At 41.7% G+C, this 60214-nt stretch overlaps 2 protein-coding genes across 2 annotated transcripts in view; one reads left to right on the top strand and one right to left on the bottom strand.

Annotated features, from left to right (window-relative positions):
* Positions 1–25755: 25755 nt before the first annotated feature.
* Positions 25756–43817, top strand: LOC311268735 (MBT domain-containing protein 1-like). The gene is made up of 18 exons (XM_084372533.1): positions 25756–25845; positions 27020–27278; positions 28349–28482; positions 30457–30568; positions 30734–30813; positions 31125–31242; positions 31552–31686; positions 32406–32494; positions 33466–33564; positions 33662–33797; positions 34484–34539; positions 35620–35724; positions 35830–35977; positions 36781–36863; positions 36953–37190; positions 37369–37437; positions 38026–38211; positions 38373–43817. The coding sequence occupies exons 1-18, from the start codon at positions 25825–25827 to the stop codon at positions 38480–38482; spliced, it is 2178 nt and encodes a 725-aa protein (XP_084228659.1). The 5' UTR covers positions 25756–25824; the 3' UTR covers positions 38483–43817.
* A 16222-nt stretch (positions 43818–60039) lies between these two features.
* LOC311268749 (nucleoside diphosphate kinase B-like) overlaps positions 60040–60214 on the bottom strand; it is a 4724-nt gene continuing 4549 nt past the window's right edge. Inside the window, exon 5 of the mRNA XM_084372556.1 lies at positions 60040–60214. This exon is cut by the window's right edge and continues 99 nt beyond it. Within this exon, the coding sequence (XP_084228682.1) occupies positions 60196–60214 (19 nt within the window). The 3' untranslated portion in view covers positions 60040–60195.

A 60214-nucleotide genomic window follows, 5' to 3' on the forward strand; every position in this document is an offset into this window, starting at 1 on the left:
TAACTGAACTGATCTCTGGAATATTTATTGTAAGAAAATGAACAAGGAAGGAACGCAGAGAGAGACGAGGCCACAGCGCCGCCGGACGACGTCAGTACGTCTCACATGTCAAACACAGCGAGGACGTCAGCACCGTCGCGCCCTCCAGGTCTCAGCTCACACGACTGGTCGCTCGGTTATTTTGTTGAGTTTAAGCTAAAGTTAGCGATTCCTGCTAATGTTTTGTCTTTATAATAATAAGACAGTAGGATGAACTCAGTGTTGGTAACATTACTTTGAAAAGTAACTGATTACGTTACAAGATTACTGCCACTAAAAAGTAACATCACTGCGTTATCCACTGAGAAAAGTAACTTGTTAGAGTACTTTAGTTACCAGAAGTAATGACAGTAAAACCTCTTTATACATGAACCTTTGAATGTGTTGACTCTGCCGCCATCTTTGTTCTGCAGACAGAGACACAGTCTCTTAAAGTATATGATGTTTAAACATGGAAACAAACCTGCATCTCGCCGCGATGTTGTTCTCGGCCTTTTTCGACCAGAAATTCAAAATAATGTGAATATTTCCAGAGTTAACGCTGTCCTCTCTGACATCTCGCTACATTGAATTAGCTCGCTACGTACTGAGTACTGTAATGGATTACTTTGTAACAACTGACCCCAACACTGCTCAGCAGCCGGACTGAAGACAAGCTGATCACTCCAGGATCAGATCGTCTGGATCATCAGGTTACATATAAAATAAAATAAATCAGTTAGTGCAGCTTCTGAAATGTTTCTGAGGTTAAACGAGGCGAGTTGTGGAGTTCTGATGAAACCTGATCAGTGATGCAGCGCCGCTGTTCTGATCCGTGTGGTTTCTCAGGTTTACACTCAGCTGACTCATTAAGCCCGTTAATGCTCTTCTGAAGAACTGAGCCGTTTCACTTTGTAACAGATTTCCATCTAATCCGTTCATTGTTCGGACTGAAGAGGTTCTGAGGACGTTCATCAGCGGGTCATGAACTCTGGACCTGATGGCCTCAGCTGCTGATGTGACTGAAACATCGTAAAGACGAATATGTTGATCTGATTTATTTGTAAGATGAATCTGTTTTTTAAAAGCGCTGCTTTTATTTTGAAATGCTACTTTAGTTTTTCAGACTGTCACTGCTCCATCAGAGAAATAACGTCTGAAACACAAGTTAGTTACTTAATTATTGTGTCTTTCTAATGAATCTGTTATCAGTAAGATTAAATATGTTCAATTTCCACAATTTGAAGTTAGAGGCAACATTTTTGATGAGACGTTGGGAAAAATAAGTGAATATCAGAATAATTTGTGCATTTAAAGGAAGTTTGATTTATTTATGGAGCCGTTTCACTTTTGTATCGACAGCACGACAGTTACTGTCACATACAGTGAAGAACATCATGTACATCACACACACACACACACACACACAGACACACAGACACACACACACACACACACACACACACACACACACAGACACACAGACACACACACACACACACACACACACACACACACACCTGGGGAAACCTGTCCGGCTGAGTGAACCTGCTGCAGCTCGCCTCCACCTGAATCCTCCGCCTGCGGCTCCAACCTTACATAACTGATGTAACCTGAGAGGGCGGAGCTTACGCAGGCTGCTGTCGCCTGCAGGTACGCTCAGGTGTGTCTCTGACACAAAGGCTGGTTGAAGGAGTGCAGAGTTAAAGTTATGGGCTGAAAACTGTTCAGTTGTGTTTTAGTTTGACGTTTTATTAAGAGATTTGACTCCAGAGTATGAAACGTGACAGAGCTGCAGGATGACAGCTGCAACACGCTCACATGCACCTGAACCGGCAGAAGCGTCTTCACACATCGACCCTCACACAGATCTGCTGAAGCACAAGATGACGTCGACAGTGGAGTGAAGATATCGACATAAACATAAAAACATACATGTTGTGCACTTCTTTCCATGAAGACACATCAGTGTTGTCTGGCAGTGACGGCCTCTGTGTCTCTGACATCACAGATTTACAAATGGAATAGAGAAACACTTCCTGACCATCAGGTCAGTTCGTTAAAGAGGCTTTATGAAACAGAGGAGACGGAGGACGCCGTCTGATGGAGGCTGCAGGTCCGTGTTCGTGTTTCTGGGTCGTATCAGCGTCTCACAGTTGTTTTTTCCGACGCTCTCTTTGTGTCAGTCGACCTGTCGCTCTCCTCTGCTCACACTGAAGCGACAGCTGTGGAACCAGAAGAGGAGTGACGGCTCACATCAGCACGTGTAACTCTAAAACGTCTCTGCAGACTGTTCACAGTGACGCTGTTATAAAGTGTCCTGACCCACAATGCATCACCAGCATCAGTGAACAGAGGACGCTGCCTGACGTCTCCTCACCGATGTGATGAGGTTACGTTCTGCTTCCACACAGTGAAGACAGTGAAGGACACAAAGACGTCAAGTCTTCTGCTCTGAATCTGGTCGCATGACCTTCAGTAAAGACTCTGCAAGAGACAGACAGGAGGACAGACAGGCAGGAGGACAGACAGGAGGACAGACAGACAGGAGGACAGGCAGGAGGACAGACAGGAGGACAGACAGACAGGAGGACAGGCAGGAGGACAGACAGACAGGAGGAGGACAGGCAGGAGGACAGACAGGAGGACAGACAGGCAGGAGGAGGACAGGCAGGAGGACAGACAGGAGGACAGACAGGCAGGAGGAGGACAGACAGGAGGACAGACAGGCAGGAGGACAGACAGACAGGAGGACAGGCAGGAGGACAGACAGACAGGAGGACAGGCAGGAGGACAGACAGACAGGAGGACAGACAGACAGTGAATGTAACAAAGCGACTGTCTGAAGATTCAGAGAGTTCTGGTCATTTTATCTGTGTCTTCATGGAGACGTCCTGCGTCCACCGAGCTGCAGGCGTCAGGAGACTGTGTCTTCATGTACGTCTGTGTAAGCTCGGTAATGTTCGATCGCTGCTAACGTTACGTTAGATTAGTGCCCAGCTTTTCACACCAAAGCCAACTTTTTCCACCTGCAGCAGTTTAAACAGTCTGATCCATGCAGGTATACACACAGAGACACAGAGACACAGAGACACACAGAGACACACAGGGAGACACAGAGACACAGAGACACACAGAGACACAGAGACACAGAGACATACAGAGACACACAGGGAGACACAGAGACACAGAGACACACAGAGACACACAGAGACACACAGAGAGACACAGAGACACACAGGGAGACACAGAGACACACAGAGACACACAGAGACACACAGACACACGGAGACACAGAGACACACAGAGACACACAGAGACAGGGGACAGGTGTGACGGCCTGAAACTCAGGTCAGATCAGATGAGGGACGCTGACGTCTCTCCTTCGTACCTGAAGTTTAAAAGTTTGATTAGTTTATGTTGAAGTTCCTCAGAACAAATTAACTCATGAAGCACAAACTGCAAGCACTTCCTCTTCCTCCCCCTCCTCCTCCCCCTCCTCCCCCTCCTCTTCCTCCCCCTCCCCCTCCTCCTCCTCCTCAGGCTGTGACCTGAATACCTGGGAGTTTTCAGTAAACCTCCTCCGTCTCTTCTCTGCAGCTCATAAATCATCCTGGTTCCTCTTCAGCGTCGCTTCGCACGGAAACCCAGACGATACATGTTGAATCAGTCCTGAAACACTCGACGTGTGGTTCAGCTCTGCAGCTATGTTTTTGAAGTTGGCATATTTCCACCAAATTCCATTCATTCTTTAGTGAATTTCAGTGAAATCTGTCAACACGTTTTTTTACATTGTTAGAAAGACAAACGTGATTCAGTGAAACAGACGAAGGTGCGACATCAGGTCACTGCTGTGAGACTTTAGTGCATGTTTGATGATTAGCTTGATTTTTGCACCAGCAGGCGCCGGTGTTGAAGTTCCCGTCTGGGTCTGCAGACTTCCAGTAAACGACATCCTGATACTCAACGTTCAGTGACACGACACACAAAGCAGCTGAGGAAACTATAAAGTTAAAATCCTGGACTGCAGTTCGTCTCCCTGCAGCTCCGACTGTCGACACCATCAGATAAACTGAGTTTTGTTCCGACCTGCCTGTTTAAGGCCTGCTGCACATTTTTACCATAAAAGGAAATGTCAAGGTGATTCTTACCTGCAGCTGCTTTTCTGTGTCCTCAGGTAACAAGGTAACAACGCAGCACAGTCTGAATCACTGCAGTCATGATGGTCTCTGAAATGGATCTCTGACGTTTTGGGACAATTAAACACCTGAAAATGTCTGAAGGGAACGTTTGTGTGTTCGCTGCTGAATCTGAGCTCTTCAGATGATATATTTTATATCATGTTTATGTATTTCACTAAACTGTTTCTCAGTGATGTCGTGTCAGATTGACTCAGTGTTCGTCAGCACGCTACGTTTCTTTATGTGTGATTTGCTCATGCTTTGGTTCAGGCCACGAAAACACAGACAGTCCTCACGTCCTCCAGAAGTTCAAGTACTTGTGTAAAAACAGACTCTGGTGAAAGTAGAAGTACTGATTCAGCTTCTTTCCTCCAGTAAAAGTAATCGAGTACAGGCTCTGACATGTACTCAGAGTATCAGAGTAAAAAGTCTCCCTCTGAAGGACGTTTGTGGTCAAAGCGAACTGAAGCTCACGTCATATTAATATAATTCAGACTATTAAAGGGGAACTACCGTCTTTTACAACCTGGACCTTATTTCTAGCATAAAATACGATGATTTACTCACCCAGATAACTTTGGTGTCATTTGAAGTCGTTCGGACGAAATTAGATCCAGTGTAGCGCCGATATATCCATATAATGCGAGTGACGGGGCAGCGACACACAGCCTCTATATAACACATTATCGTGCTGTTCCCCTCTGAGTCCGGGCTCGTCTGTTGTCAACATCCGGGGTCTGTAGGTTGACCTACTACCTCTGACCTGGAGGATGTCGTCTCTGAGCTGCACGCGCACCCACGACAGCCGGCTTGTTTACCTGTAGCTGCTGCTGCTAGTTTCACCCCGGGTGTTGATAACGGACGAGCCCGGACTCAGAGGGGAACAGCACGATAATGTGTTATATAGAGGCTGTGTGTCGCTGCCCCGTCACTCGCATTATATGGATGTGAAACATGTGATGTGACTCTTTATACAACCTGCACAAATCGCAGTGAACATGTATTTGTTGTACTTCTGCTGACGGGCAGTTGTCGATGTTCAGTCACTGACTCTCTGTTGTTTGTCACCTGAACAAGACTTATATTCCTAACGACTTCTTCTCTGTAATCCATGTTCGTACAACAAATAAAACTTTAATCACAGACTGACAGCACATCAGCTTCTATTCACCGGCTGCCAGGTTTCTGCCGCCTGCAGCGGATCGATCTGTTAACAGACGAGTTAATGAAGCTCACACTCATCGCACACTGACATCCATTTCACATCCGTGTGCTCTGTGCTCACCTGTCATTCATTTTAACCACTTCGTCTGTAAAATGCACATCAGTTTCCCAGAGTGACGTCTTCAAGCATCTTCTTTTGTTTTTTTCTCTTTATTTGCTTTAAGGAAGCAACAAAATCTCATTTAAGAAGCTGAAAACAATTGTTTGACATTTGTGGTTGAAAAATGACGAAACGAATATCCGATTATCAAAACATCACATTTCTGTTCGATTTAAGCTGCGTCTGTCAGCAGTTTAACTGTGGCTATGAGATCTGCCAAAAGTCGGTCAGAACACTGATAATAATAATATTAATAATTACAGCTGCTGTTATTATTTAAAGTGAGCGTGCTGTCACACGTCTCCTCTGACGGATCCGGACCCGTCACATCAAACAAACATCAGCTTTAATGTTGTTTCTGATCGACGTCCAGCAGCGACAGTGACGGGCGTGTCGTCGGCATGGCAACGGCCGTTTTAGATGGTGGACTGATCACCTGTGAGAAAAACCATGGGTGTGTGTGTGTGTGTGTGTGTGTGTGTGTGTGTGTGTGTGTTGTTTTTGTTCTTCATACTTCACATATTGTAGATTCTGTTGTAACAGGCCTCTGAGAGAAACCACACAGTCAGGTTCATACATGCATCAACACACACACACACACACACACACACACACACACACACAGTGAAATACTTGTATTGTTTGTAATATTGTGTAATAAAGTGTACTTTTATCATTATAATGATTTTATTTGAATATAACATGTCGGATGAACTTTATTCACAAACTGTATGTTTGTCTGCTCTGTTGTGTGTATTTGCTCTTCTGGTCGTCTTCGGTTCTGAAGTTTTGACATCTGAATTTGGGCCGACCCTCCTGGGCCACCGTACATTCCTCGACTTTCTCTGCTTTGTTTTAGAAATCGGTGTCTTTCCACCAAACTCCATTACATTTTTGTTCGATTTTAGCTCCGTCTGTCAACAAGTTTGTAACTTTTAACTTCGACTCTGCTGCGTCTGAGTGTCTTCCTGCTCCGGGCGCATGACACACATTTCTTCTTATTGGATTTTGGTGCAACTCATATTTTAATATTAACACTTTTAATGAAAAACAGCTTCCAGGTCATTTGACTCTATAAGAAAAGGTGATTGTACATGTAATCTATTCAACCAGTACAGGGAGATGAATCAGCATTGACTTTGAGTCGATGGGTCACATGACCCGGAGGCTATTGAAAAAACTGCTGACTGTACATTGAACTTAATGTAATAAAAAGTCAGGACCCTGAAAAACAAATAAAAACAGAATGCAATCATTTGAAAATCCTTTTTGACTTTAATTGTATTGAATTCAGAACAAAGAAGTAATTTCTTATTTAAATTGATAAACTCTGTTATATTTTGTGAATACTCTGGATGCGTTGTGTGTCGCACAGCAGCGCGTTGACCTCGTCAGAGTTTCACCTCATTAATTGTTGAAGTTTTCAAAGTGAAGTCCTTCCTCCTTCCTGTCGATCTTCAGCGTCTCATCTCTCCGTCGTCGTCTGAACTCCAGTGGGAGGAGCTGTGACCTGCAGGCCGGTCGCTGTGGTACCGAATGTGTACGTTATGTGGCTTCACATGCAGCCGTTCAGTCTGAGAGCAGGAGGCTGAAGTGCCGAGATAACGTTGAGCTGCTGTGATCAAGAAGGGAAGAAGCTCGAGCCGACAGATCACCAGCGCTCACCTGCTTCTCAGGGCTGATGAGACAATTCCAGTTCAAAAACATTTATATCATATTCCAGGGATGTAGGGGTACGCCAAACATTGCTGCTAACTGCTGCTAACACACAGCTAGCTGCTGTTAGCTAGTTAGCTCAGTCGACCATGCAGCTAGCAGGCGTATTAGCTGACTCTGCCTGGACTGGGAGCTCGGACCACAGGGGGAGTGTTGGTGCTGTTCATTACTGGACTAGAGACTAGCTGGTTAGCATGCTCACGTCAATAGACAGATATGTGTTGTTACATATTGCACCTTTAACTGAACATGAAGACTTTCAAGATCTTTCACTGGTGGCTGAGTAAAAACAATATAACACGATATAAACTGAGATACTGAGACAAAGCAGGGTTCTGACCCGACACAGGGTCCATACGTGTTAACAGAACATTAGACCTGGGAGCACGGATCCGCTCTGCAGACGGGCCAGTTTCAGTTTATGATTTCTTCTATAATCACCTCTGCTCAGCTGCCAAACTCCCATCAATCAAAGCGAACAGTTCATTCACAGCTACAAATAAATGTTCTGAACTACGTGTGCGTCGCCTCAGGTTCTGACTTTACGAGCTCCTCCGAGCGGAGAGACTCACTGCTGCTGAGCAATCACAGCCCGTCTGCAGCTGGAGGTTCAGCAGATGATAGATAACTTTTACTAGACGTCACTTCAGAATGTAAAAACCAGACTGAGAGTCTCCAGTCAGGCTGACAGCTCTGTGATGCTAGCTTTGTTGAGCGTGTTAGCATGATTACATTAGTTAATCATCTGATGTGAACGCCGTTTGATTTGCAAACAAGTTTATATTTGCAGAATGTTTGTATGTATGTATTTGTGTGAGTTGTTGGAGTGCAGAAACATCCAGAGACACACCTGGATTCTGCTGAAGGGTTAGTCTCCTGTGACCTTTGACCTCTGCATATCTGAAGAAGGAGAGGCTGCTACAGACGAGGGTTGTAAATCATTGATCAGTGATTGGTGGATCCACTAACAGACAGGTGAGGGAGGGGGGAGTCTACAGGTCTGTGACAGTGATAACTGCTCTGAGCTCTGAGGGACAGAGGTGATGATATTCAGTTTTCACTTACATCTGCGGTCATTTTGAGGAGGACAGGAAGTTCAGGTGCACACACAACCCTCCCAGACTACAAACAGTTTCCCATCTGAGGCTTCACCAACAGGTCCAGGATCGCTGCCCATGAGTCAGATCTATGTGTATAAGGGACCTGGACCTGAAGACACCCCCGACCATCTCTGTTGTTCCTACAAAATTGTACTCGAGTAAATGTACTTAGTTACAATCCATCACTGGAAATACACACAGTTGTGTGATGCATGTATCAGATTATCTTCATTCATGAAGGAGCATTAGATTATGAGAATGATTTTTCCACCAAACTCCATTCAGTTTTTACCTGATTTTAGCCTGTATGAACATATTTATGTTGCAGTGACTGAATGAAATTGAAGGCAGCAGTGCTGAGTGTGTAACAACATAGTGTATTAACTGTGCAGCAGACTTGGAGCAGGGTCGGGGTTTGGACCTGAGCACAGGAGGAGGGTTGATATGTGTGAACAGCATATTAAACCCTGGCAGAGAGAGACACGCTGGTGGATCTGTGTGGTCCCGGCAGGTTTCAACGAGTCCACCATTACCCCCGACTCCTCTGCCTGAACGACTACGCCCAGCAGCACTCACCTCCTCCATCATGAAGCGCTTCACCTCCTCCCTCGCTGACTCTCTGGACCCACCACAGGTTGCATACAGACCACACAGATGTAGAGACGACACCTTCACCTCCGCACTGCCCTCTCCCACCTAAACCAAAGATACACACATGTGACGCTGCACCAACATGTTTCATTTCCTGTAAATCCTTCACAACAAAAGTCCCCCGATACCTGGTTATTTAAATGATTTACTATGAAGCAGCAGAATTTCAAAATGGGATCAATGAAGTATTTCTGGTTCTAACTGTGATTCCTGAAACAGCTGACAGTGACGTGATGAAACGGGCGAATGAAGCAGACGACTGAGAGTTTCAACAGGAGCTGAGAGCTGAACCACAGAAACTCTTCTCTGATCAGATGAGCGAGTCTCTCAGCTTGTTTGAGGGGAGACGTTACCAAGGCTCGCTTTGGCCCCGGTCCAGAGAAGCTCCCTGTTGTGGCTCGGCACGTCACCAGGATGAAGCTGAGCTCAGAGCTCAAGCTGAGGTCCAACAGGATCCTCAAAGACTCCCATCAGCCCGGACACAAACTGTTGTGCCTCCTGGTGGTACCACAGCATCTGGTCCAGAAGCACCAGGCTCAGAGACACTGAGCACGTTCACATGCACTCTGATAAACTGATCGTTACCTGATTCATGGAGTTACCAGATGATTCAAGTGTTCATGTAAACAACATGATGTGATGAACTTCATCAGAGAACAGCTGTTATCAGATTATAAGAAATCTAATAAACACATCTCGTATGTCTTCACCTGTGTGTGGTCTCTGCAGGTAGATGTGACACTCTGCTGCCCCCAGAGGACAGAGAGCGACTGACACCACAGGACCCAACTGTGATCTGGTGACTGCTGCCCCCTACAGACCGTCTGGAGAAGATACACATCACACATCATTTATTCAATCAACAAGAAGTATGTATATTTCTACTCTCGTACGTTTTACTCCACTTTGTGTATTGATTACTTCATGATTGATTATTTAATCAATTCTGATTTATTGTTAAATTAAATTGTTGTTCTGACACAAACTCTTCTGCTTCATGAGCTGCTCGAAGTTTATTTTAATGCTAATAAGTTTATACTCTGTCTTCATGATGAATATCCACATTTTTGAGGTACTTCTACTTCATGTTTACTCCACTACATCTTTACTCCACTACATCTTTACTCAACTACATCTTTACTCCACTACATCTTTATTCCACTACATCTTTACTCCACTACATCTTTATTCCACTACATCTTTACTCAACTACATCTTTACTCCACTACATCTTTACTCAACTACATCTTTACTCCACTACATCTCAGAGGGAATTACTGGGTCGATCTAACAGCTTTAGTGAGGATACTTTTATTTTTACATACAAAACATATGAAAAGTTTACAAAATCAGATTATTTTTTACAGCAACATTTAAGTTCTGCTTACAAATTAATAATCAATAATAATGATCCACTAACATAACAGTATAACACTGAAAGTAGCCACTCTGTGTTATGAGTACTTTTACTTTTAATACTACATTTTGTTTATAATACTTCTGTATTTTCATTGAGGTAAAACTTATTTGATTTGTAATAGAGTACTTTCATATTCTGATATTTCTACTTTTACTGATGTGAATACTTCCTCCATCAGTGCAGACAGGTGAGGACAGGATGACATCATCACACCTGGAGCGAGCTGATTGGTTAAACTGTAATCAGGTCTGACTCCTGCTGGCTGAAAACACTTCATTTCTTCTCTCAGCCTCAGAACGGCTCTAGTTTGATTTTCTTTGTCCAGATTAAGTCAGGAAGTCAATTCAAAATCAGTTATTACCTGAAATTATCCAGATGTTTTTTCACATGAGAGGAAGTCAATATGATTCAGGAGGAAATCACATGTTTTAAAACATAAATAATGGAAAAATCCCTATTAGAGTTTAAGATGTGAATTGATAAAAACAGCTTAAAGTCGTCATGTTCTGCTTTTTGTGTTTTTGTCTTTCCTGTATTGTGTCATGAAACATTGTTGTTCATGTCTCCCACAGAAAACACGACCACTTATATGTGTCACTGTGTAACAGACGCTATGTTTACATAACATAATATATATATTTTTATCTATTTATTATAAAATATTATACGCCTGTACTGCAGCCATGGTTACCAGCTGCAGCAGCGTTATTTTGGATCACACTACCTTGCTCGGTATGACCACGCTCCTACTCTGCCTCCGATTGGCTACAGTCTGCCCGTTAAGTAAGCGTTCAAGACACAGTGTGTAGAGGGATGCTGCAACGATGCAGCACAGGAGAAAACAAAATAAATAAATAAAAGTATGAACCTGACAATAAGCACAATGTGACCTCTTTAAGTGAGGGATTGAAAACATGGAAAATAATAGTAATAATAATAAATATAAAAATCTGTAGAAAGTCACGTGACACGTGTTTTTTTGTTTGTGCTGTTCAGGTTCTTGCTTCTTTGTCTCCTGTTATTGATTGCAGACAGAAGTGGACTTTAAAATATTGTGACCATAACTTCATCCTTGAAATCAGCTCCTCTACAGCTGAACAGTCAAAGCTCCTGCTGAGACTTTACAATCATCGTGATTCTGCTGCCACCTGCTGCTCAAATACAAAAACAGCTTCATGTTTGTGTCAGTTTATACAACAAACACATTTTCAGCTTCTTCATTTTCTGTTGAAATGTGCAGTTCAGAAATATGTGTTTTAAGAAAGGTTGAGTTGTTTTCGAACTATCTGCTTTCAATTAAGTTGAAAGACTGAAACATTTTCCTTCTGCCCTTCACACAAAGTTTATTAGCTCAAATACTGCAGGAGTTAACAGGACACAGGTCATTTATCACCATCACATTTATTTTCAGATTAAAATGTACAAATTAGATCATTTTTATTAAAGACAACATGATGAGACATGACATGACCAGATTTATTAAATGAGAATGAGAACTCACATTTATAATAAAGAGAAAGAAACGTTTAACCTACAGAGTGAAGGACAAACTCTGAGGAGGCTGATTATAACATGAACACTGAGATACAGAAACGCTTATAAACCAGTGAGACTCTGAGGAAACACCACAGAAGATATGTTGAGTGACAGAAGATGAAGCTGAGCTTCTGATTATTAAAAACAAGTTGCTTCAAAATCATTAAATCATTTTTTAACTGATTCTTTCAATTTAAAACAAACAGAAAACATTCAAGATTCAAGATTCAACATTCAATTCATTTTTTTTGAAAATTTAAAAAAACTGAATAAAACACACAAGTACAGTAATTAATATATTTGTATTGGCCAGTGGTGGGAAGTAACTGAGTACATTTACTCAAGTACGTTCAAAGTACCTCTACCTTACTTGTGTATTTCCATTTTATGCTACTTTATACTTCTGCTCTACTTTACAGAGAGAAATATCAATCACACAGACTTTTCTGTATCAAGTACTTTTAGTTTTGATACTTTCAGTCATTTTTTGCTCATGTATCCAATAATTTTACTTGTAATGGAGTATCTCTGCATTGTTGTATTGGTACTTTTACTTAAGTAAATGATTGCAATACTTTTCCCACCACTGCTATTTCTTATTGTTATATGGACATATTGTTGCGAATTAAACTTTTATTATTGTGTTATTTGTGAAAGAGTGCAGGTGTGTTCAGGTGTGCTCAGGTGTGATCAGGTGTGTTCAGGTGTGTTCAGGTGTGTGCAGGTGTGTTCAGGTGTGATCAGGTGTGATGAGGTGTGTTCACGTGTGTGCAGGTGTGTGCAGGTGTGTTCAGGTGTGATCAGGTGTGTTCAGGTGTGCTCAGGTGTGTTCAGGTATGCGCAGGTGTGTTCAGGTGTGATCAGGTGTGTTCAGGTGTGCTCAGGTGTGTTCAGGTGTGTGCAGGTATGCGCAGGTGTGTTCAGGTGTGATCAGGTGTGTTCAGGTGTGATCAGGTGTATGCAGGTGTGTTCAGGTGTGTTCAGGTGTGATCAGGTGTGTGCAGGTGTGTTCAGGTGTGTTCAGGTGTGATCAGGTGTGCTCAGGTGTGTTCAGGTGTGTGCAGGTGTGTTCAGGTGTGATCAGGTGTGATGAGGTGTGTTCACATGTGTGCAGGTGTGTGCAGGTGTGTTCAGGTGTGATCAGGTGTGATCAGGTGTGATGAGGTGTGTTCAGGTGTGATCAGGTGTGCTCAGGTGTGTTCAGGTGTGTGCAGGTGTGTTCAGGTGTGATCAGGTGTGTTCAGGTGTGATCAGGTGTGTTCAGGTGTGTTCAGGTGTGATCAGGTGTGTTCAGGTGTGATCAGGTGTGATCAGGGTTAAAGCATGATGTCAGTCTGTTCCGGCACTTTTGACCCCAAAACCTGTGGACAGCCACCGCTGGAGGAGAGGAGAGGTGCCTGCAGGGGAGGGAATATTATTTATTATTATAAACTGTAATACAACCATTTTTATTTTCACTGTGAGGGAAATTGTCCTACAATGTTTCAGTTATGAGACGACGTCACCAACGACACTGTTGGCTGTGTCTTCTTTATAATGACGTCACAGTCTGATATTAGTTTGATGACAAACTGACAAACATCATCTGTGTGATTCATGACACAATTCAAACAGGATCAATACATCATCTGTCTCTCTTCATCACTACCACACAAAGCTTTGATCAATAAGGTCCATGAAGGGAACAGGAAGGGGGCGGGGCTTCAGCTCTCTATTGCCTCCTTTTGAGTGTCAACACAAAGCAGCTGTTCTCACCTGCAGCCTGTTGTTGTGGTTGTTGTTGTCTGTTTCTGTCCTGACTTCTCTCCCTCCCCGCTGCTGAGATCGACAGAGCCGCCATCTTACAAACACTGATCCTCTCCTTGTTGCCTCCGGCTCCGCTGCCGGTGCTCCTGATTGGCCGGTCGCTGCTGCTGATGACCCTCCCCCCAGTACTGTTGGTCCTCCCTGACCCAGAGGAGCTACTGCTACCCATGCTGACACTCATCTTCCCCCCGGGGCTTGGGGCTCTTTGGCTGCCAATTGCCCCCCCTCCACCTGGTCGTCCTGTACTCCCCACGCTGCTCCTATGTGCTGAAGCTGAGCTGTAAACAGGCTTCCATTCACCGCTGCCAGTGCTAGCGTATCTCCCAGAGGTGCTAGTCCTGTGGCTCCCAGATGAGCCGCTGAGCCTGCCACCACTACCTGAGCTACTTAACCTACCACCACTGCCTACGCTGCTACTACGCCTGACAACACCACCTGAGCTGAGCCGACCAACACTACTCAGTCTTTGTCCGCTACTCGTGAGGCTGCTTGGTGGACTGATAATTTGGTTACGACTGGTGCCACTGACCCTGTCTGCACTACTGGCACTACTCAAACGTCCAGAACTCCCACCATAAACTCTCCACTCTCCACTCCCTCCACTACCAAACCGCCCTCCCACTGATCCTGGTGGGCTTGTCACTAGCTTTGCATCTGCTGGGATTTCTTCCCTGCCTGCTTGGGGTAAGTTTTTGCTGCCAGGCCAGCTGCTCATGCGTCCAGAACTCCCGCCATAGACTCTCCACTCTCCACTCCCTCCACTCCCTGCACTACCAAATCTCCCTGCTCCTTGTGATCCTGGTGGGCTTGTTGGTAATTTTGCGGCCACTGACGTTATGTCTTCCCTGTCTGCTTTGGGTAAATTATTGCTGCCAGGCCAGCTGCTCATACGTCCAGAGCTCCCACCATAGACTCTCCAGTCTCCACTCCCTCCACTACTAAACCTGCCTCCTCCTTGTGATCCTGGTGGGCTAGTAGGTAGTTTTGCAGCATCTGATGGGATGTGTTCCCTGTTTGCTTTGGTTAAGCTATTGCTGCCAGACCAGCTGCTGATACGTCCAGCACTCCCACCATAGACTCTCCACTCTCCACTCCCTTCACTGCCAAACCTTCCTTTTTCTGGCGGACTTGTTGCAAGGAGCACTGATGGGCTTTCTTCACTCCTTGTCCGATGTAAGCTGCTTCCACTTCCTCTACTGCTGAATCTCACTGTTTCTTGTGGGTTTGTTGCAGGATTTGGGGTCACTGATGAGCCTTTTACTTTTCCATTGCCGATTAAGCTATTGCTACCATCCTGGCTGCTCATACGTCCAAGACTGCTGCCATAAACCATCCACTCCACACTTCCTCTACTGTTTAATCGCCCTCTTTCTTGTTGGCTTGTTGCTCCTGACAGGCTTTCTTTGCTCCCTGTCTTGGATAAGCTTGTACTTTTATGTCCCAGAATGCCACCATAAACCATCAACTCTCCACTGCTACGTTGGAATGTTCCCTGTACTTCTGCGTTTGCAGAAACTCCTGCATTACCACTGACTTTACCTGAGGAACTAGCCACCATACCACTGTTGCTAGTCATAATACTTCCTGAATTAGTAGCGACACTGCTAATAGTAGTTCCTTCTTTGGCAGGGACACTACCAAAGCTAGCTGATTTAGAAGTCTCATTCTGGTTTTCTGAAACATACCTGCCTTCTGGACTGCCACCTGGATTCTGGACAGCCTTGTTATCTGCTGTGCCTCCAAGCTGAAGGCCGATCCCTTGACCGGTTGGTTTAGAATTGATTGTACCATTTACAGTACCTCTACTTTCTTTATTACCTTCAAATGATCCAAAGCACAAACTGTCCCCATCTCTCACTGAAATGCTGAGTTTTCCATTTCTATCCTGTTCTGGCAAAGCCTGATCTTTACCAAACGACAGGGACTGGCCTTCCTCTTTTGTCGAGAGAATGTATTTCTCAACTGGTCTTACATCTGCATTTGCTTCAGTTATACTCAGGCATACTTCTTCATCTTCTTCTTCACCATTTGGACTCAGACACGTGTTAGCCTCAACTGGACTAAAGCATTGTTCTGAGTCATTTGGGCTTAAAAGAGAATCAGGTCTTCTAACATGCTCTTCAAGATCAACTGGGCGAAATACTTTATCTGTCGTACTCATTAACAACTCTTTTTCAACGGGGCTCAGACGTATGTCTGGCTTTGTTGGGTTTGCAGATACATGAACTTCTCTTGGATTTAGCAGCTCTTCAGTGTCGGAAGAACTCAAAGCCACACTAGAATCTGTTTGACCTGTACACTTTTTTGACTGATTGTCCGACTCAGTAGAGTTGACCATTACCTCGTTTGTATCATGACATCTATTGACTACCTTCCCCTTGCCCACATCTAATTCTACTTTCCTTAAACTCTCTGTACTTGCAGTATTACTCTCAAAGTCATTTATGTCTGGGCTGCCGGTGGAAGCACTTGCATTGTCGGACCCTGTAACTACATCTTCTATGACTTTGTTTAATTCACTATTGAATGCATCGGACAATGCCGAACTCTGATCTAAGCTGGGGACAAGCAAAGTACTTTCCACTTCTACTACTTTTTTTTCTCCCTTCTTCTCTTGTCTTTCTACTTCCTTGTTATCCATCACAGTCAAGTCACAAGAAATGTTATCCTGAGCCTCCTCAGACCTATGAATTTGAGATTCAGAGATGACGGATGCTGTAACCCCAACTTCTCCTCCATTCCCAACTGCTTCTGTTCGAGTTTCCAGGCTCAAAGACACAACCTGTGCAGATTCCTGGTTTTTGGCCTGGATGGAGCCCTCTGTGCAGTTAATTTGAGTTGAAATCACAGTTTCTGTCTCTTTCTTTACCTCTGCAGCAGTTTGTTTGGTGGGATAACTTATTGTCATATGCGCCGTATCTGGTCCTTGCTTTACTTCTGGTTCTGCACAAAGAAGGGTTCTGGTGATCACTGTTTGAATGTTTGTCCCTGTTTGAATAGCCTCCAAATCTGCCTCTGTGGAGGTTTCTTCAAATGCAAAGGTTTCTGGTTTTGCCCCAACAGTGGCACACCTGACAGATTGTGTGTCAGGAACCAATGCGATGGTTCCTTGTGCCATTTTACTCTCAAGGTTGACATTGCTGTCTGGGCTACTGGATGAAGCAGTTGCGATGCTGGACCTTGTATCTGCATCCTCTGTGAATGTGTTTTCTTCACCGGAGACAAGCAAAGTACCTTCTACTTCATCTTCTTGCTTCTTTTCTTGTCTTTTTACTTCCTCATCCATCAAAGTCAAGTCAAAAGGGACCTTATCCTGAGCCTCCTCAGACCTAAGAGTTTGAGATTCAGAGACAACGGATGCTGTAACCGCAAATTCCCCTGCATCCCTGACTGCTTCAGTTGGAGACTTCAGACTCAAAGACACAACCTGTGCAGATTCCTGGTTTTTGGCCTGGATGGAGCCCTCTGTGCAATTCATTTGAGCTGATATCATAGTTTCTGTCTCTTTCTTTACCTCTGCAGCAGATTGTTTGCTAGGATAGGTTATTGCCGCATTGAAGGTATTTGGTCCTTGCTTTACTTCTGGTTCTGAACAAAGAAGGGTTTTGGTGATCACTGTTTGAATGTTTGTCTCTGTTTTAGTAGCCTCCAAATCTGCCTCTCTGGGGGTTTCTTTGGATGCAAACGTTTCTGGTTTTGCCTGAACAGAGGCACTCCTGACAGACTCTGTTTCAGGAACCAATGTGGTGGTTCCTTCAGTGGTTTTACTCTCAACATTGTCATTGCCAAGTGGGCTACCAGATGAAGCAGTTCCGATGCTGGACCCACTGGGGGCAAGCAAGGTACCTTCTACTCCTACTACTTCTTCTTCTTCTCGCTTCTTCTCTTGTCTGTCTACTTCAAGAGTCATATCACCAGAGACCTGAGCCTGAGCCTCCATGAACCTAAGAACTTGAGAGTCAAAGACACCGGATGCTCTAATAGCAATTTCCCCTGCATCCCCGACTGCTTCTGTTGGAGTCTTCAGACTCAAAGACACAACCTCTGCAGGATCGTGGTTCTTAGCCTCAATGGTGCGCTCTGTGCAAATAATTTCAGCCGACACCACAGTTTTTGTCTCTTTCTTGCTGTGATCAGTTGTGGTTGTATGTGTTAGGGAATGTGATCCTTGCTTTTCTTCTGGCTCAGCACAAAGAATGGTTCTGGTGATCTCTGTTTGAATGTTTGTCCCTGTTTTATTAGCCTGCAAAACAGCTTCTGGGCTCGTTGGTTTGGAAATGAAAGTTTCTGGTTTTGCCTGAACTTCAGCACTGATAGATTGTGTTTCAGGGACCAACTTGGTGATTCCTTGTGCAGTATTTGTCACTAGTTTAGAATCTTTGACAACAACTCTCTGGTCTATACCTTGGCTGATCTGGGTACTAACAATGGATGAATTCCTCAAATCACGATCTTTATCTTCCACTGGGCTACTCTGCCTGTTGATTGTCACACTGATGGAGTCTCTCACGGTCCTTTCAGGAATAGCTCCTGTTCTCTGGTTTTCAGACTTTTGGAATGAGCTGGTCCGATTTGGAGTGTTAATCGATGTCACCGCTGTGTTGTTTGGATATTGGCTGTGGACCCTGATTGACTGTACTGTGGTCACTGTTTGCGAAAGTGGGGCACCAATAGGTGTTTGTCCGACCGTATAGATGTGGCCTCTAGAGACAGCCTGAACCCCAGTCATTTTGAGACTTCCTCCCTGAACACTGGCTGTTTTGTTCACTGTGAAGTTTCTCCTCAGGGGAGAGGGGCTTGTTGAAACACAGAAGGATGTGACGTTAGCCACAGAGTTTGGGTGAAGACTTGAGACCCTGTGAAAAATTATGAAGACAAAAACAATGAGAATGAGAGGAATTTCCTAGAAACCCAAATTAGGACGCAAAAGACCCCGTAACATATAAATATTGTGATTAGTAGGCTACTCAAACTGTAACTGTTGCGGAAGTTAACACATATGTTAGCCTGTTGGCTATTTCATTATCATCATCTCGTACCCCTTTGGGCTCAGTCCATCAAGCAGCCTCCTGTAGTCTTGTATCTCAGTCTCCAGTCTGATTGTGATGTCCAGCAGGGTCTGGTTGTCTGCAGCCTGCTGAGCTGTAGCCTGCAGCACTGAGTCCAGGTCCCAGCACAGACTGTCTGCTCTCTGCTGAAGGACCTCCAGCTGCTCGACAAAGGACTCGTTCTGGTCCAGACCAGAGGACTCCAACAAATTGTTCTACAGACAGACAGGCAGGGATGATGCTGCATGTTAGAGTTGTGTGCCTGGTGGTCCTTTTTCTGCAGATTTATCGTAACAATATCACCCTACTCCCTTAAAAAATGTAGTGATTTTAAGAGTTGTTTCACGAGGAGAAACTTGACAACCTTTGTGAAATTGTTACGACAAATTCTGAATCATTGTCTCCTTGTAAATTCAGCATTAATTGAAAACAGTAAGTTGTTTGTTTCCTTGTAAAAAGTGTCAGTTTGTGGCAGCATGGCTGTACCAGCCTGTCTGCTTCTGTGTCTAAAGTGCTAAAGTCTTACCTGCCAACATTTAGCAGCTGTTTGAACACTGTTTACACTGATTTCACCATTTACACTCCATTTATGAAAGAAGAAACATTTTATTGATCTAAACATGTCACATTTTACAAACACACTAAACAGTAACCAGTATAGGCTACTTCTTTGTCCCCAGACTCCCTTAACAAATGTGTCAGTTTAGTGAGTTGTTGAGTTGGAGACACTTTATAAACTGTGTGAAACTCTGTCTCTGACTGATTCTGACTTATTTGTTCCTTCTTGTAAATTCAGCAAATGTTCTGCATGAACTTCTTTCTGTCTTTGAGGAGAAACATGGCGTCTGTTTGTCTCAGTGATGGACGGGTTTGTTTGCGGGGGAACTGATATCTGATCACAAGTGGTCACTCAAAACAAATGTTAGTGGTGTCTAAGCAGGTTCTATGTTTGTATGTTAACATCTGACATCCATTTTTAAAGTCCAGTACTTTAATCTCACCAGAACCTGGAGTTGTCTCAGCTCTTCCTCCAGACCCGCTGCTGTTCTCCTCAGTTCCTCCAGCTCGACCTGGATGACCTCTGACTCTGCTGGAGGGTCAAAGGTCACCTCAGGAGAACTCAGCATGGATACCTGAACACAACACACCTGATTAGATGCTGTCTGTACACATTATAATCCCCCTCAGACAGAGAACTGTGCTTATAGAATATTTAAAACTGATGCTGCTGATTTTGTCCACCTGGGTTTTGAACCAGCGCTCGCTCTGGTTCTTGTCGAGCAGCGCCACACTTGTGTGTCTCAGGTCATCCAGCTGCTGGATCAGGTCTAATGACTCGGTGGGATGCATCTCCATGGTGACGCCTCCTGACATCTGGGACAGGACAACCTGCATGTCCTGGACAGGTAAACAAAAAACATGACATTGATGTAGTTTGTTCATTTGAATAATCCAGGTGAGTGTTTCATTGTTCTACCTGTTGGTGTTGTATCTGCAGGCCCATCAGTTGTTGTGATTGGTCGTTCAGCAGACTTTGGAGCTCCGGCAGTTTGTGGACCTGCAGCTCCTCCTCCAGCAGCCTCAGGTCGCTAAGCTCCGCCTCCAGATGGCCACGGCGCTCACGTTCCTTTTCACTCCTGTTCACACAGCAGGGGATGATGGGAAATGTCTAGATGTGCTCTGTATGTGCATGCTGAAGGTGTGTGGATCTACCTGATGTTGAGGTCGAAGACGGTGAGCTCTGCACTGAGTAGCTGCAGCTTCACCTGAGCCTGGGCCGAGAGACAGTCAGTCATCTGCAAGTAAGAGAAGAGAGAGAGGAACGTCTTATTAATCGCAACAGTTACGGTACAACAGGTCAGAGGTTATGCTGCTACCATTGTCGTAGTTGTTGTGGTAGAAGTCAGAGGCGTTGACCAGAGTCATACGTCTGGGACTAGAGTCAGATTTGAGTCATGAATCAAAGAAATTTAGAGCTTGACTTTGACCTAAATACCACTTTAAGTTGGAATGACTCTACTCGCCCTTCATCTTGTGACTTGTCGATCTTGATTTGGGACTTGGTCTTCACTTTTACTCGACTCAGGACTTGTTGGTCTTGACTTTTGTCTTGACTTTGGTCTTGTTGGTCTTTGATGGAAACTTGTTGGACTTGATTTTCAAATGGACGTGGGAGTTGGTCGTGATTATGAACTTGACTCTGGACTTTTTGTACTTGACTTTGATCTTGACTCAGGATTTTTTGGGACTTTTTTTGGGATTTGAAGTTTTTCATTTTCGAGTTTTACTCGGGACTTGTCGGTCTTGACTTTAAACTTGTTTCAGGACTTGTTGGTCTTTAATCTGGACTTGTTGCTTTTTGATCGAGACTTGCCGGTCTTGACTTTGAACTTGACTCAGGACTTGTTAGTTTTGACTCTGGACTTGTTGATTTTGAACTTGATTTGGTTATGGTTGTTGGTCTTCACTTTTGTTTAACTTGGGACTTGTTGGTCTTGACTTTTGGGCTTAACTCAAGACTTGACAGCCATGACATAGGACTCGGTTGCGACTTGTCTTTGTCCCCCTCTGGTGGCAGAAACCACAGAAGTACAGTTGCAGTAGTGTACCTGATGATTTAAAGTCATGTAGAGCTGCAGAGGTTCAGTGAATAAACCGGTTGGTGTTGAACAAAAGAAAATCTTGTATTGTGTTTTAGTTGTTACGTTCCTGTTTGACCAGAACAGGACAGGAAGTCACCAAAACAAATTAAATGTCACACCGCTCTCAGACTTGTTGAATACACTCCTCAGACTTACTTCATGTCCTCGAGGCAGAAGCTTTTTGTCCGTACCGAGATAATTGGTCATTCATAAAAACAGTTATTGTCAGAGGATATGTAGAAGTTCAGATTTAATCTCTGACATTTCAGATGTGAGTCAGACTCGTCTCAGCCTGTCCGACCTTTAAAGAGACACACGAGAACCTGACGAGTCGCAACCAGCCTAAAGTTTAACACCATCCCAGAGCTGAATCTGGACTGTTCAGGATTTTGTTTGGTCCTGATTATAATCCATGTTCAGCCCCAGGACAAAAGGGGTTTTACTGTGTGTCATGTGCAGACGCTGCTTTTCTTTGTTTATGCTGTGAAAATAACATCCCCAGTGGTGGAGGAAAGATTCAGTTCACTTTCTTACAAATACCACACTGTAGAAATACTCTGTTGTGGTAAAAGTCAAGCAAAAGTAAAAGTATGAAAGTAAAATCAGGAAAACGTACTTCGAAGTAAAAGTACCAGCTACTGTAAAATGTCCCCTTTTTGTCATATGATTTGTTTTAGTATAGATTATTTGATTGTTTAAATGTACTGTGAACCCATTTTATTTGTTTTATGTATTTATTTGTTTCAGTCTCGTTCTGATTGTATATATTTATGTGTATCTGTAATACAGTGTTGTTGAGCTGACCTGGTCCTGCAGCAGGGACACTGTCCTCAGGTGTCTGTCCAGCTCTCTCAGCTCTCCGGGACACTTCTTGTCCAGCTCCTCCTGGATCTGACACTCCAGCTTCTGATTGGCCGCCTCAAGACACTGGACCTGCATCAACCAATCAGATGAGACAAGAAATGAATCAGCTGTGATTGTGTTTGTTGCTATGATGATCTTCAGAGCAGACTGAACCTCTGCTCAGACGACGGGTTTGTTTTGTCTTTTCAAACTTCCTTCACTATTTTATTTCCCATGATGCATCATTAAAATGATAATTTATTGATTTTGCACCTGGAGGATAAACAACACAGTGCTTATTTCAGTCCATGAAAGACTCCATTGAAAAATCGGCAACTTTTGTGTTCTCTTAAATATAAAAGTTTGTGTAGAATTCATCTGAGACATCTTTATTTTAACGTTCTTAATAATTACGTATCATTTACAAAACTATAGTCAAGTTTCCACGTCGCACACCAAAGAAAAATAAAAGCTGATGCCTGTAAAACAAGAACTACCATTATACTCAGTCAAGGCAAAACTCCATTAAGAAATGTGGTGTTTTTAAATTTTCCTGCTCTTAAAACTATAATTAATCATCACTTATGAATTTCAGGTTAATTGTGGTCTTCATTTGCTGTTGTTGGAACCATCTGGTAGAAATCATGACACAAACACAGTGCCCGCTTCAGCCCATTCAAAACTCCATTTAAAAATCTGCATGTTAATGATCCGCATGATCATTAAAACCTGTTGGTTTTTCACTTACTTCAACTTCAGGCAAAGCAAAACTCCATTAAGAAATCATGTATTTTTTATGTTTTTTCTGCTTTAAAAAATATCTTTAATCTCCACGTATGGATTTCAGTGTAAGTGTGGTGGTGGGTCCATCAGCTGTATGAGAAGTTAGGTTTTCATCTCATACATGAAAGAATCAAAAGCAGATGTGAAATCTTAAAACAAACACAGTGCTTGTTTCTGACATGCAAAACTCCACTGGAAAATATACAACTTTTACGTTCTCTTGATCTTAAAAACATACTGACTCTGCACTTCTATGTCAGTTTAACTTTGGACAAAAACTGAACACAGTCAAAGCAGAAATCTGGCATTTATATGTTCTCTTGATCTTTAAGCATTAATTATCATCTCTTCAGAGCCTCAGTTTAATGTTGGTGTTTGTTCTGCTGTTGATGCATCAGTCAGGACAGTTTTTGTTCCCCCTCATGCGTCTCCTACCTGCTGCAGGTACGATGCCAGCCTGCTGTTCAGCTGCTGCAGGGTGGCTTTCTCTCTGGACAAACAGAAGCTCCTGCTGCTGTCCGGAGCAGCAGCAGCTGCAGCAGCTGTGCTGTAATGGACCGAACCTCCAGATGCATGATGAACACGGTAACCCACAGCTGCCTGGGTCGCTCTGCTGGCACGGAGAACCTGCCACGGTGACATCTCGTCATTCCCTTGAGTTTAGTTTTTACGTTTGGATATCACATTTGGACTCATCTGTCCTCTTTTCTGCTTAAATCAGGCTCTGGATGCAGTTTGTTCTGTTTCAATCTGCAGCTACATTTCTCCGTCTTCAGCTGTCAACTCCCCGCTGTGGATGTGAAGCCCTCAGGTGTCAGAGGGTGTTTCTATTGCAGGTGTGTCAGGACTTGATGGAGCTCAGGTTTAATTTGCATTAACCTTTAAATCGTGATATTTAGAACAGGTTTCGGCAGAACAGCAGCCCTACCCTCTCACAGGCTTCACAAATGAAGCGAAAAAGACAGTCAGGTTTTCACTTGTTCTGCAGATGTTCTGGATCACTGAGCTCTGTAACCTGAGGCCTGAACTGTTCGCAGTACTTTACATTTTGAATGCTGAGTCCTCAACAGAATCATAAAAAAACACTGTTAATATTTCATCAGTTCACGAGGTTCAAAGAGAAACGTTCCACAGTGCAGGAACAAAATGGTCAGAAGGAATACGCATTAATCAGCAGTGTTGTTTTTGTACACAGCCAATGCAAAACTCCACTCAGAAATCTACTACTTTTATTTTCTCTTACTTTTTAAATAATAATTTATCACAACTTATAAATCTCAGTTTCATTTGCAGTCATAGAACAAACACTGTGATAGTTTAATGCAAAACTCCATTGAGAAATCTGGTATTTTTGGCTCTCTGGCTCTTTAAGTAATAATTGATTATCAATTATAGATCTCTATGTTTTCACCTCATGCACAATAGAATATAGATAACAAAGTCAAATCAAACAGGAATCATAAAGATAATTCATTCGGTACATTCATATCGCCTTTGAAAAATCTGTTTTTTATGTTCTCTTACTTTTAAAAGAATAATTTATCTTCACATATAAATCTCAGTTTCATGTGGAGTCATAAAACCGACCCTGTGGTCGACTCCACTCAGAACTCCATTGAGGAATCTGATATTTTAATGTCTGCTCTTTAAATCAGTGGGCAGTTTTTACATGTTTCCACTTCATGCAAATAAAAGCAGATGCAAACTGAGCAGAGACGAGGTTTACTTGATTCAATTAAGGCTAAATACTTAAAATTTATACTTAAAACCACAATTATTTTATCATCATCAGTTTTAATTTTAATTAACTTTTTTTTCAGAAAGAAATATTGTGATTTTTGCTCCGTCCCATTAATCTAACAGCTGCAGAGACTCGTTAGTGTATTTATTAAGATTTTCACACAAAATATAAAGTACGATCACCTGTTCAATGATCAGGGTTATCAAGTGATTTAGTTTTCTGTTTAAAAAAGTTAAAATGAATTTTCAATCATCATTGTGTATTTTCATAATTCCATTGTAGAGACTTTGTTCTTGCTTCTTCTTTCAGGATTATTGTTCATCAGACTTTACACCCACACCCGTCAGACGACAGTAAATACAACAGACAGCATAAACACACAGTATGATAATGATATTTCATGATCTTAGTGCAGTAAAAGACTTTTTTCTCTCATTTTGAGACGATACAGTTCACATTGATCCGCTTCATCAGAACTGGAAGCAGAAACGTTTTATTGATCCCCTGAGGGAGAAAATCAGGTTATATTAGAGTCAGTCTCCATCACAGCTTAGAGAAATAATAAGAAAAGAAAGAGAAAAGATATTAAGTAAAAGGGACTGTACAACATGTTAATATATAAAAATATAATAGGAAATAGAATTTTAAAAATATGTGCATTCAACTGTGAACAGCAACTACATGTGCAGAGAGAGAGACAGATACACGAGCCTCACACTGAACTTAAACTACAGTGTGCATAATATTGAATATTAATCTATTTTATTTTATTGTATTTTGTTATTATTGAGGTCCAGGTTCTGTCCAGCAGGGGTCGCTGGCGGGTCCACCATATCATATGGACCCTACACACGAAGCAGAGACAGCAGCCAATGAGCGGCCAGCAGCTGCGGTCCCGGCGCCTGCGCAGTAGCAGTATGATCATTTAGTTGATATGTCCGCTGCTGGGTTTTAATGAATATTTGTGCGGGTGTCAGTGTTGCGGTGAGTGCGTGTCCCTCCGCGGTGCGGCCTGATGGAGAACCCCAGAGACCTGGTGAGTCCTGAGGCTCGTGTCTCCGGCGGGAAGCCGCGTTTGTCTCCTTTGTTGTGGCTGTCAGCGCTGCACAGCTGCTGCTGACTGAGGGTCAAATCAAAACTCCTTTGACAAATCTGGTACTTTAAGTTCTCTCGCTCTCTGACACCATTTTAGACCTCATAAAAATTATATTTTACATTTTAGTTCAAGAGTCCAAGCTCCACTTTTATTCGGCACATACACACTGCGGAAGGATTTCTGAATTCGGTCAAAACATAGCCTCTTATAATTGTTTTGTCTGCTTTTCTGTCTCCTGCCAAAACTCCACTTAAAAATCCTGCGAAATAAGGATTCACTTCCTGTTGACAGCGGCATATTTATCACTGACTAGCTTTATAAATGATGCACGACTCGTTTGCCTCTTATTCTTTAATTCGGCATGTATGTGTTCAACCAGGCAGCATTTACCTCAGTAACATTTCACTTCTACTGTCGCTTTGCTGCGATTGGCAAGGTGAATGACTCAATCAGAAAACACGCAATGCCAACAACATTGTGCTGCAGGTGTAATTAGTGTATGCCGAATTAAAGGGGGGGTTCAGCCGAGTCACGGACAGCCCTGGGTTGTGTCTTATGAGCTGCATTATGCTGACTATGATGAGAGAAACTTAAAATTGGCAGAACTCTGCAGGTCATTTGGTGTCAAATCTAGTCTGGTGTTGTCTCCCTGATACAGCTGTGGTTACTGAGCCTCTCTCTCTGCGCTGTCAGCCAGCCTCTCTCTCCCTCTGCCTCTCTCTGTGCACCGCACTGCAGTGGTGCAGCAGGTTACACAACTCCAGACTCACTGATGGAGACACAGCAACAGCTGTGTGTGTGTGTGTGTGTGTGTGTGTGTGTGTGTGTGTGTGTGTGTGTGTGTGTGTGTGTGTGAAATCAGTCACATTTGTCTCTAAAGTCATTTTCTAACAGTAAATATACTTAAGTATCAAAAATACAAGTAAGTAAGTATGTATGTTACTGGTGGACTCATTTAATTTAAAACTGTGCTCCTTTGGCTCTGATGCAGCGTGTACAGTAATCTGCAAGGTGATGATGAAATGTTTATAAAAGAAATGTAGTGGAGTAGGAGTAGGTCAAATTTGAACTGAAGTACTTGAGTAAATGTACTCAGTTACTCCTTCGTCCTCAGGTGGAGCGTCCGTCCAGGAAGCGCCGTGACTCGTTCGGGATGCTGGACGGTCTGGAGGAGGACCGCAGCAGCTGCAGCACCGAGTCCAGCGGGGGGAGCGGAGCCTCCAGCCCCGAGGACAGCGACGAGGAGGAGCTGGGTGGAGGAGGAGGAGGAGGAGGAGGGGTGACACAGCTCTCCCCCTCCTCCTCCTCCTCCCTGACACTCATCAAGACCAACGGACAGGTGTACACCTACCCTGACGGAAAGGCCGGCATGGGTCAGTCAGAGTCAATCTAATGTGGACTAATCCGCCGCTGAAAGTAGTCCCAACAGTTCACTGTCCCCAGCTGTGTGTTTGAGCAGCTGGTTTTAGGACGTTAGTGAATCTTTGCATTAACAACATTAAACTTAAACATTAAACTGTATTTGTGAAGTGTTTTCACAGAACTGAGACAAACTAACGCTGGAATCAGTCCGATAACGTCTCAACACGACGTTCAGGGACTCAAAACGATCTCAGTGTGACAGTTTGTGGTTTCGTCCTGTTCACTTCGTCTCAGTAGAAAACAACGGACGTCTCACGACTAAACAAAAGGACGAGCAGGTCAGAACGTGTTAGTTGAAGAACTGGTACGATGTGTCGACCAATAGGAGCACAGAGCGCTCTGAGACTATAAACAAGGAGAAGAGGAATGATGTTGTTGCTACTGTCAGGAGGAGCTCTGATTGGTCCAGGTCCAATTTATCCTCCGAGCCAATCGCAGCAAGAATTTCTGATTCCTCCATGACTAAGCTGACAAGGTCACCTCAGAATAAAATGTCCTAACATTAATAACAACATAATATATTGTTGGGCAGACTCCATTTACAGAATCAGTCATTTAATCATCACAAGCCAAAATGTTTTTTGTGAGTCTTATTCAGTTTCGGTTGAGTTTGAATTAAGTGTTTACAATTAAAAAAATCTTGTTTTTTTGAATAGAGTTTGGTGGATTTGAATTGGAGCTGTTTCCGGTCTTTTTCAGGATTTGCTTGAAATGTGAAAAACAAATAATTCTGCTCAGTTTGAATTTTTTGCTGAAACTTCACTTAACATTCACTGTCGATTGCCTTCTCAATTATTTGATTAGTCTTCTGGTCTATAAAATGTCAGAAAATTGTGAAACATGGCGATCAGTGTTTCGTCCTCAAATGTCTTGTTTTGTCCACAAACCACAGATCTTCAGTTTCCTGTCTCAGAGGAGGACAGAGACCAGAAGATATAACAAGCTGACATCAGAGGATTTGGACCTAATCAATTAATGTAATGGAGCGACTCACCTTCTGTGTGTCTGTGTGTTTCCTCAGCGACCTGTGAGATGTGTGGTATGGTGGGTGTCAGAGATGCTTTCTACAGTAAAACCAAACGATTCTGCAGCGTCTCCTGCTCCAGAAGTTACTCCTCCAACTCCAAGAAGGCCAGCATCCTCGCCAGACTGCAGGTACAACGCACACTGACACCGAGCAGCTGTCGCTCACCTGAACATCGATCAAACGTTTCTCATCAGGAGACGATGACCGACTTAAGTTTCAAATTATGTTTCATCCAGTTAAAGAAAACAGGCTCAGATTGTTATTCTCAGTGTCTCTTCTTCTTCTTTTGGAAATAATTCCTACAGAGAACTTTTTGCTTGAGAATAAAATCCTTTAACAGCCGCCTGCCAGACTCCATTTACAGAAACTGTAATTTTATCTTTGTGAAACTCATCTCATTCAGGCTCAACAGAAATAAAATAAAACTCACCAAAACCACCTTAGTTCGTCCTTCCACAATCACCAACTCTGGTTTGTCGGTATAAACCCTTAATTCACGGAGTTAGAGGTGAAAGTTTTCTGTTGTTGTCAAGTTTGAATGAAGTGTATTTGTACTTGTTTACAACAAGGTAAAATGACTATTTTTGCAAATGGAGTCTGGTGGATTTGGCGAGAGTGACTTTGCGGCTAGTTGTGGTTTAAAAACAGGATTTAATTCTTCAGCATGAAGGTCGATCTCTGACTGGATCCTTTCTGTAACGTTCTCAAACACCTAGAATAAAAATTTAAGTTGACGTACTTCAGGATGACGTTGCAGATATTGCAGCTCGTGTCGCGGTTGCTGGCTGAGTTGATCTGTTGTACCGACTACAGAGCTTATAGTGCATATTATTATTTACATACTTATATTTAAATATAGGCTCCAGGATTTCCCCTTTAAGACACCTTTCGTTACGGCAAACCTGATTAATTTCCAAACTTTAATTTCCCAGTCCTCGCTGGTTTTCTCCTCAACACTAGAGAACAATGCTAATAAAACGAGAGCTTGTGTCTTTACATATAACATCTATAAGATAGTTGCATAGAACCAGGCCGCCTTTAATATTTTAAAATTGTGTCATCTTAGTCGTTAATATTAATATAAATGTAAAAATAATTGGTCCTAGTATTGAACCTTGTGGAACAACTTCTGTTCCTCACTTATCAAAAGCTGTTTAAGTCTCAACCAACAAGTCCGTCTGTTAAAGAGGAAGTGTAGCGCCGTTTCTCCGCCTCTTAAAGGATAACTACCGTTTTTTACAACCTGGACTTTATTTCTAGCATAAAATATGATCATTTACTCACCCAGATAACTTTGGTGTCATTTGAAGTCGTTCGGACGAAATTAGATCCAGTGTAGCGCCGATATATCCATATAATGTGAGTGACGGGGCAGCGACACACAGCCTCTATATAACACATTATCTGCCACGAAACTAGTTCATTTCACCAATATTTTGTTATGATACGCTCGTGCTGTTCCCCTCTGAGTCCGGGCTCGTCTGTTATCAACATCCGGGGTCAAACTAGCAGCAGCAGCTACAGGTAAACAAGCCGGCTGTCGCGGGTGCGCACGCAGCTCAGAGACGACATCTTCCAGGTCAGAGGTAGTAGGTCAACCTACAGACCCCGGACTCAGAGGGGAATAGCACGAGCGTATCATGACAAAATGTTGGTGAAATGAACTAGTTTCGTGGCAGATAATGTGTTATATAGAGGCTGTGTGTCGCTGCCCCGTCACTCACATTATATGGATATATCGGCGCTACACTGGATCTAATTTCGTCCAAACGACTTCAAACGACACCAAAGTTATCTGGGTGAGTAAATGACCGTATTTTATGCTAGAAATAAGGTCCAGGTTGTAAAAAATGGTAGTTATCCTTTAAAGAGGAAGTGTAGCGCCGTTTCTCCGTCTCTTAAAGGGGAAGGCTAACGGCGTTTCACGTCTCTTAAAGGGGAAGGCTAACGGCGTTTCGCGTCTCTTAAAGGGGAAGGCTAACGGCGTTTCGCGTCTCTTAAAGGGGAAGGCTAACGGCGTTTCGCGTCTCTTAAAGGGGAAGGCTAACGGCGTTTCGCGTCTCTTAAAGGGGAAGGCTAACGGCGTTTCGCGTCTCTTAAAGGGGAAGCCGCCCACCAAGAAGGCGAAGGTTCTGCAGAAACAGCCTCTGATGACCAAACTAGCCGCCTTCGCTCAGCACCAGGCCAACCAGCACAGTGGAGTCAAGAAGAGCAGTGAGTCCACACACACACACACACACACACACACACACACACACACACACACACACACACACACACACACACACACACACACACACACACACACACACACACACACACACATTTTTCCTGTCTCTGTGCATTATGTGTGTGTGTGTGTGTGTGTGTGTGTTGCAGTCATGGTGGAGGTGTTTGACTGGGGTCGTTACCTTGGAGACGGAGATGTGATCGGAGCACCAGTCAGCTGCTTCAAACATGTGGGTGTATCACACACAGACACACAGACTCACACACACACACACACACACACACACACACACACACCCACACACACACACACACACACACACACACAGAGGTGGGAATTGTGGAGTCATCAAGTCACTGAACCAGGTGCATTCACTAATCAGCTCACCTTCGTGGCTGAAGAGCTGTGCTGATCGGACTCAGCTGGTTTAGTGCATGAACAGAACAAATACATGGCATGGAGATGACTTGATGACTCCACAATTCCCACCTCTGCACACACACAACAAAGTTGTTTATATGTTGTGTTCTTGGTGTTTAGGTCCAGATGTGGAGGTCGTGGGGCGACATCAGTGAAGGCGTCCGAGTCGAAGTCCCGAACACGGACTGCGGTCTGCCCATGAAGGTGTACTGGATCGCTGGGATCATCAAACTGGCCGGTACACAAGAGACCAACAGCCTCTTTATTGTGACTGCAGGATGATTTAAGGATTCATTTCAACGTGTTTGTTCTGCCGTCAGCTGTCGACTGAAAACACATTAATATTGACATTAATTTCTGATGATGATGTCATCTTATTGTTTATTTTGTGTGTTTTCAAATAAAAGTCATTATATTAGTGAAGGTCTTTATATGAAACAGGCCTTTATTTCTCCTGACGTGAGCTTCAACAAAACCATTTAGATGGATTCCTGATGATGATGATGATGATGATGATGATGATGATGATGATGTCGTCTGTGTGCAGGTTTTAAGGCCTTGCTGCGATACGAGGGTTTCGACAGCGACTCCACCAGAGACTTCTGGTTGAACCTGTGTGTCCCTGACATCCACCCGGTCGGCTGGTGTGCAGCTGGAGGAAAACCTCTGGTCCCCCCTCAGAGTAAGACCTCCTGTCTGTCAGAGCGGAGCTCGGCCTCGGGTCTGGAGCTCACTGATCGGGGCTCCAGACCACATTTTTACTCTGGTTGCACTGGTGCGCCCAAAAACACAGATTTTTCTTCTATCACATCACAGCCCACGCAACAAGGAACCGCAATTACCTGAATTGTTTACAGAAGTTATAAAAATCTGCTGTTAAAGTGACAAACTCAAATAAATAATGAACCTACACGACAAAATAATCTCTAGAAAATATGTTTAAACACTTGTTCAAAACAAAAACCTACAAAGATACAACAGGTTTGTCTACAGGAAGTTCTGTTGCTTGTGACGCTACAGTGACTTCCTGTTTACATCATTAGTTGCTCTTGATGCAGAAACATCTGCAGACACCACGTGACACCAACAGAGTGATTCTATTGGCTGAACCACCTGAATGAATTCTGACACACAGATCAACAAAGCAACCGACAAACATTTTAAATTATTAATCAACAATCAGACTTTTATTCTGCACCTTATCTACAAACTCTGCATTGTTTTATTTTTAAAAGTGATTTGTCACATAAACATTTTTTCAATATGACGTTTAAGCTGAGATCAGACTACTGTGTGTGTGTGTGTGTGTGTGTGTGTGTGTGTGTGTGTGTGTGTGTGTGTGTGTGTGTGTGTGTGTGTGTGTGTGTGTGTGTGTGTGTGCGTGTGCGTGCGTGCGTGTAGCCATCCTGCACAGGTTCACCAACTGGAAGACGTTCCTGATCAAACGACTAACAGGATCCAAAACACTGCCGCCGGACTTCTCCTCCAAGGTCACACACACACACACACACACATTTTCTGACCCTGTGCTTCACCAGCTTCAGAAACTGCATCTTCATCATTAGAAGCAGCTCAGCTCAGTTTGTGTGTTATTAACATGAAAACTGTCCACTGACACACTGCTCAACCAAACTCCATTCTAAAAACAGCTGTTTTAAGGTCGGCCCTTATTTTTTCACAGTAAAAACTGTAGTTGCAACTTTACGTAGACTCTTTTTAGATTCACTTCCATCTACAGACACAACCGGCTCACCTGTCATTCACTCAGTGACATCATTAACTCACCTGTGATGAGGTGTTTGACACAGACGGACACGTATCGACCGGCCGGGTCTCACAGTGGACGACCTGAAGCCGCAGGTCTCTTCTCTTACTGTCCTTCATTCTTTGGGGACGTAAATAAATCAGAACCTTTGAGAGAGGCCAGCGTTTGTTTTCACCAGGACGCCGCAGAGCTGCAGCTTCAGCGTCACGTCTTACTTTGTATGTTCATCTTCGCAGAATTAAGAATATCTCAATGTCCACTTTGATTTGTGCTTTTTTACATTTGTATTTTTAATGTATTTACTCAATGAATCAACAACTAATTGTTTGTCTGCAAAATGTCAAAAAATGGTGAAAAATGACGCTTAGTCATCAAATGCTCGTTTTGTTGTCTCGTATTTTCTGGTTTCTGTCACAGAGGACAGAAACCAGAAAATACTCACATTTAACAAGCTGAGCGCAGAGAATGAAGACGTTCAACAAAACCCTCGGTGATAAATGTAATGATCTGATTCTTTATGTCCAGTTTGAACTTCAGTCATCAGGTTGTGTTCTGACACTGATGGATTATTGACGATGCACCACCGACAGCTGTGGGACGGACAAAGCTGATATTTGGATAATGTTGTGTGCTCTCATGTGAAATGTATGTATGTGTATGTATGTGGACGTTCATGTATCCGTCCCTCCTCCTCAGGTCCAGGACAGTATGCAGGTCCCCTTTAAGAAGCAGATGAGGGTGGAGGTGGTGGATAAAACTCACCTGTGTCGCACTCGTGTCGCTCTGGTTGAACAGGTGAGACTCACAGCCTGAACCTGCAGTTTAAACAGCTTTTTGTGTGTTTATATGTGTGTGTGTGTGTGTGTGTGTGTGTGTGCTGTTGTTGTCGCAGGTGATCGGCGGGCGTCTCCGTCTGGTGTACGAGGAGTGTGACGACGGGACGGACGACTTCTGGTGCCACATGTACAGCCCCCTGATCCACAGCATCGGCTGGTCTCGATCCATTGGACACAGATTCAAACGATCCGGTGGGTCACGTTTAACGAGCTCCTACTAATCCAAACTATTCCCAGTGTTGGGTCTGTGAAGACGTCACCAGACTGCACTCAGAAAACTGCACATTTAAACATACTTGAACATTTACACAATATTTAACGTTTGACAACTTTGTCTTCTTTTTTCAATGAAAAACGAGGACAAAAGTATCGGAGAGGAAGAAGCTGATGATCTGTTTGTACTAAAACTATTGTTAATTGTTGAAATGATGAAGTCAGAAGCTGCAGAGAGGAAGAGGAAGTGAACCCTGACTGCAGCAGTTACAAGAATAATAAATGTTACTCTGTTGGTCTGAAGCAGTTTGTGTCTCAGTGGCGTAGCTTCATGAAGGGACGTCACCAGACTGCACTCAGAAAACTGCACATTTAAACATACTTGAACTTTTCCACAATATTTAATATTTGACAACTTTGTCTTCTTTTGTTCACTGAAAGATAAAAAAAGAAAAAAGTATTCAAAAGTCAAAAGCTCCAGAACGAGTGAGGTCATCTTGTCGATAGTAGTCATCACAACTGTACGTGGTACTCGGTCTTAAGCACGTTGTTTCTCACTCATGCAGAGACGTCACCAGACTGCATTCAGAAAACTGTGAATTTAAGCCAGCTGCAGATTAACGAGCAGACGGTGAGACTGAAGATGAAACTGTGTTTGTTTCCAGATGTGTCGAAGAAGCTGAGCTGCCAGACAGACGCTCCTGGACAGCTGTTCGCTAAGGTGACGACAACAACAACAACAACATCAACAACAACAACATCATCATCTGTGTGTCTGCAGTTCAGTTTACAGACATCAGTTTTATTTCTCTGACTGTAATTTAACTTTGGATCAAAGCAGAAATGTTGAGACGTGATGATCAGAATTTATAGTAAAATACAAACTGTAATTAAATATACAGTAAACAAACTGTATACAGTTAATATACAGTAAACAAACTATATACAGTTAATATACAGTAAACAAACTGTATACAGTTAATATACAGTAAACAAACTATATACAGTTAATATACAGTAAACAAACTGTATACAGTTAATATACAGTAAACAAACTATATACAGTTAATATACAGTAAACAAACTATAAACAGTTAATATACAGTAAACAAACTATATACAGTTAATATACAGTAAACAAACTATAAACAGTTAATATACAGTAAACAAACTGTATACAGTTAATATACAGTAAACAAACTATATACAGTTAATATACAGTAAACAAACTGTATACAGTTAATATACAGTAAACAAACTATATACAGTTAATATACAGTAAACAAACTATAAACAGTTAATATACAGTAAACAAACTATATACAGTTAATATACAGTAAACAAACTATATACAGTTAATATACAGTAAACAAACTATAAACAGTTAATATACAGTAAACAAACTGTATACAGTTAATATACAGTAAACAAACTATATACAGTTAATATACAGTCGTTTTTAGAACAGTTCATTTGTGAGGAACATTTTTATTATATGTAAAAAGGAAAATACATGTTTACATCATCAGAGTTGAACTGTTGGGTCCATGTTGTCACCACAGGGGGGCAGTATAACTCCGCCCAACACTCTTCTACCTGTTTACTGGGTCGCGCTGACCTGTGATCAGTGTGAAAACACACCTGTACAGACGCCCCAGTATCACATTAATCTGGATATGACTCGTACAGGGTCCGTTCTACAGTCGGGCCTTTGACCCGCTCAGTACTGGTCCCAGTTCCACCACAGCTGAATCTTTACTGGCTGGTTGATCACAGCAGTGTTTGGTGTGTACCTGTGCAGGTGAAGGAGGTGGATCAGAGCAGCTCCTGGTTTGAAGATGGGATGAAGCTGGAAGCCATCGACCCTCTGAACCTGTCTGCCATCTGTGTGGCCACCGTCAGGAAGGTGAGGCCCGGCTGAGGCCCGGCTGAGGCCCGGCTGAGGGCTGACATCAACACCACCCAGCTCCAGGTTCTGTGTGTAAACCACCTGTTTGTGTCTGTCCGTCAGGTCCTGGCAGACGGGTACCTGATGATCGGTATCGATGGTTCGGAGGCGGCTGACGGTTCAGACTGGTTCTGTTATCACTCCACCTCTCCGTCCATCTTCCCCTCCGGCTTCTGTGAGATCAACAACATCGAGCTGACTCCACCCAGAGGTACCTGCTGGTGCCGAGTACCTGGTGGTGCTGAGTACCTGCTGGTGCCGAGTACCTGGTGGTGCCGAGTACCTGGTGGTGCCGAGTACCTGCTGGTGCCGAGTACCTGGCGGTGCCGAGTACCTGCTGGTGCCGAGTACCTGGTGGTGCTGAGTAAAAACTGTTTTTCTGTTTGTTTTGTTTTTACTCTTTTTCACAAGAGAAACAGAAAATTCTCCTGAAAATCTTTTATGAAAAATAACAAATTTTGAAAAATGTTGTGTTTGAAAAACAATTGAAAAAATGATTTTTGAATGCATGAAAAAAATTCTCTAGATTATTTTTTTTATTTCCCAAACTGTCTTGCGCAGGGAAAACGATTCTCCTAAAATTTTTAGGAAAAAGGAAAACAAATTTCCACTGAAAACTTTTTCCCGCTCATGAAAATAAAATCAAAAATCAGAAATTCACTCCAAATAGTTTTTACTCTGTCAGCATGTGGTTGTTTGCAGCAGCTCTCAGGTCACAAACACAGAAACAGGTTCAGACTTCACCTGCTGCTGTAGATTCAGGCGGTCACAACAAAACATCCGGTTGAAACCAGCCCGTCTGTAAAGCTGCAGTGGCAATAAAGATTTATTATAAGTTTGGTTTTAATAAAAAAAATAACAGACTATAATTCATAGAAGGCTTCAATCAGCTGTTAGCAGTATCTAACGAGCCAATCACAGTAAACTGCAACAGTCTTATCTGAGTAAATCAAACAGGTTTGATTCTGAATAAATATATTTATTGAAGTGACTGAAGCAGCGTTTCTCCGTCAGGCTACACTCACCTGCCCTTCAGGTGGTTTGAGTATCTGAAGGAGACGAAGTCGGTGGCTGCTCCTGTCGGCCTCTTCAACAAGGTGAGACGACGAACACGAACCTTTTCATATTTATTCTTTGCGATGGACTCAACAGGATCATCCTGACTTTCTGTCCCGTCCTCCGTCAGGACGTTCCTAACCACGGTTTCCGTCCCGGTATGAAGCTGGAGGCCGTGGACCTCATGGAGCCCAGGCTGGTCTGTGTCGCCACGGTTACCCGCATTGTCCACAGGTTGCTACGGATACACTTTGACGGCTGGGAGGACGAGTACGATCAGTGGGTGGACTGTGAGTCACCGGACCTGTACCCGGTCGGCTGGTGTCAGCTGACCGGGTACCAGCTGCAGCCTCCGGCTCTCAGTGCAGGTAATCAGATTACTTCAGTACTTTTACTCAAGTAGACTCGTTGTGTTGGTGCTTTTACTCGTGTTATGACGTTGATTTAGCTTTTTTTTACATTTCAGTCACATTTAGACTGAAAGTCCTGAAAACTAATATAACGTGTGTGTGTGTGTGTGTGTGTGTGTGTGTGTGTGTGTGTCAGGCTGCAGAGATCTACAGTCGGCGTCCAAACAGAGGAAGAAATCCCAGCAGTACAAGGGACAGAAGAAAAGTAAGTCTGAGAAGAAAAAAGAGATTTTGATCTAAAAGGTGAATAAAAGTAAAATCCCTGAAATAATCGACAAGTTTTTAAATTGTTATTTTTTAAATAACACAGAAAAGAAAACAGCAGTTATTTCTGATCAGCTGGGTGATGAAACTAATCTGATTACATCAGACTGTGTTCATAGTTTAACAGTTTTAATATGATGATGTCGTTTGTTATTTAATTTCTGTGTAAACAATGAATTAAACACATTAATGTAATAATTACTAATTATTCTGTTCATGTGGTTGATAATAAATCTAAGTTATATAACATCTTAATTTTAGAGTCCAGGTGACTTTTGTCTTGTTAATATATAAAATGTTTACATAAATACATTGAATATTAACATTAAAGTATTAAATGTTTACATTAATGTATTAAAGTTTACATTAATGTAATAAATGTTTACATTAATGTGTTAAATGTTTACATTAATACATTAATGTAAACATTTAATACAGTAAACATTATTTTACATTATTTTTATTCCGCAGTGAACAAACGTGTTTTCACAAATAAAAGATCATCACTGATTTTACTTCCTGCTCTCAGAGAGGAAGTTGCCCATCGCTAAGCGACCTGTCAGTCTCTCCGGTGCCATGGTAACAGGCGTCCCCAGGAGCCTATCAGGAGATGAGAACGAGACTCCGCCCAATTACCCATCACCCCCTACTCCTGCCTTGGCCGCCCAGCCGACCTCTGTGGACCCGGAGAGCAGCCCGACTGAGGGGGGTGCAGGTACGCACGCACGCTCACACACACACACGCACGCACGCTCACGCTCACGCTCACGCACGCACGCACTCTGGACTCTACACGACGTCGTCGTTTTAGACTGGAAGACGTCCGTCGGTGTTTTTGAAGGCGTGAACTCTTTAACGTCCTCTTTGTTTGTTCAGTTTTACAGATTAAAGAAGAAAATGTGGACGGATCAGAACCTCCGTCTGAACGGATTGAAACAGAAACCAACGGCGGTTCTGGAGAGTTCTTCACCAGCCAGGACCAGTAGGCCTCGTCCCTCCTCATCCTCATGAAATCATCTCCTGTGATCTGATCACAGCTTTTCATTTTCATCTTTGAACAAACTTCACTGGTGCTGTTAGCTGGATGATGCATGTAGCTAACAGCACCATTCTGTCAGAACCCTGAACAGAAGCGGATCTCTAGTTCCGGGCCGTCCTCCGTCTCAACATCTATGTGTTTTATACCTCAGTCTCTCTCTTCCTTCTCGGTCAGACCACAAAGTTCAACAGCAGAATTCATCCAGATGTTTTCGTGAAACTCTCGGCCCATTAACTCCGGTCCAGAATATTGTTCTGGGATTAGGGTCTTGGTTAACGTGGAGGAGAGATCTCTTCTCCTCCAGTGTCGAGACTCGCCTTATTTCAACCTGCAGGGAGGAGCATTGGGCCGCTGTAGAAAATAAAGGTTTTTATGAGAATTTTCCTTCAGAATTTAGAATTCTGAAAAACTTTGTTCTGAATTTTGGACTTTTTGACATTTTTTGTCTTTAATCAGAGAATTCTGAGAAAAAAGTCAGAACTCAGTTTTTTACAGCCGTCATTATTTTACTTTTAAGGTTTTTCCTCACAAGAATTTTTTTTCCAGAAAACTCTATTGAAATTCTTCAGATCTTCACAGACGGAACAGAACAACTTGGACCCTTGACCTCGAGTTTCTTTAGTTCTGGCTACGATCATGCACAAAGTGACTACAAGAACTTATTGTGATCAACAGCCACCAGGGGAGCTCGTCAGCTGTCCTGACTGCAGACTGCCTGGTAGGATAGCTAGCTTGTTTGCTAACAGGATAATAAGGAGGCTAAATGCTGCTAACTGTCATCTGGAAGCTAACTAACTCTGCAGGCTAATTTCTTTTGTGTCTGAGCTGAAATGTAACACACGGGTCTGACCGGTCTGTACCGAGCGCTGCAGGAGTCAGTCAGTATTTCTGCACTTCCTGTTCCCTCATCTCAAAGTAATGAGCTCTGTGGTTAACACCAGTTTGTTCTACGATATAAAACCTGTCAGTGAAAAACGCACTCGAGAAGCTTCAACATGTGGTTGCTAACGCGTCGCTGGACGAGGCTGCAGAAGCTGTCGGGACGCTGAGCGAACATGTAAATACAATGAAGTGTCGTCAGAAGCTCCGCCGTGGTGACGCGTAGCGCGTTTGTAGCCTGATGTTAGCTAACATTAGAGAAGTGGCGTTCATCTGTGAGGAACGAGACTGTTTTAACAAACCTTCTGTTAGCCACAGTCGAGCTGTCAGCAGGTTCTTACCCATGAAAAAACCTCAAATTAATATTCAATGGAAACATCTCATCGTGTTTCTGTCGAGGGAACAGGGCCATGCTAACTTCGGCGTGATACGTCACCTCTGCAGCGCTCGACTCGTCATTTCATCATTTCATCTTGTCATCTCCATTTTTTAACTTCCCCAAGAAAAATATTCCCTGTTGTGTGGTGGGAAACGATCCGATGACGGACCGTAAGCCTCAGACTGCTCAGAAGAATTTAAACGCTCCAGAATTTAAAAAAAGACAAAAGTTTCACTGACGAAACAAAAAGTACTTTCTGTCGACGCTGTCAGCGTCTGAACATCAGCGAGGACGAACGCAGACTCAGATGAAGATGAATCAGACGATTAACGAGTTCATCGTCTTTGTTTCCTCTGGAGAAAAAAAGAATCAACAGGAGCGAAAAAAACCAACACGAGAAAACTTTTATATGATGATTTTTTTTAACGCCAAAATCTTTGTTGTTTGTTCGTGTTACCGTGATGTGTTCAAGGGTCGAATCTCCTGATGTAGTAATAATAATCCTGGATGCTGTGATGCCCTAATGTCATGTTGAGATTAGCAGTCATTTAAAAACTGTGTGTGTGTGTGTGTGTGTGTGTGTGTGAGAGTGTGAGTGCGACAGTTTGGATTCTTGATCGGCCACGAAACCAGAATCCAGCCGACGAGAGGCGCAGCAGTTACTGGTTCTGATGATCCGTCAGCATCAGATAAAAACCAGCTGACTCAAAATATTCATGCAGATTTACTTTGATTCACATTAAGATAAATCAGCTGATCCTCGACCGCAGGGCTGTCTGAGTGCCTGCAATCAATAAATAAATAAATAAATAAATAAACGTCCAAACAGCTGCAACAAGAGATTAAAGTAGATCTGAGTATCGTTTTTTTCATTTTCAATGCTGCCAATTCAATACTCCAGTTTCAGGACGAACGCAAAAAAGGTTTTGGTTTTTTTGCCTTTTTCTGCATTTACCAAAAAATCTAAACTATTAAATGATATGATATAAAAGTAAAGACATTATTTAAGTATCTGTTGAAAGTTTTAGTAAATCATTTGAGAGCTCGATATAAAACTGACGGTCAAGTGTCGACAGTTGCTGAACGTTTGGTTTCAGTGGTGGCTGAAAAAAAAGTCAAAGATTTTACTGTAAAACGACTCAAAGTTCAAGTTACGTTCCTTTTTTCGTATTTTTACATTTTGTATTGATTGAAAATTGCGTTGACGTTGAGATAAACGACCTGCTTTCTAACGAGCTACAAGAAAAGTTGATGTTATTATCACATCAGAGATGAAGATTTTATATAGAAGACAGAATTCAGACTTTTATTCTGAAGTAAAATTCATCAGATGTTGTCAGCAGCCTTCTTCCTGTCTGATCAGTGAACCAGCGTCGCCTCCTCTCAGCATCCGAAGGCTCGATGTCTGCGTCAGACAGACGAGCTCGCTGCTCCAGACGTTAAACATGAATCTCACTTCATTCATTCCAGGTTAAACTCACTGACCTACAACAGTGTTGGTTTATGTGAACAGACACATTAAATACATATTAAAGACTTTTGCAGCCGACAGTCTGTTCATGTAACTGTTGATACCTCACAAAAGGTTTATCAAATAAAGATCAAACAATCCTGTTGTGATATAAAATATATATTTGATTTAAAAACAAAAGCTGTGATGAAGATGATCAGATTCTCAAAGCTCTGATATTTAAGTAACAGAGTAATGAAGTTTGATGAGCGACAGGTTTACAGATAAAATAAAATGTTTTAAATTGAACAGCACATTGTTATTATTATTATTATTATACGACACATTTATCAGCATCACGAAGAACAAAGTTAGTTTGTGTTTATGACTTCTGTGTAACGTAGCTCATTAGCGTAGCAGCTCTGTTAGCGTCCAGCGTCGCTCTGGAGGAAGTTAGTATTTCTAAGTTTTCCCACTCGAGAAAAATCCGACTGACCGTCGAACCGACCGAGCGATCGGACGGCCCGGAGGCGTTCTGAGCTCCGGGCCGTCCGACTCATTCTTCAGATTTGGTCCAGATGTCGGCGCTGACTCCAGGATGAACTGATTACATTTTGTTTTTTGGCCATAACTGAAGGAAACATATGGTCACATACAAACGTCTAACAGGATAAAATGATGAAGGTCAGAGGTGAAACGCTCTGTGTCAGCACAGCTCAGGATCAGCAGCCCGACTGCTGCGTGGAGCATCACGCTTCTTCTGCTCAGAGCTGTTGGAAGTGTCCACCGTGCTAACATGCTAAAGTTAGCACATCGTGGAAATGTCAGATTGTTGTGATGTGTTGCTTCGTCAGTGTGCAGAGGAGAAACGGTGAACATGAACATGAGGTTGTGTTTACGTGGCCAGAAGGAAACAGAACCAGCCTCTTTAACCTGAACTGTCTTCATGTGTCGCGTGTTTGTGGTGTTTCTGTTTCCGTTGTGTATCTGAATATGTCAGGAGTCGGTGGAGACGATAAGACAGCAGTGATGTATTTATGCGCCGTGGATGATTTTTTGAATGCGAGTGTTCTCGGGTTCGTGTGAATCGTGAGCCGTCAGTGTCTCCGTGAACTGCACTTTACTAATCTCATCTGATTAGTAGTGTTCATGTCGTCACAGTGACAAACAGCAGCTGTGATGATTCTCATCATCCAACAGGAACAAATATCTGCTCATGTTTCAGTGACGTTAGCTTAATGTTAGCTTAACGTTAGCATTCTCAACAGATGAAAGCCTCAGAAGATTTCAAATGCACCAAAATAAGAAAGTTTCACTGACATAACAAAAACCCGACGGACGGACAGGAAACTGAGCCGTGGCTGAAAATAACCATCATCTTTTGTTTTCAGATTTTTTGTTGTTTTTATTCAAAAACTTGAGGAAAAAGTCAGAACACAGTTTTCTTTAGTTAAAAAGTAAAAAAATAAGTAATTTGTTACTTAAAACTGTGAGTTAATGTCTCAGGATTTGAACCTGTAACTGAAGACGCTGACGTGCTGCCGTGTACAGACGAGGTTTCGGCCGCTGCAGAGAAAAGCTCCGACTTTAATCTCAGAAGTAAAGAAACAATCCGATCTCAATTCTTTTCCTGTTTTAACATTGGCCTGAATCCTCCTCCGTGATCAGAACGTGACTTATGATCGTGTTTTTCTTTATTTGGTGAATCAGAATTTTTAATTTCTATCTTGTTTTTTTAATCTCGCTTTCTCAAAATGTAAAATTTTACTAACTCTCATAATCTTGATTGTCTTCCACTCAAAACTCTTTTCTTTTTTGTAATCCCATAATTTTGATGTAGTTACTGAAATATTTTGACTTGGTGACATTTTTATTATGTTTTAAGTTTTCAGCTGCGTCAGAAATGATCAGCTGATCTAACACGGTCCATGATGATGGCACACAGATGAAGTCTTATAGGGCTCACAGAGTGTGTGTGTGTGTGTGCGTGTGTGTGTGTGTGTGTGTGCGTGTGTGTGTGTGTGTGTGTGTGTGTGTGTGTGTGTCTAATGTTGTAGCCGTTTCTTGTTGCTGTGTGTGTTTGTGTTTGTCGTCTTTTTGTACGTGAACGTCGAATAACGTCAGACGTCTTCTTTGTATCTCGGTGCTACTGACGTTCTACATTTGATAAGTTTTTATAGAACGACTTTGACGGAGCGTCTGCGACCCGGTGAAGAAGTTGTATTTTGGGCGCAGCTGTTTGTAATAGATTTGTATGTGGAGAAAACAACTGATCTGTGTGTTTCAGCTGCTCAGTCTGATGATTTAATCCTTGAGTTCTGTGATCATTTGTCAGTTTGTGATGTTAAATGTGTCCTGAACTCCGGCTCGGTGGGTTTTATAGGTGTTCTGGGGGTTTTAAAGATGGCAGTGTTTTCTTAGACTTTGGTTTGGGACCCAAAGACAAAAATCATGTTTCAATAAATCAGAAGAACTAAGATCAGCTGTGTTCAATCTTCAGACGCAGAACGAGTCAGAGAGGTTTCTGTGATCACGACTGGAAACAAATCTTTTCTAATTAAAACAGAAAGTGTTGCAGTTTTTTTTCATCTGTGAAACCGAGTGAACAAAATTATTTGTTTTGTTTCAGGGAAATGTTTTGAATTTTTCGGTGAAATCAAGTGAACAACATTTATTTCAGGTCAAAAATGTTGTTTTTCATGTGCGCGGCTGAGTCGGGGGTTTGGAAGAAGATGACTTCATCCTTCTGGAAAAAATGTCCGACTCAGTTTCACACATTACAAAAACTTCCCCCTGAAAGTAGTTTCCATCAGGGCGACAAAACTTCCCCTGAGGAAACGTTTCTCGCTCAGTTTCACACAAAGAAAATACTTTTTTTTCCTCCTGAAAATATTTTTTCATTTGTGAAACCAAGTGGATTTTTTTAACGAGTTAAAAAAAAATACTGAATTACTTTTTCATCCAATTTAAACATGACAAAAACAAAATTCTTGTGAAATATTTTTATATTTTATTGCTCAGTTTCACACTGAAATTTTGTTTTTCTCCTGAAAATAATTTTTTTGCTCAAATGGAAAATGACTAATTCCCGTCTGAATTTTTTTTTAAATCCGGTTTTCTCATGACAAAAAACAAAATGTAAATAAAAAAAAAAAATCCCCTGGAAAAGATGTTTTCACTGTTTTACACATGAAAAACAACATGTTGGATAATCTGTAGTCAAATGTCTTGAGTTTAATGTCTTGGACAAATTTTGGGTCCAAAACTGGAGTGATTGGAATCAAAAGTGGATTTGTGTTGGAAACTTTGGACCGAACAGAATCAGCCACAGAATTTAAAAGATTGGACGAGGTTCCAAATTTAGTTCATTGTCTTGTGTTTAGATGTTTTGGGTTCGGCACTAATTGTTGGTATCAAACCAACATGTTGTTGAGCTCCAGAGTTTTAGGATCATTTGTGATCACAGAAAACTTAACTTTCATTCATGAACTTGACAAAACTGTTGAGTCACAGCTGCTCTCGGGCTCTGACGGCCACGTGGGCTGCCTTTATTATCATTATTTAATTTTGATCTTCCACAAGATGATCAAATTTAGATAATGATAATAAGCACTCATTTTAAAATAGAAATCAAGCTTGTGTCTTGTGCTTTGCTGTTGTCCGATCTGTAAACCTGCAGACGGGGCCAAAAAAAACAGCAAAAGGTTTTCATCAAAGCAAAGTCTGCAGAGACGAACACAGACTGAAGTTTCATTTACTTTCCTTCACGTGCCATCGGATAAAAAAAAGATGAGAATCTATTTGTGTCTGTTCGTGTCTGTTATGGTCGACATGTTCGTGCTGTGAACACGACGTTAACTGAGCTATTATCAAAACACAAATGTTTCAGAAAACCTATATATAGATATAAATCTATATACTGTTGATGTATGACAAAAGAAATGTAGTTATGTACTGATGTTGACTCATGAAGCTTTTTTTAATACATTGTGCAATTTTTGGCAGCATGATTGTGAAGAAATTATGACATTACGATGACTCACTTTACATTTTTATGCAATTAAAAAAAGTTACAAGAAACAAACTGTTGACAGAAAAAATTGTTTGTTGAAGTTATAACTTTTTGGTCTTCACATTGTGAATATTTGTCTTTCATTTCATTTTCAGTATGAAGTTTCAGTACCTCGTTCAGCACAAGTTTCTCATTTGTATGTTGAACTTTCATTACATGTTTTTCAAATGAAGAGCGAATAGTCTCAAAATAGTCGTATCAAGGATTTTATTTGATTAGTCAATATTTCTTTGTATTTTTTTGTTTAATGTTTTGCCGGTTTTATTCTTTATATTAAATTGCTTATATTTTCTTATACATACTAACCTGTGCGAACATCCATCTTATTACATTATTTTGTACAATTTAAAAAAATAAAGCAAAATAATGTATTTGTGCCATGTTAACTTTATGAGTTAAACTTTTTGTTTAATTCCCTGAAAACGTCGGATTCACACATTAACATTTTTAACAAAAATCTGAACATTTCAATTTCACACAAAAGAAAAATCCTGAAAGTTTCAACGTTTTTTCAGGAACTTCAGCCGATGATAATGAGGAACAAGTTATTTTGAAAAAAATAATTTTCAAGATTTTTTTTTAAACCATATTTTTCAGGGTTTTTTGCCCCATGTGTTTAACTCAAGTTTAGCTCGGTTTGTTTAAAACAACATTTTCAGATTTTTTTTTTTTCTATTTAATCCGAGATTTTCAGGAAACTTTTTCTTAAACCAAAAATTTGCCGATTTTTTCTTTGACACCAAAAATTTCTGGAAAATGTTTTTGCACACGACAAAATAATTCTTAATATTTCCTGAACATATCCTGAACGTTCTGATAGTTTCCTGAAAATTTCAGTTCAAAAATAAAATCCAAAAATTCTTTCAGGAGGTAAAAATAGAAAAAAAAAATCTGAAAATAACCTGAATATGAAAAGGAAAAAAATAAATCTGAAAATGTGGGTTTCACGCAAGAACAATTTTCAGGAAATGTTCAATTATTTCCTTGTGTCGACTGGAGGGCTTTGAGTCACCTGACCTCTAACCCCATGGCGCTGCTCTGCTGGCGACATGGAGAAGGGCTCCTGTTGCATCTTTTGTTCGTTTGCAATGTTCCTGTTTAATGTCTGGTTTCGGTGGATTAAATGCGCAGATTTATTGGAGCTCATGCTTTGAGCTGTACGCTGCGTGTATGTGGAGTGAATTGGCGAGGAATGGAGGCACTGGCGTTGGCGTGGGTGTGTGTATCTATATCAAGGACAGCTGGTGTCGAAACTTTGCAGTGAGAGACAGAATATGCAGCCCTGACGCAGAACTTGTGTGTGTTACCTTGCGGCCACTCTATCTCCCCAGGGAAACTACTCATTTGTTTGTGTGCGTCGTTTATGTCCCGGCAGAAATCAAGCCCGACGCCCCAATGTTGATACTTGCCGATTTCAATCACTGCAGTTTAAATAAAAGCCTGCCGGGCTTTGACCAATGTGTGAAGTGTAGCACCAGGAATAATAACATACTGGACAAATGCTATGGGAATATTAAGGATGCCTATACTGCTAGAGGCAGACCTCCACTTAAAAATTCTGACCATAATGTAATCCAGCTGCTTCCCACATATCGGCCAGTTTTTAAATCTATTAAACCAGACACAGACTGTGAAGGTGTGGACTAATGACAGACTGGAGCAGTTGAAGGGATGATTTCACAGACTGGGATATTTTTCTCAAGGATACAGACATAGACAAAGCCAAATAAATGAAAATATTTAAAGGTTTTTGAAAACAATGTTTGTAAGCATGTGCTCTAAAAAATTTTTTTCATATTTTTTCCTCCAAGGAAATCTTTGGACATTTTCGGAAACCTTCGCAAATTTTCGATTTTTCGGAAATTTTCGAAAGTTGTCGAAAATTATCGGATTTTTCGGAAATTTTCGGAAACCTTTGGAAATCTGTTAATGCACATGAACATTTCCCCCTATTAAAAAACAAGTGACTGTAAGACCCCAGAATCCTGCCTGTTGTCGGTACCTGAAGCATCAGTGAAAATGTATTTAGTTGCACAAAAATAGAAGAAATTCAACCAAAATACAACTCCTTTTTGTCTTTTTCATTGAAAGACAGTGTATACCTGCAAATAAATGAAAATATTGTCGAAACCTAGCTCAAAGGAGTGACAAAAGGAACCACAGAGTGCCAAAATGCCAATAAATGAAATCATTTATTAACACAAAAGTTGGCTAGCTTGCTAGAGCTTGTCTACACATCTTTGAAATAATTATTTTCAGGATATTTTTTCAGAACAAATCTGGAAAGTCTCTGGGAACTTTCACTTAAAATTCAGGGAATTTTCAGCAAACATTCTGGGAATTTTCCATGAAAAATCTGAAACTTTCAGGAAACTTGTCTAGCAATTTTCCAGATTTCCTCTTATTTGAAATCAATGTGTTTTCAGATTGAGATCTTTGTAGGACATAAACAAGAATAGAATCAATATAATGAAATCAATTGTGATGGTATGTGTAGACCAGCTCTACCACAAATTAGTTTCTTGACAATTCAGGGGGAAAAAATTTAAAAACTAAATTTTGTACATATGAAGAGAAAATCTGGAAATTCTTTTATTTCACAGCTGTACATGTGAAAAAACATGTTTCACATATGAGAAGAAACCCTTAACATTCCAAGAAAGTCTCTGGATCTTTTTTCTGATCATTTTGACTTAAACAAATAATTCCCTAATTTTGGTTCGCCAAAATCCAACAAAAAATTTGCATGTGAAGAAAATATCCTGAAAATGTTGATTTCACAGATGTTCGCTCTACCACAAATTAGTTTCCTGACATAATCATAATTATTTTTAATTTCACAGATGCATGTGTAGACAAGCTCTACCAAGTGCCGACAGTTTCTTTTACTTCACACACAAATCCAGAAGATTTCAGCCTCCACAAGTTAACGTGTCCAACAGTGATGACATCACATTTTCATACATGAGAAGAAATCCAGAAAATGTACACGCCTGCTGTCGATCCTCCAACTTGGTCTTCACACTTCGGCTTGAAACATGTAGCATCATCTTTGATTTCATAGATGTATAAAGCGAAAGCCAGCTCTACCAAAAAATAAAACATTTGATTTTTCTGAAATTTTCGGATAAAAAAAGGATCTGAAAACACATTTATTTCACATAAGAAGAAATCTGGATCCAGGAATTTTCCGGATTCAGGGAATTTCAGGAAACTGTGAATTTTTAACATGTGGAGGCTGAAACAGGAATTTTCTGGATTTCTTGTTTTCAAATTTTGTGAGTGTCAAAGTTTCACATCACCAGTGCAGCAGCTCCCTCGTGTCTGTGTCGCGCGGTCGCTCGCTGCAGGAAGTAAACACCGGTGTGTATCTGTCGCGAGTCTCGTTCATCTCGTCCGGCGCGGCTTCCGTAGTGCGAACGCTGCGAGGGAGACTCGCGTGAACGAGGAGCGCGCCTCCGTGTAAACAGCATAGCGACTGTTCAGGCTGTAAAAACGCACTAAATGACGTCGTCTGGAGTAAACTCTGGATGTCGCCACTTCAGGACACTTGGCTTGCAGCGGACGAGCAGAATGGAGGAATATTACAAAGTGTTTGTGTAGTTTTATGGAGCTTTTCCTCTCAGACGCCATTAAAGCTCGTTACATGGATGATTCCTGCCGGAGGAGGCACCGCGTGGTTCGGGTTTGTTTGGTCAAATCAGCCGCACGTTGTTTTCTAGTGCGCGAATCTACTAACATTTACGGTAATCGGAATGAAACCGCTGTGCAGAGCTTCTGGTAGTGACAGTGGGGCAGACTGCAGTCATACGGACAGACCCGTGAACATTACCATACTTCTACAGTAATTATTCCCGGAAATAAGCTGAAGGTATCACGGAGGTATGCGTCCGGATTTCAAAGTAAAGGACGAGAGAAAAAACTTAAGGATATTTCACCCAACTTTGAGGTGGAATAAAAAGCTTATTTTCCATTAGTAGTCCATGATTCATGTACCGCTTAACTTAGCACTTCCTAGACTACGTGCATGAATAATATGAAGTAATTTTACTGTGTACTTTTCGAGTAATCCTCTGTCAAAATCCTGACCAGATCAAAAAATTAAGGATATTTCACCCAACTTTGACGTTAAATAAAAAGCTTATTATCCATAAGTAGTCTCTGATTCATATACTGCTGACCTGAGTACTTCCCAGACTACCTGCATGCATGATATGAAGTACTTTTACTGTGTACTTTTTGAGTAATCCTCTGTCAAAATCCTGACCAGTGGACAAGATTAAGGATATTTCACCCAAATATGATGTTAAATAAAAAGCTTATAATCCATAAGTAGTCTCTGATTATAGTACTTGGTCCTAAACACCTTAGAGATGCATTATCTAATGATATAGCGAGTTTGGATGGCATTAACTTGGCCTCCAGCACCACCGTCAGGAATCTGGGAGTTATCTTTGATCAAGATATGTCCTTCAACTCCCACATAAAACAAATTTCAGGGTCTGCATTTTTTCATCTACGTAATATTGCAAAAATCAGGCCCATCCTGTCTCAAAAAGACGCAGAAAAGCTAGTCCATGCATTTGTTACTTCCAGACTAATTCTCTACTATCAGGCTGCCCTAACAAGTCTCTAAAGAGTCTCCAGCTGGTCCAGAATGCTGCAGCACGTGTACTGACAGGAACTAAGAAAAGAGATCATATTACTCCTGTACTGGCCTCTCTGCACTGGCTCCCTGTAAAATCAAGAATAGAGTTTAAAATCCTTCTCCTCACTTACAAAGCTGTTAATGGTCAGGCACCATCATATCTCCAGGAGCTCATACTACCCTATCACCCAACTAGAGCATTACGCTCCCAGAACGCAGGATTACTTGTAGTTCCTAAAGTCTCCAAAAGTAGAATGGGAGCCAGAGCCTTCAGCTATCAAGCTCCTCTTCTGTGGAACCATCTTCCTGTTTTGGTCCGGGAGGCGGACACCCTCTCTACCTTTAAGAGTAGACTTAAGACCTTCCTCTTCGATAGAGCTTATAGTTAGGGCTGGTCCAGGACAGGCCCAGGCCTGTCCTGGACCAGCTCTTAGTTATGCTGCTATAGGCCTAGTCCGGGGGACAATGACACACTGAGCTTCTCTCTCCTCCCCTCTCCTCTCCTCTCCATCTGTATACATTATGCCTGTATACATGCCCCATCTCTGCATGTCACTGACTTCACTTCTTCCCCGGAGTCCTTGTGCTTTCTAGTCCTACAGGCTCCCATGGATCCTGGCCGCGCCCGGGTCGTGGATCGTGGATGCGCCCACTGCCATGACCCTGCCTGATCGTGGATGCGCCTACTGCTATGGCCCTGCCTGATCGTGGATGCGCCCACTGCTATGGCCCTGCCTGATCGTGGATGCGCCTACTGCTATGGCCCTGCCTGATCGTGGATGCACCTACTGCCATGACCCTGCCTGACACCCACCACTACTGTCGCTAATATTAGTCACATCTCTGTTACATACGTTCCACTACTATTATCGTACTGCATTGCTACATACCATCCTTACCATTGATCACTACTACTGTTATCACTAGTAATCACATTTCCATGTGCATTTCATCATTATTGCTGTAATACATCTTTGTGTACTTTCACTCCTGTCAACCATCGCTTATAATTGAATACATTGTGATCTCGTTGATCTGCTCTGTACATGCGACATCTATTGCACGTCTGTCCGTCCTGGGAGAGGGATCCCTCCTCTGTGGCTCTCCCTGAGGTTTCTTCCGCATTTTTTTTCCCTGTTAAAAGGTTTTTTTTTAGGGCAAGTTTTTCCTCACTCGAATCGAGGGTCGAAGGACAGAGGGTGTCGTCTCTGTACAGATTGTAAAGCCCTCTGAGGCAAACTGTGATTTGTGAATTTGGGCTATACAAATAAAATTTGATTTGATTTGATTTGATTTGATTCATATACTGCTGAACTGAGTACTTCCCAGACTAGACAAGATTAAGAGGACAAGATTAAGGATATTTCACCCAACTTTGACGTTAAATAAAAAGCTTATTATCAATAAGTCGTCTCTGATTCATATACTGCTGAACTTAGTACATCCAAGACTACTTGCATGCATGATATGAAGTACTTTTACTGTGTACTTTTTGAGTAATCCTCTGTCAAAATCCTGACCAGATCACAAAATTAAGGATATTTCACCCAACTTTGACGTAGAATAAAAAGCTTATTATCAATAAGTCGTCTCTGATTCATATACTGCTGAACTTAGTACATCCAAGACTACTTGCATGCATGATATGAAGTACTTTTACTGTGTACTTTTTGAGTAATCCTCTGTCAAAATCCTGACCAGATCACAAAATTAAGGATATTTCACCCAACTTTGACGTAGCAAAAAAAGCTTATTATCCATAAGTAGTCTCTGATTCATATACTGCTGAACTTAGTACTTCCTAGACTACCTGCATGCAAGATATGAAGTACTTTTACTGTGTACTTTTTGAGTAATCCTCTGTCAAAATCCTGACCAGAGGACAAGATTAAGGATATTTCACCCAACTTTGGCGTTAAATAAAAAGCTTATAATCCATAAGTAGTCTCTGATACATATACTGCTGAACTGAGTACTTCCCAGACTACCTGCATGCATGATATGAAGTACTTTTACTGTGTACTTTTTGAGTAATCCTCTGTCAAAATCCTTAACACAGGACAGGATTAAGGATATTTCACCCAACTTTAACGTAGAAAAAAAAGCTTATCATCCATAAGTACTCTCTGTTTCATATACTGCTGAACTTAGTACTTCCCAGACTACCTGCATGCAAGATATGAAGTACTTTTACTGTGTACTTTTTGAGTAATCCTCTGTCAAAATCCTGACCAGATCACAAAATTAAGGATATTTCACCCAACTTTGGCGTTAAATAAAAAGCTTATTATCAATAAGTCGTCTCTGATTCATATACTGCTGAACTTAGTACATCCAAGACTACTTGCATGCATGATATGAAGTACTTTTACTGTGTACTTTTTGAGTAATCCTCTGTCAAAATCCTGACCAGATCACAAAATTAAGGATATTTCACCCAACTTTGACGTAGAAAAAAAAGCTTATTATCCATAAGTAGTCTCTGATTCATATACTGCTGAACTGAGTACTTCCCAGACTACCTGCATGCATAATATGAAGTACTTTTACTGTGTACTTTTTGAGTAATCCTCTGTCAAAATCCTTAACACAGGACAGGATTAAGGATATTTCACCCAACTTTAACGTAGAAAAAAAAGCTTATCATCCATAAGTACTCTCTGATTCATATACTGCTGAACTGAGTACTTCCCAGACTAGACAAGATTAAGAGGACAAGATTAAGGATATTTCACCCAACTTTGACGTTAAATAAAAAGCTTATTATCAATAAGTCGTCTCTGATTCATATACTGCTGAACTTAGTACATCCACGACTACTTGCATGCATGATATGAAGTACTTTTACTGTGTACTTTTTGAGTAATCCTCTGTCAAAATCCTTAACACAGGACAGGATTAAGGATATTTCACCCAACTTTAACGTAGAAAAAAAAGCTTATCATCCATAAGTACTCTCTGATTCATATACTGCTGAACTGAGGACTTCCCAGACTACCTGCATGCATGATATGAAGTACTTTTACTGTGTACTTTTTGAGTAATCCTCTGTCAAAATCCTGACCAGAGGACAAGATTAAGGATATTTCACCCAAATATGATGTTAAATAAAAAGCTTATCATCAATAAGTAGTCTCTGATTCATATACTGCTGAACTGAGGACTTCCCAGACTACGTGCATGCATGATATGAAGTACTTTTACTGTGTACTTTTTGAGTAATCCTCTCAAAATCCTGACCAGAGGACAAGATTAAGGATATTTCACCCAACTTTGGCGTTAAATAAAAAGCTTATTATCAATAAGTCGTCTCTGATTCATATACTGCTGAACTTAGTACATCCAAGACTACTTGCATGCATGATATGAAGTACTTTTACTGTGTACTTTTTGAGTAATCCTCTGTCAAAATCCTTAACACAGGACAGGATTAAGGATATTTCACCCAACTTTAACGTAGAAAAAAAAGCTTATCATCCATAAGTACTCTCTGATTCATATACTGCTGAACTGAGGACTTCCCAGACTACCTGCATGCATGATATGAAGTACTTTTACTGTGTACTTTTTGAGTAATCCTGTGTCAAAATCCTGACCAGATCACAAAATTAAGGATATTTCACCCAACTTTGACGTAGAAAAAAAAGCTTATTATGAATAAGTCGTCTCTGATTCATATACTGCTGAACTTAGTACATCCTAGACTACTTGCATGCATGATATGAAGTACTTTTACTGTGTACTTTTTGAGAAACTGTGTCAAAATCCTTAACACAGGACAGGATTAAGGGTTTTCACCCAACATTAACATAGAAAAAAAAGCTTATCATCCATAAGTAGTCTCTGATTCATATACTGCTGAATTTAGTTCTTCCCAGACTATTTTTATTTAACGTCAAAGTTGGGTGAAATATACTTAATCTTGTCCTCTGGTCAGGATTTTGACAGAGGATTACTCAAAAAGTACACAGTAAAAGTACTTCATATCTTGCATGCAGGTAGTCTGGGAAGTACTCAGTTCAGCAGTATATGTATCAGAGACTACTTATGGATTATAAGCTTTTTATTTAACGCCAAAGTTGGGTGAAATATCCTTAATCTTGTCCTCTGGTCAGGATTTTGACAGAGGATTACTCAAAAAGTACACAGTAAAAGTACTTCATATCTTGCATGCAGGTAGTCTAGGAAGTACTAAGTTCAGCAGTATATGAATCAGAGACTACTTATGGATAATAAGCTTTTTTTTCTACGTCAAAGTTGGGTGAAATATCCTTAATTTTGTGATCTGGTCAGGATTTTGACAGAGGATTACTCAAAAAGTACACAGTAAAAGTACTTCATATCATGCATGCAAGTAGTCTTGGATGTACTAAGTTCAGCAGTATATGAATCAGAGACGACTTATTGATAATAAGCTTTTTATTTAACGCCAAAGTTGGGTGAAATATCCTTAATCTTGTCCTCTGGTCAGGATTTTGACAGAGGATTACTCAAAAAGTACACAGTAAAAGTACTTCATATCTTGCATGCAGGTAGTCTAGGAAGTACTAAGTTCAGCAGTATATGAATCAGAGACTACTTATGGATAATAAGCTTTTTTTTCTACGTCAAAGTTGGGTGAAATATCCTTAATTTTGTGATCTGGTCAGGATTTTGACAGAGGATTACTCAAAAAGTACACAGTAAAAGTACTTCATATCATGCATGCAAGTAGTCTTGGATGTACTAAGTTCAGCAGTATATGAATCAGAGACGACTTATTGATAATAAGCTTTTTATTTAACGCCAAAGTTGGGTGAAATATCCTTAATTTTGTGATCTGGTCAGGATTTTGACAGAGGATTACTCAAAAAGTACACAGTAAAAGTACTTCATATCATGCATGCAGGTAGTCTGGGAAGTCCTCAGTTCAGCAGTATATGAATCAGAGAGTACTTATGGATGATAAGCTTTTTTTTCTACGTTAAAGTTGGGTGAAATATCCTTAATCCTGTCCTGTGTTAAGGATTTTGACAGAGGATTACTCAAAAAGTACACAGTAAAAGTACTTCATATCATGCATGCAGGTAGTCTGGGAAGTACTAAGTTCAGCAGTATATGAATCAGAGACTACTTATGGATAATAAGCTTTTTTTTCTACGTCAAAGTTGGGTGAAATATCCTTAATTTTGTGATCTGGTCAGGATTTTGACAGAGGATTACTCAAAAAGTACACAGTAAAAGTACTTCATATCATGCATGCAAGTAGTCTTGGATGTACTAAGTTCAGCAGTATATGAATCAGAGACGACTTATTGATAATAAGCTTTTTATTCTACGTCAAAGTTGGGTGAAATATCCTTAATTTTGTGATCTGGTCAGGATTTTGACAGAGGATTACTCAAAAAGTACACAGTAAAAGTACTTCATATCATGCATGCAAGTAGTCTTGGATGTACTAAGTTCAGCAGTATATGAATCAGAGACGACTTATTGATAATAAGCTTTTTATTCTACGTCAAAGTTGGGTGAAATATCCTTAATTTTGTGATCTGGTCAGGATTTTGACAGAGGATTACTCAAAAAGTACACAGTAAAAGTACTTCATATCATGCATGCAAGTAGTCTTGGATGTACTAAGTTCAGCAGTATATGAATCAGAGACGACTTATTGATAATAAGCTTTTTATTTAACGTCAAAGTTGGGTGAAATATCCTTAATCTTGTCCTCTTAATCTTGTCTAGTCTGGGAAGTACTCAGTTCAGCAGTATATGAATCAAATCAAATCAAATCAAATCAAATTTTATTTGTATAGCCCAAATTCACAAATCACAGTTTGCCTCAGAGGGCTTTACAATCTGTACAGAGACGACACCCTCTGTCCTTCGACCCTCGATTCGAGTGAGGAAAAACTTGCCCTAAAAAAAAACCTTTTAACAGGGAAAAAAAATGCGGAAGAAACCTCAGGGAGAGCCACAGAGGAGGGATCCCTCTCCCAGGACGGACAGACGTGCAATAGATGTCGCATGTACAGAGCAGATCAACGAGATCACAATGTATTCAATTATAAGCGATGGTTGACAGGAGTGAAAGTACACAAAGATGTATTACAGCAATAATGATGAAATGCACATGGAAATGTGATTACTAGTGATAACAGTAGTAGTGATCAATGGTAAGGATGGTATGTAGCAATGCAGTACGATAATAGTAGTGGAACGTATGTAACAGAGATGTGACTAATATTAGCGACAGTAGTGGTGGGTGTCAGGCAGGGCCATGGCAGTAGGTGCATCCACGATCAGGCAGGGCCATAGCAGTAGGCGCATCCACGATCAGGCAGGGCCATAGCAGTGGGCGCATCCACGATCAGGCGGGCCATAGCAGTGGGCGCATCCACGATCAGGCAGGGCCATAGCAGTAGGCGCATCCACGATCAGGCAGGGTCATGGCAGTGGGCGCATCCACGATCCACGACCCGGGCGCGGCCAGGATCCATGGGAGCCTGTAGGACTAGAAAGCACAAGGACTCCGGGGAAGAAGTGAAGTCAGTGACATGCAGAGATGGGGCATGTATACAGGCATAATGTATACAGATGGAGAGGAGAGGAGAGGGGAGGAGAGAGAAGCTCAGTGTGTCATTGTCCCCCGGACTAGGCCTATAGCAGCATAACTAAGAGCTCGTCCAGGACAGGCCTGGGCCTGTCCTGGACCAGCCCTAACTATAAGCTCTATCGAAGAGGAAGGTCTTAAGTCTACTCTTAAAGGTAGAGAGGGTGTCCGCCTCCCGGACCAAAACAGGGAGATGGTTCCACAGAAGAGGAGCTTGATAACTGAAGGCTCTGGCTCCCATTCTACTTTTGGAGACTTTAGGAACTACAAGTAATCCTGCGTTCTGGGAGCGTAATGCTCTAGTTGGGTGATAGGGTAGTATGAGCTCCTGGAGATATGATGGTGCCTGACCATTAACAGCTTTGTAAGTGAGGAGAAGGATTTTAAACTCTATTCTTGATTTTACAGGGAGCCAGTGCAGAGAGGCCAATACAGGAGTAATATGATCTCTTTTCTTAGTTCCTGTCAGTACACGTGCTGCAGCATTCTGGACCAGCTGGAGACTCTTTAGAGACTTGTTAGGGCAGCCTGATAGTAGAGAATTACAGTAGTCCAGTCTGGAAGTAACAAATGCATGGACTAGCTTTTCTGCGTCTTTTTGAGACAGGATGGGCCTGATTTTTGCAATATTACGTAGATGAAAAAATGCAGACCCTGAAATTTGTTTTATGTGGGAGTTGAAGGACATATCTTGATCAAAGATAACTCCCAGATTCCTGACGGTGGTGCTGGAGGCCAAGTTAATGCCATCCAAACTCGCTATATCATTAGATAATGCATCTCTAAGGTGTTTAGGACCAAGTACTATAATCAGAGACTACTTATGGATTATAAGCTTTTTATTTAACATCATATTTGGGTGAAATATCCTTAATCTTGTCCACTGGTCAGGATTTTGACAGAGGATTACTCAAAAAGTACACAGTAAAAGTACTTCATATCATGCATGCAGGTAGTCTGGGAAGTACTCAGGTCAGCAGTATATGAATCAGAGACTACTTATGGATAATAAGCTTTTTATTTAACGTCAAAGTTGGGTGAAATATCCTTAATTTTGTGATCTGGTCAGGATTTTGACAGAGGATTACTCGAAAAGTACACAGTAAAATTACTTCATATTATTCATGCACGTAGTCTAGGAAGTGCTAAGTTCAGTGGTACATGAATCATGGACTACTAATGGAAAATAAGCTTTTTATTCCACCTCAAAGTTGGGTGAAATATCCTTAAGTTTTTTCTCTCGTCCTTTACTTTGAAATCCGGACGCATACCTCCGTGATACCTTCAGCTTATTTCCGGGAATAATTACTGTAGAAGTATGGTAATGTTCACGGGTCTGTCTGTATGACTGCAGTCTGCCCCACTGTCACTACCAGAAGCTCTGCACAGCGGTTTCATTCCGATTACCGTAAATGTTAGTAGATTCGCGCACTAGAAAACAACGTGCGGCTGATTTGACCAAGCAAACCCGAGCCACGGCTGACTTGACCGCAGTAGCTTTTCCTCTCAGACACATTAAAGCTCGTTACATGGATGATTCCGGCCGGAGGAAGCGCCGCGGGTCTGCAGCTGCACTGAGGAAGAAGACACTGCACCGGACTCCTCATCAGCAGGAGGGTGAGTCCATCATGTCTCTACATACAAAACGTGTAAACAGTGCGTGAGACTCTCAGACTGACGGTTGTTGTTTCTATTGTAAGGAGCATCGGTCGAAACTGAAGCGACATGTTCAAAACTCTGAACACAGTCTGCATTTCCATCCTGCAGCTCAGCTCAACAGTTCATCTCAGGCCCAAAAGTGTCTCACCAACAAAACACTTCATACTTGTCTCAAGAGAAGCCTCATTCAACAAAACACTAGCACATTGTCTCAGTTTGGAAACACACAATCACTCTTAACAAACGGAACGACACCAATACTAACAACAAAGAACATTACATCAAATACATCTTATATTTCAAGTCTGAATGATCTTTGTCAGGTAAATCAGTATTTTATAAAGGATCTTTTGCACTTTAATGGTTCTGAATTATTGTACATGCTGTAATATTTTGCACCAACACTGAATCAGGAATGCAGAGATTTATTCAAGAACATTTGTGCTTTTGCATCAGGACTCAGGACCACACAGAAAATAAAGATTACGTAACAGAATGATGCAGAATCTCAGATTCAGAATACAAATGACAGCAGATGAAACTAAGCTCGCTCCTCTCCGGCTGCTCTGTGATCCACACTCACACAGGAAGAAGCATCAGGAGCCTCCTTCTGTATCTGCTGTCTAATGAGGCCAAACGCAGATCACCTCAATCAGGTTTCAGCTGAAAACTACCATCAGCTGTTTGCATCTTCGTTTTATTTATTTTTATTGTCAATATTTTGATATAATTTTCAATAGGAAAAACAATGATTTTCAGGAAAATTCCAGTAATCTTCATGATTTTTTAATATTAATAAAAACAAAATCCTGAAAATTGCTGAATTTTCCCTGAAAATTAAAGAAAACATTTTTCCCCCGAACATTAAAATTGTGATTAAATTTTATTCATTTTTTGCTGGTCAGAAAAAGATCACAGGAAACTTTCTGGGACCTTTCCAGATTTCCTCTCATGTGTGAAAAATAGTTTTTCAGATTTTTCTGTTTTTTAAATATAAAATTTCAGGAAACTTTTTTTTAAAAGCAAAAATGTCCAATTTGTCATCGCAAACGAAATTTTCTGTAAATGTTTTGGTTTCACAGACGTGTGTACCAGCTCTGTCCGTTCTGATCAGCAAACCTCTGTGATGAGATCCTTCACTGATGAAGTGTTAACCTTGATCCTCAGCCCACTGCTGGACCTGAGCCTGGTGTGTTTTCATCCTTGACCAGCAGATCTGAGGTCAGCAGGGTCCGCTGATGTTTGGGATGATTGGGTCAGCTGTGACGGGGTAAGATTCAGCTGATGGTTCTGTTTTGAGGCAGCATCCACTTCATTTGGAGCCAAATGGCTAAAGCTCCCATTACTGATATTCATGGTATATGTGCGTCTCTGCCCGCTGAAAGCAGCCAGGTGCAGCATGTGACACACCGTGTTTGGCCCAGCAGCAGGAAAACTGACACTGATATCTCAAGATAATCAGATTCAACAGTGGATTTATTTCATTATATTGACTCTGTTCTTGAGTTCATTCTGGTGCTTGTTTGTGGTCCACACTACTCGATGAAGCAGCTGAAATAGTCCCTCCTACCTCCTCCCGTTCGTTTGATTAAAAACTACAGAGAATGGCTCATTTAGCCTTGAAGGCTAATTACATGCTAACATGCTAACATTAACAATAGGGCTGCAACTCATGTTTATTTTTTAAACACAGGCTGATGAGATGTCATCAGTTCATAACCCAAGTGTTGGAAACATTAACATGTGGACGCTGATGTTAGCATTTAGCTCGAGGGAGTCTACATATAAAAAGTGTAAACAGGAAGTGAGACTCTCAGACTGACGGTTGTTGTTAACATGAGACTTTATTGATGAGTGCTACATGTTTCAGGCTGAAGTGTGAAGACCAAGTTGGAGGATCGACTGCAGGAACGACAGGTGTGACGGGGGCGGGGTCGGCTGGGTCCAGTCGGGTGTGGTTACTGGTCGGTGATTGGCCGGTTTACTCGTACAGCCAGGCC

The sequence above is a fragment of the Pagrus pagrus genome, assembly GCF_965226575.1.
Source record: "Pagrus pagrus genome assembly, chromosome: 13".
NCBI classification, from domain to species: domain Eukaryota; kingdom Metazoa; phylum Chordata; class Actinopteri; order Spariformes; family Sparidae; genus Pagrus; species Pagrus pagrus.

Excerpts from the sequence above, each read along its gene's own strand:
- LOC311268735 (XM_084372533.1), top strand. The coding sequence starts at position 25,825 with ATGGAGAACCCCAGAGACCTG. Across the intron at positions 31,243-31,551 it reads TGGGATCATCAAACTGGCCG|GTTTTAAGGCCTTGCTGCGA; the intron begins GTACACAAGAGA and ends GTCTGTGTGCAG. Across the intron at positions 36,864-36,952 it reads CTGTCGGCCTCTTCAACAAG|GACGTTCCTAACCACGGTTT; the intron begins GTGAGACGACGA and ends GTCCTCCGTCAG.